Raw genomic sequence first — 60,948 nt, 5'->3', positions numbered from 1 at the left:
CAAACGCAGCGAAATAGCAATCCACCTCAGATTCCTTGAAAACTGGTACAAATGGAATAAATTTTGAAATGTCTAAAGGGATAGAGGAGGGAGCAGTACTCAGGGACCCAGACAGGTCACCAGAGACTTGCTTACCTGTGGCTTTTACCTGAGCTTCCAGCTCCAACTGGCGCAGGCGTACTGCTTTTTCAGCTTCTATTTCCATTCTTTTTATTTCCAGGCGCATTTGTCGCTCTTGGGCCTTTTCCTCTGCCTCCAGATGTAATCTGGCAAGCCGCAACCTCAGCCGAGCATCTAGCGGAGAGGTGCCAGCTTCGGAGAGCAAGGGATCAAAACGAGGAAGAGTGACAGGTGTAGCAGGCCTGTCACCAGCCTCTGAAACCTCTCCAGGGATTTCCGACCCAAGCAGCTCATCCTGCTCAGTTTTGCCAGAACCTATCCCCGAGGGACCCGCTTTTTCAGGCGACGCCACCGGAACACTTTCAGCTTCAATAGCAGCCATTTCTGCCACACACAGTACCCGCCTGGCAACCAGACCAGCCACCACCAACGCCCTCATATCCTTTTTCCTAATTTGTTTTGATAAGGGAATCTCATAAAAGTCGGCCAGCACGGCCAAGTCGTCCTTACGACAGAGGTCGATTTGCTCCAGAGTGGGGTTCTCACGGAACCGCTCCAGGCTAAATCGGACCATCATTAACGTCACAACCGCACTCAGCACAGATCACAGCAACAGCCTAGGAAGATTAAACCAAATATGACTCTATATTATCCTTAAATAAGGAAAGCTCCCGGACGAGCCCCCATTGTGTTACGGACCCCTTCTGGTCTAGGGGTGGAAGGGGTTGAGTAACACAACAAGCCGGTGTTATCAGAAATAACAATAATTTATTTACACAAATGTTCTATATTTACAAAAACTTAAAGTGTCCTTATCAGGTAACTTACAACAATAATAAACAAAAGATGACCTATAAAAGGAAAACGCACGCTAACCGGCGGCAAATTATAACTCGCTTACAAAAAAACACAAAGGAAACTTAACCAAACAAACTATAGAGTCAAACAAAATCCATATAACTTAACAATCCTAAATAACACAAAGAGTGGAGTTTCTCCTAATGAGAAAACTCCCACACAATCACTCACTATAATCACTGAAATTGCAAACCGTCTGTTGAACAGTCCAGTCAGAATTCTAAAGGATCAAGAGCCACCAAGTGTCCTCAGACACATAAACCATACAAACAGCTCAAGAAACCACACAATGTACAAACTACTCAGAGAACCCAACACGAGGCGAACTGTGTCCTAGTGACACAGCTTCCATGAATGATGACAGGTCCTCCTATTTAAAGAGCAACTGGCAGGTTAAGAGCATGATTAATGGTTTGGATTATGCATATTTTATAGTTAATATCTATTTAGTTTTTGTTGAAGTCCGTGAATAAGAAAATAAAGAAATCGGTTATGGACTATTAAAAACTGCTCAAATGACTGTAAAAATCTGTTTTGCCGGAAGTGACGTCACGTAAGGGACTCTGTTATGTACGTTATTGCTAACACAACAGTTATGGCTAACACAACGGAACGGAATGGGCGTGAGATTATGGAGGAAGAAGAAGATAATTTTATTTTTATAAGTGAAGGACCGGATCCATACAGTTTTGAACCTGAAGCTACAAACAGAGTCACTGACAACCAGCAAAGGAGATCGTTGACGGGAAACAGGCAGCAGATTCAGTCATGGGCAGCTGAAAACATCTGGAGGATTAATCAAACAGCATGGTAAGTGATACAAATGTTTCGTAAATTTTCTTCCACATTAGCCTTCTGAATTGGGCAAGTAATACCTGGTTATGCTGCAGACCAGTGAAAAAATACAGTGTTTGCAATAGCAAATAGATTTTAAAGCCTTTTACTTACTGCAGCCGATAGGAAGACATCCCTGTCCTGCCCCGCCCTGACAGGTTTGTTTTAAAAATCACGTTTCGCCACAAAAAAAAACAACTTCAAGCTGCTACTATGTCACTAGCGATTCGTGACAAAACATTGGTTAAATAAAATAGTTCTGTGGCAGATAATGCCTATAAAAGCTGTGCAATGGCTACCCCGTTCACACAGTTGTAGACAGAAAAGCGCTGTTCTAATCAAATCATCTGATGATACGTAGGCTAGTGCCCAAAGTAGCCTCGCTAAGGCTCCATCATCTAATCCACGTCGGGTAGCCTAATTAACAGCGCAAAACAGTCATTTTAGACTATAAACAACTTTCTGAATTGTGTTGATTGATCAAGGAATACCAGAGTTATAATCTTTTTTCTGAAGTTGGTCAGACTGGATGTGCGTGTAGTGCGCAAAAAAAGCCCACGCTGTTCTAAACTCATAAATACCTCATAGAATGTACGTGCTGTAATGTCTTAGTTTTACCAGCACTCTCTAAACTTAGAAGCAGACTATTTCAATGCGGTATTTAAATACGCTTAAAAAAAATAAATAAAACTGGAAGAAAATTTGTTGCGCCAGGATGCTGGTTCCATGACGAAGGATGGATCTGCGCACTGGCTGAGCAGATCCATCGCTTGTTTTTTTTTTTTGTTTTGTTTTTTTCGCTAAACTTACCTTTTTTTCTAATCCAACACTTGGTCTCAGCTTTTTCAGGATGTGTATAATTTTGCACTTTTTTCCCAATGATAAATAAAGCCTGATTCTGAGGTTTAAAGATATTGTTAAAACAGAAAAACTATTTTTAAAACTGGATTGTAAACCCTTCTGAATAATGGTCATTCCACATATGATGCCATGTGCACTGCAGTCTTAACACTTTATCCCCCAAACAACAGAGCCCACAACTCTCACCCACAATTGGTAATCCCTCTTCCCCCTATATTCAGCAAGGCCAGTGACAACAGAAAAAAGGGCATCTCAGCTTTATGTATTACATGAAATGTTTCAGCATGTTATAAGCAGCTATGACTACGGATGAAATATAAACATTTAATTTTTAAAGCCTGTATGTAAAAGTAAAAAAAATAAAAATCTTTACATGGTTGAACATATATTTACAACACTGTATCTACATTTAACAACAGAAATTCTTTAACAGCATGTTATCTAATTACAGGTGTTTATGTGGACACTGTCAGCCCATGAGCAGTGCGGAGGAGAGCATATGCTGCAGGGAGATTCCTGCAATTTGGAGCCTCGTCGAAGACCTCCATCCACAACCCGAAGGCATTACTTGTGTGGGACAGCATCCTGGGTTCTCTGCATGCTGTTTGAACCCCTGGGTGCTTCAGGTGGCCTACAGCGCTTTCAAGCAGGAACATGGTCCACTTGATCTGACCCAAAATGAACAGTTCAGGTATACTGCCTACAGGCAGATGGTACGCTGGGCACATGGAGTGCTTGGACGACATGTGAGGAAACCTCTTCCAGCATGTGTTGTCTCAGCAATCCGGTTAGCTTTCCCTGATGAACATGGTGTCTACCAAGGTTTCAGATGGCCTGACCTGTAACACATACAAGACATGTCTTCCTATTCTGTAAATTGTAATAATAAATAAAATATTTTGCTTCCATCTCAATGTCATCTTTCTGTTATGATCATCTTCCTGGATTTATTTAATAAGTTCTAATTATTAGAAGCAAAACATCTTATTTAAACTTGTTGCTAGAAGTAAATAAAGCTCAATTAATTTACACAGTCATACAGGAATTACAAAGAAAGAATAGAGATAGAAAATACACTCTGAAATACACAGGCATATATTAGATGGTCCAGAATCTTATGGATTATATAATTCTGCGGGAAAATAGATGGCCATTATTTGAAGAAAATGTGCGCGATGCCTTCAATTATTTACCATATGATGGCTCCTTCTTTACTGGACGCACAGTGAATCCACCTTTGCAAACGGGATTAAATATGTTGAAACTGTCCTCAATAATAAGTAGTAAAAAGGGGACAATTCCGTTTTATAAGAAAAGGTTATAAACAGGTTAAAAAACAGAGAGAAAAACTTACTCTGCTCGTCTCCCGTTTCCGATGGGCGGCCCGCGACTTCCCCGGTGAAGGCAGACGTGATGGGGCACCTGCTGCTGCTAGCATGCTAGCCGTAGCATGAACAGTGGGAACTGCATCAGACCTTAAACGCACTGACCTCATGGTCTTGTACCCCATCTTAAACGCAGTTAGGTCACTAGGCATATAGTCCGTTTCCACAAAGTGTGCGCTGCAAATGACGGAGTTTTTGGGATGAACGGACTTGAAAGTGAAGTCTTGGCGCCTAGCCTGGACAAACCTGACCCAGGAGCGAAAGGTGGGGCTCTTCTTGTTAGGGAAACTGTGGACACGATGTCCAGAGAGACTTGAATTTGTGCAGGATGCACAAACACAAGTATTCACCATGGTGATGTTCCAGAAATCTTTAGTTTTACTATTAGAAGTCTGGAGTAAAAAACACAGCCGATGCCTACGATAAACTGAGCTGATAGCCGCGGGCGTATGGGCTCGTTTACCTTACATGACGTCACGTATCACGTGACAGGAAAAGTTATGTTTTTTAAAGCACTGGATCGCAGACGAGCTGAATTAAGTGCAATTACAAAAAATGAAATTTTAAGAAGCTTTTATTTATGCCACAGTGTCTCTCGGACTTTTTCAAAACGTCATATTGTGGAAAATTCAACCTGAAAGATGCTCTTTAAGGGCGAGGCATCTCTCAATGATTTCCAGCTGGGATGAGCGGGAGCAGTAGCGACCAATCGGTGAGGCGGAGGGGAGGAACTGCAGCTTCTGGTCCACAGCCAATCCCGAAGCAGCACTGGCTCAGCAGCATTTGCATATCCAAGGCTGGAGTGACAGGCTGGAGGCCAATCCAAAAGGCCAGGGGCCGTAACAGGCTCATTGGATCGTTTTCAGCCAGAAAAAGGCAGCTGCTATTATCACAAACAGTTTTAAAAGGTCATAGCAGTTAAACAGCCTCAGCTAGTTAATATAGTTATGGCTTTGTTATGTCTTATTGTTTGTTTTATCTATTAATTAGCATTTTCTAAAAGAGATTTATTGTTTCATTTGTTATATTTTGGCTTAAAGTTTCAAGTCACAGCTTACTGACCCAATTTAATTTCTTTGAGCTGCATATTACAGGGAACAGGTTTGAACTGGGAACTGAGGTATTAGGTCTATAATAGATTCAGGACAGGACATTATTCAGTCAAAGCTAATTTCTATTTACTTTCAGCTTGAAGCGGCATGATTGTTTCGGTACAGTCCAGAAGTTCTTTCATCTCACAGCCACTGCTTTAATTTAGAAAGCTGTATGTATACATATACATGAACTGCATCTACATGGAGCAGATGAGAAATACTGTAAAACATCAACATGACTGCAGCTTTCTTTTTGGCTCCATCTTGTGGTCAAATAATAGTTAACACTAGACCTTCCAATACTGTCCACCTGCAGGGTCCATAAATGTTATTTAATTCTTTAAAAGTTTTCATTCTTTTTTCCTTTCCAGCTTAAATATCATTTGGTGATGAGGATTCAGGGTTTGTAGAAAAGAACCAGCATTTAGGAAGCATTTATGAGAGGCATTTTGTCAAATGTGTCAATGATATATTTTAAACATTGAGGCTCTGTTGAGTGCTGTCATTCTTGTTGATCTACTGTCACCAAATGAGGTGAAATAACAAGATCTTCCAGTGCATTTTAAAATCCGGTAAAACTAGAGCATCCTTCATTGTTCAGTGCTGCAGCATAAAGGATAATTTATGTGTTTTTACTGTTTAGCTTATGCTTATCTGTTTGTCTGCTCAAGAAGGATAAAACACCATAATGTACAGCTCTTTATATACACCAGAGATGAAGTAACTACAGAGTTTCGGGTACATGGCGAGAAGAAGTTTCTCGGGTATACAGGCCACCATTTGTTTAAGGATAGAGACATGGCACACATTCCAGGTATCACAGCGACAACTTTCACTCTCACAAAAAGACAAAAAGCATTCCCCTTATTCTTTCCTGTTATCTCTGTCGCTGGGTTTCTCTGTGTAGTCCCTGTTGGCAACAATCCAGACAGAAACCTGAGGGATTCCACAGTTCAGAGAAACTAATTTATGAAAACATAAAGTTACATCTAGGTTTAATATCTTTCATTAATGGGATCTAACTATGCTTAGACACTTGGCATCCTTACAAAGGTAGTTTAAGAATTCAACATATTACATTTGTGATTAATCTCAATACAGAGCGGCTATGACTAAACATTTGGTTGTACTTCCTCTGATATTCGATATCTTGCAAGCATGCACTGTATATGGCTGACATCCAGATATGTCTTTAGGATCTACCTGCATAACAATGTCAGTAATTAGACAGTTCACTCATTTTCTGACTTAGATGTAATTATTAAATTGCATTGTATGCATTGCATTGCATCCAAAAACAGGGAAAGTGACACTGACTGTAGTGACTTTGTGAACCACAGAAAATCACTGAGAGGCTGAGGTTGGGCCTTTCCTTTGTTTGAGATCCCCAAAAATATGTTTATAACTTCTACTAATATCTCAATACAACATGCTCCAACTTAATCCAAAGCAAAGGAAAATGAATCACAGTGATCAAATAAAAGCTAGAGCTAGAGCAAAGCTGGAGCAATGATCACCCATACCATGTGACCAACCTTTCCATAAACACCAAACATTTATGGCTGCAACACACTGACATATTTAAAGAGGAAATATGCAGGTAAAATGAATGGAGTAAGTCACGATGAACCTGAAAATCTCTTATTTTTTTCACTGATTAATTTGGACAGACAGGTTAAACAACACATATTTAAAATGGCAAATACTTTAGCCTCATTAGAAATATTCACACAGTCGAGTATATCTGACTCACAGAAAAAGATAAAATATTTTATTTATACATGATTGTACAGAGAGGCTTGAAAGTCATTTGATTTGCAATCAGAGGAACACTAATAAGTTCTGTATAGTTGTACAAATATGTGGCTATATAGCTGTGTATCCATTGGTGGATCCATCTGTTATAAAAATAACACTCAGAAGCATCAAAAACACAGAAAACAAGCTGAAAGTGTTTGATTCCTTTTTGCACTGCAGGTTTTTGCCTCCAGTTTCTGCACAAATAACAGGCAACACTCATCTACACTAAACTTAATGTATCATATTTCCAAATAAAAGCATGGAGGAAAAACCAGCCGGACAATACAATCGCCAAAATAAACACACAATGTAATAGATCGAAACTCATTCTATTCAATTCGGTCTGCTCCACCCAAATGTTCTGAAGAAGGCAGCTGTTAAAATATTTTCCTGCACAAATTGACACAAGTATACTTTAATTCTGGACAAGAACTTGTCTGCAAAGTAGCTAGCATTTAAATAACCCATAAAAACTTGTATTATGCAAGACAGCAAATAAAGCAGATTTTTGTTTCTATTATTATCCATAGTTACAGTAGCCACTCACTTCCGTTGCTGGTTTTTTTTTTTTTTTCCAAGCTGACTCTACCAGTCCAACAGGCTGTCTTTTTTCCCATGGTTAGCACACCTTTGTTCAACCTGTTGGTCAACACTACACAGTGACAAAAAGAGATTTTCAGGTTTATCTTTTCATCATAACTTAATTCACTCATAGACACTTAACAGATGCATGATGCAAGCACACCGTCATCACAAAACATGAGCAAAGATGGGAACATGTACTTTGAGCTGTGTACTTCTGAGTCAACATAAATATTTACGCACACTTGGATGAGTGACAACAGTTTGTTCATTGTGTTTATGTTGGTTTCAATTGAAGATCTGGGCTACCTAGTTAATCTGGATGAGTTCATCTAAATTTACAAACTCAATTTTCAGAAAAGTTATGAAGTTTTTTTAAAAAAAGGCAGTAAAAAAAAAGAAAAAGAAAAGAACATAAAAAAGAAAAAAAATCTGTAATGTATTAATCATTTTCAGCTTTTATTCAGCAGATATACAGACATGTGCAAAGGAGAAGTTTATCTTTTTTTAATTAAAAAAAGAATTGTATTTTTTAAAATGTAAATAAGATTTAGAATTTGATGCCAGCAAGTTGAGAGCAAGGCAAAGAAAGACAGAAAGTTTATAGAAGAGATTCAATGAACAGATTTATTGCTGACATGTGAGGGTGCCAGAATTGGGCATAAAAGGGACATCCACCAAATTCTTAGTCTTTCGTGGGAAATAAAATCAAAAAAGATTCATGGAAACTGGATACATTCCTTTTTTCTTTTTTTTATACTTTTTATTTATAACATTTTAAATGTATAAACAGACACAAGAACAAAATGAGGTCATGGGATGGCAATCAGACAAAACAAGCATATTTCAAAACGTATACAGTATTTCACATGTAGTCAAACAAGGTTAATACTGTCACAGTCAACAAAGTTCATTAATTTTCTCCAGCGTCTTTTCCTCAGCTCCTTCTGGAGCCTCAGAGTAAAGGTCATACGTTCCATCAGCAAAGGGCAAAGGCCAATAATCTAAACCACTGTTGGATGTGTAAGACCTTGGTGCTTTCAGGTGAAACTGCAGGAGAAGCTATCATTCCTCATTATTCAGTATTACTTTATTGGTTTGGAAGTACTTTGGAAGACTATTGCCATAGAGGAAAGTCTGCTGCTGCATCCAGAAATGTAATCTGGAACAGTTTTGCACAAGGAGGAAGCCATACATCAGATATCCTGCCAAATACTCTGGACACGGGCTCACTTCAGGTGGACAGAAAGACAGCAGACACAGTTTCTTTTAAGGAAGGTTATTTCAGGTGCCAAAGATTAGATAGATGTGGAAGACCATCTAATAAAAAGTGTAAAATCCAGAATCTATGACGGGACAGGGAGTGCATCAGTGTCCATGGCATTAATGACATGCATTATGTGCGAGGGTAGCATTGATACAGAGGTGTATGTTGGAATTCATACAGACATACAGTATGTACCATCAACGCTTGTCTTCCCCAGAGGTAAGCTGTTATTTCAGCAAGACAATACCAGATGTCATTCTGCATGGCTTCATAAGACTAAGTTTGTCTGTGTCTGACTATCCTAGCTGAAGAATGAAGATTAAAAATTTGTCTGTTTTTTTTTTATTTTATTTACTTATTTATTAATACAGTATATGATTTTAAATGTGACTGGAAAAAATTTTGTATATGTACATTTGGTACAAAAAAGATTAACATATCACAGCCAATCTGGCTAACTGGCAACCAGATACAAGATGAAAAATACCTCAAGCACTGTATAGGTAAATAGTTAAAAAACCTTAACATAAACATTTCTCAAAATAAATTGAGAAATAATTTAGGAATTCCATTATCTGTGTAACCAAAGAGGAGAAATCTCTGTATTGTAAGGGACAAGGATGAAAACTGGTGCTGAATGGCCATGATCTTTAAGCTCTCAGGTAACACTGCGTTAAAAATAGGCCTGATTCTGCAGCAGAAGTCATTGCAAAGCCCCAAAACACTTCTGAAAGGCACTGTGGAAGAAAACACCACTTTGATGGATCTACAAAATGCAAACCAAAACTCCGCTTGTTCCATTTTGTTTAGGAGGGGAGGACTAGGCGCTAAGTCAGATGTATGAATAGCAGGCACCCAGATGCTACGTCGGTCAGGACATATGGACGTTATACACATTTACAAACAAGATCCATAATGCTGCCATACTGATTCAAGCTAATCTTAACAAAGGTTGAAGCACAGTGGAAAAAACTGTCCATTTGTGCTGTTGGGTATCATACAGCCTCTTCTATGCTGAAGAGCAGAAGGTCTATGTGACCTCTGGTCAGCCAAAGTTCAAGAGTGACATCCATGATGCTATGGGGATATAACTGCACACATGGCAGTTATCAACACCTGTCAAACATGAAACAGAAAATATTTTAAATATCAAGCAAGAAAGACAAAAACATTTGGATAAAAAGACAAAATCTTAGGTCCAAAACTTCTAAAACCCACAAGTAGTAAACATGACCCTGTTCTTACTGAATCTTGTCTCCAGAGTTGAAATGATTTACCACTCCTTATATTATGTATGTATTTCCCTTTTCACACAACATCCTAACTTTATGGAAACTTACAACTGCACATTCTTCAGCCTTTTGACCTTTGAGATTTTTAAAAACATGCAGACAATATCTCAGTGTGTGAATGTCAATGACAAAATTCACAATTACTAAATCACCAAATGCATTTGTGGTAAAATACAATTAAAGAGAAGTGAAACCACTTAAACTGTTTTAGTGTTTTATGCAGTATTTCAGCCCACCACCTGTTAAAGCAATTGAGACTTGTGACTTGTATTTCCTCTTTCTTGTGGATGCTTGGCAGAGATAAAAAGACTTGATTCATGAAGTTTGTTGTTTCATCAAGCCAACTGTTGCCAGATACAGAAACAGATACGGACGGAGGAAATTCCTGACATAATTCCAGTCATTGCTTCAATATCTTTCGACAGGCTCTCTCAGTTGTCAGCATGCATTCTCCATGTTTCTCTGTTTTGTGGACAAATACTCTTTTTCATCAGATTTATCCTGGTAAAGTCGATGCAGTGGAAGGTATGGCACTGTGGTGAAGAGGCTAATGTTTGTGGTGCAAATCTCTATCAGAGTGCATGGATGTTTCCTTCAACCTGGTGTGCTTATAGTTAATGATCAACTTGCAGTTAGGTTATGTATAGTACTGCGATATGGAGAAGAGAGTAGATTATGAGATAGGACAGAGAGAGTTGGAGCTGAAAACCAAAGATATCAAAGATAGGAAATGAGGTTAGAAAACGTCATTATGAATCTGATCCTTCTTGAATGTTGGTCAAGCTGCCAACTGTAAACTTGTCAAGCAGTTTGCTTGACAAAACAAACTATTTGAAGGAGATTACATTGCAAAATGCGGTTTTGCTTTGTTTAAATTTGACTTTTTATGTAGTAAATTTAAACCCTGATTATCGTAAGCCATCTCTAAGGTGTTATGTGTTTACTTGAATTAGTTAAGAGTGTGAGCATTTGAGGTCCATTTATGCTTACCTGTGTGTGCGAAGGGAGTATACCACGAAACGACGAGAAACTTTCTCTGTGCATCTCAGACAGAGAATAACTCCACTGAGTTTCGACTAGGATGGTGGATGGGAGGAGAGGAGTCCCCCTGGTATGCAGGTTGAAGGAGTGACAAAAACATGGCACACATTCCTGGTGGCATGGCAAATAATTTTGCTCTCACTTTGGAGGAGAGAAACAGAAGGTATTCCCTGTTTCCTCCCTCCTCTTTCTGTCTCTGGGTTTCTCTGGGTCGTCCCTGTTGGCAACAGCCCAGACAGAAACCATTCAGGGATTCCAAAGTCAGAGAAATGGTTGTAGGCAGCATAACGTCACATCTGTGACTATCAATGACTAGTAAGAACAAAAGAGAGAGAATTATATTTAATGAGTAATTTAAGGCTTTGCTATACACTCACCCATTAATAAGATAATCATTTTCACACAGTGTGGATTTCACGTAGCCCTTTAAGCCCTGTGCCTATGTTTTAGGTTTCTGCACAAAATCTGCATAATGAAATGAGTACCTCTCTGCAAACACCATGTCTTTTTGAATACTTTTGGAATCATTATACTTGGAACACGTGGGAGATTTGTTAAGATGTAAATATATCAGTATATGTGTTAGTGTTGAAGAATGAATGAAGATGCCACATAGCACATAAAAGAAAAAAAAGTTTCAGGCTTGACAAAAATGCTCCTTTGGAACGATGCAACTGTGGCTCTGAGTCTCTCACAACTAAATTTGAGATGTTTTAGTGCAGACAGTTCAGGTGAGATCTACAAAATGGCCATTCTGGCACAGTTTGGCTATCTATACTCGATTCCCCAAATGGGGACCTCAGGTTTTAAAAGTTAAATTACTTTATTAACTTGCCATTTAAAGAAACATCTTAATCATTTTCATACTCTTGTTTAATCTAAGTTTATGAAAAAATCATATACCACTAATTATTTACTCTCTCTCTTAGAATAACACTAATTTTTAAATGACAGGCTGCACTTACCTTACAATGCAAAACTGGGACAGTAGTATCTGATATGAATACCATAGTCATATGGTATTCATAACAACAACTTACACTGACGTGTTGCTGAGGGGGAAAAAACTTGTGACTAGTCTCATACGCACATTCTTTTGCAGCTCTCTATTCAGGAAATCCCTCCTCTGGTTGAATGGTCTTTGGAATAGAGATGCAGTGTCTGGAGATCCAAGAAAGGGTATAAATAATTAATTAACTACACATAGTTTATTAAGACAGTTGGAAAGGGTATGTAGTTCCTTAATCTGGGAAAAGGTTATCACAAAATTAATGTACTAATAAATATTATGTTATAATTACATTATTCACATTATGGTTTTATTTGTAAGTGGAATTTTACTTTAATCTCCTGGAGTGACTGCAGGAAATTAGAAGAAGCTTATTCATCTTGACAAAGAATTATTATTTTTTTATTTAGGGTGAGTAGTTTAATAAGTACAATTTATACCACTTTTGCAAAAAAGAACAAATTACTCGTACTATTGATTTTTGCAAATTGCACCATATTAAAGTAAATGTATTTCAATAATCATAGGAAGTGGGTGGAAATATTTGTTATCTTAAAATTTGTAAGAGGAAAAAAGACTTTTGCTTTCCCATAGTAACCCAAACCATGCACATTGCATCAATAAATAATTTATTTTTAACAGAACAAATTAGACTGTGGTGTCATGTCAGGGCACTATGAAAACTCTAAACATGTGCTGTAATCCTTCATAAATGTCATCCTAATTACCAGGAGGTGTGTCTTTTAAAACCATTTAAATGTGATGGAGTACAGATCATCATTATAATGTGCTAATGTGCCCTGAACAAGTGTCATTTAGACAGAAAAAAAAGCAGGAATAACTGACTCTGGATTTGGACTCGACTTTAAGTGGAAGGGCAAGCAGAAGCATCCGGAAGGAACACAAGAGACCAGCAGCAAAGCAGATGACACTGGCGCCAGGCCAAACAGCTTCCCCTCACTTAATTTGAACTTAGAGCTGTAACAATTGCACGTTCTGCGCAGTAATGATAGTCCTGTCGCACGCGCTCATTTTAAACCATGTAGCCTATAGCCGAACTGCAAGTTGCAAAGTACAGACTGTTTTGATTATGAATACAATTACCACAATGAATAAAAGTCTCACCACTCCTCTTTGTAACAAGCAATAGCCCAAACATAACTTGGCTCCCTGGCCGGGGTTGGGTTCAGCTGATACAAAGGTTTTTTTTTACTCTGTTACGGAAGAAGCGCACTCTCCCATGGGGTATGTTGCCAGGCAGCCATAAACCCCACCTACCCATGCAGTGCATTTACCTGAGCAGTGTTCACGTGACATACTCAGGGAATTCATCCAATGGGGAGTAAGGACAGGTGTTTCTAGATGAGAGTTTCGGAGGCGGAAACCTGCTGGTTCACTAGAGGTAAGCCGCTCCTTATAAATGTCTCACTTCAGCTGTAATATTTCCAAGAAGTACCGAAGAGTAGAATAAGTATTAAACTACAGCGGCGTTAAAAACGACACAAACGTTTTGGTGGTGGGAGATGTGAGGAGACAAGTAACCTGTCTCGTGCGTAAAATGGATACTCCTGCGCTCTTTTGAGAGACTGTTGTTACTGCTGATCCAAGAGCTCCGCAACTGAAGGGGAATTCACTGGACGTTTTAGAGCTGTGGTTTATAGTACCTCTATCTCAGCACTATAAAAATCTTAAAATTTACACTTGACTTGACTTTAACTGTCCTCGTGTCCTTTTGCAGCTAAGGTAAGTGATCCTGAGAGCTTTTTTCTGTTTTGTTCACACGTGATTCTCGCTGTGATTTAGTGCTTGTTGTCACAACTCATTAAACCAGTTTTGCAGAGAGGCTAAATATGGTTACACTGGCTATTCATGGGATTACTTGATGAGACTTAGACACACTTGTGGGGAATTACAAGTGAAATTAAATTTGGAGTGTGTAAAAGTAAAACATGAAAGGTTAGATGGCAAATATTTGAACAAAACAAGGCAGCTTGCATGTTTGTGGGAGGAAGAAGATGTAAAGCAGGAGAAAAAGAATGTTTCAGAGTTAGGTTTAACAAATATTAATGATTATGTTTGTTAAAGAATAGTTAGTTAAAGTTTATTGCACATAAATGGATCATATGATGAGAACATTCATCCTACAGAAGCTGATTGAATCTTCTCCTGGTTACAGGTCCCTCCCATCATTCCAAGATGACAGACAGGACCCCATGGTGGAAAGCCTTCCTGCCAAAGAGAAAAAGTGGAGGCCCCAAGGACTCCGGGTCATCAAATGTCTTTGGCCCAGACTTTAACCCTTTTGTACAACCGCCAGAGAAGCAAAAAGACCCCTCTGCTGCAGCCTCCAAGACCTCTAGCGACCAGACCCCATCTCAGCAAGCGTCCAACAAGACCTCCAGCCTCCTCAGTGATGACACCTTCGATGATTCCCGGCTGGAGTCGGTCTTCAATGAGCAGACATGTCGCAGAAACATGAAGGTTTCCCGCTCAGGTCGATTTAAAGAGAAAAAGAGGGTGCGCTCGACCCTTCCTATTGAGGAGAAAGAGACAGGGAATGCAGCAGCAGGGAAAGAGGATGTGCGGTGACAGTGAGGAGGAGGAGAGACTGCTTTACAAAGATTGGAAAGAATGTGAGGGATTTATAAAGAAGAAACCTCATTCTCATCAGGCATGCCAGTCTAATGTACAGAGTTTTTATAATGATGGTGATGATGAAGATAATGAGCATCCTAATTAAATAGGAATAGAATAATATGGTTCAAGGCCTGTTGTAAAATATTTACATTTGTTGATGGACTTGCACAAGAGAGTCAGAGAAATGACCTGAAATGACTTTCAGATGTTTTGTATTTCTTTATGATGGTTGTTGAACCATTTTGCAACAAACAAAATGCTGTGATCACAACTCAAAGGAAGAGCTAGATTACGCAGTGAGCACTTGCGATGCTGGCGTAGACTCTCCCTCAGCATTCAGTGAATGGACAGTTCATAAGAATGAAACAACAACCCCCCCCCCTCTTTATTTTTTTTTTTAAAGCACAGTCATCAAACTGTTTTCTTCAGGAATTAATACTTTAAAGACGTTTACATTACTCTTTATTAAGATTAATATAAAGTGATGAAGGACAATGCCCCCTTTGCAATGCTTTTACAAAAATGTTGATTCTAATGGGTGAGAAGGATGCTTATGAATGAATGATGTTATTGTGTGAACAATACAAGCAGCTTTTAGTCAGATGCACATCTGCCAGCAACAAGCAGAAGATATTTTGATGAAGGATTAAATCAGCCATATTTTATAAGGTCCTTGGCAAAACTACCACAGAGATAGTTTTTAAAAAAAAAATCTAAACAAGGGATTTGAATCTGCTGTGAGTATTTATGAAGGCAAAATATGAAAAAAATAAATCTGCTATCTGCTACATTTGAATGTGTGTATGCGTGTCTTTATTCCATCAGTGTCTTAAATAGAAATATGTAAGTTTGTTGGTAAAAACTTATTCTCTTGACCCACTGACAGCAGCCACTAGATACATTTTCAGATATCTAAAAGCCTCAGAAAACATGAGAGAAATGGAAATACACGTGAAGAACAAAAAACAAAACAAAACACCCCCCATCATAGGTGTTTATGTTTGATTTTTTAAAAAAGCAGTAATTTAAAAATCATTAGTACCTTCTAAAGTGTAATACAGACCAACCTCAATACAAAGGATTAATGAATAAGTGTACACATAGTTTGTGTCAAGTCCTAATATTCCTAAAAAGGGAGGAGCTCGCTTGTGACACTGCGTTCCTTTGCCACTGTTAAACGTTAAGGTGTGTGTGTCTGCGTGAGTAGCAAGGGGTATGGTTTCTGCAACTAAGAAATCACTTTAGGATTTTTAGTTGTAATCCTCTGCCACTATTTTGCGGTGCAACCGAAGTGCAACAACAGGTTAAACGAGGCGTTGGATTCTTTGAAGTTGAATACACACGAATCAATGAGGATGAGCTGTAGGACCGTGTTTTCAACACAAGGGGGCAAAATGTGCTGGAAAATAATCATATGGCTGGAAAATAAGGCTGGTTAAATAGACAATAAGAAAAAAACTTTTTTCCTGACAGAGTTGCAAATGTCTTTAATTTGTCCACAGATGTATTTCAAAGCATCATGAATCGTTCAGCATGAACTGAAGACATGACACCGAGCTCACCATTGGTCTGGTGTTATCTGCGGGCTACGAGGTGTGGCTAGAGCTGTGCGCCTCCTGCAAAACCCACTCAGGGAAATAAACCGCCAACAGCTGCTGCTGGACAAAGTCTTCCTGTCTTCAGCAATGTAGACATGTCAAAAATAAAACGCGTTGGAAACTTTTCTTATTTCCTTGGATGTTTCCAAGAGCTCATCCATCTGTTGGCATCCTGAACGTATAAGAAGTCGTGTCCTCATTTGACCAAAAATAACTTTCTCACCGTTCCGTTATGAAGCGCGCACTCTGAGGACAGCACACTGCACGTTATCAGCTTATCTGACAACAGGTGGATTTTTGCTATTTTCTGACGGTAAGCAACCATTTTATTCTATTTGCTGATGTCAGAGCACCATTAAAGTGGGCACGAGGCATAACTTTTATTTCTCTCTTTGGTTGCATCTGTTTTGTTGCGACAAGGTGTCAGTTATGTTCATTTAATCTACCTTTAAAGGTGTTACTATGCTGTTACTATATTTTTAACTATCACCGCAACCATTAGTTAAAAAAAACATTGATTCTTAACATTATTGACTAAAGGAAAAGAAAAATGCAAAGAAAACCTTTTATTTTGCTCTTTTTTGTGCAAACGTTAAAGGATTATGGGCCAACATAAAGAAACTGCCCGGTCATTAAAATACATGCCTAAATTATAAATATTGTGGATTATTCCCAGGTAGCTAATATCCATTTTCCTTGTCATGGCCCAAGTAGCATAGCAGTAAATCAAACCAAGCATGGATCAGTGGCACCCCCCTTTAAAAAACAAGAAGGAGAAGAAGAAGAAGAAGAAGAAAATCTAGGTCAAATTCACTGTCCGCTATCAGCCTTAATGTGTTTGTTGTCAAATTCTGACTTTAAATCTCACAAAATTTACAGACTAAAAGCCAGTTCTGGCAACCATTTCTTTAAATAGTTGTGTTTCAATTTCCTTGACAATCTCCTCTTGATGTTTTTTTTAAAAAGGTAATTGTCCTGGAAGCAATTGTTATTATCATGTCCATTTCAGTGTTAATATTTTCCCACCACCACCTGTTAGATTTTTGCATTAACAGCTTATGGAAACAGAGAGCAGATATTGGATAAATGTCTATCACACAGAACATGTAACTGCTCCCTGTCAAGGCTTTATCTGCTGCCAGCTCCAGTGGCATTTTTGGTGTCACATTAGATCTTTTTTACTTCAAGTTATGCAAGCCAACATACAGGGTCAAACAACAGCTGGTGTGAGGTGCACCTACACTCACTTTCCCACCTGTTCTGCAAAAAGCTCAGCTAACCAGCGTCCAGCGTTGGCCCTTTAAAGATCAAAACTGGCAGTGTCACAGAGGCTGCTTGACACAGATATGAAGATAGAAATAGCAACCAAGAACGGTCTGGCAGTCGTAAACAGGGGAAGCATGAACTGAACACACACACACGCGCGCACACAGGGACAAGTGAGATTCAGAGTCAACAGAAACAAGTCCTGTTCTAGGATTTATTTAATTTCTAAGGAGGAACATGTGCAAATTCCACAGAGTGCTGAATGTCTACAAACAGGCTGGTTTCAGGCTTTCAGTCAAAAATTTCTTGTGATTATGATGGTGGGTGGGAATCACAGAACTACCACTGGACCATGATTTGCCTTCAAGCATGTAAAGATTGGAAAATGGTGATGCAATCAAGGACATGAGCTGTTCCTGGAAAGCAGTTGTAATGCTTTGATAAAACAACATCCTATGTGATGACTCTGTATGCTCAGTATAATTAAAAAAACGGATAGAACACTTAGTTTTCCCCTGGACTTTCCTTGCCATTCACTAACAGCATTGAAGGCTTTTGGTCACTGAATGACTGAAGAGTAGGGGTCCATTACGTTTCACACAACTCTCACCATTGTTTCATCCCAAGTCCTGCCACAAGGCATTGTGGGAAGAAGAGCAGCAGGGGCAGAGGGGGGCTGTGTCGGATTTCTGTGGAAATGATGGCGCTCTTGCTGTTTCCTGTTTTGTGCTGTATGGTGCCGAATGTTCTTCCTGTTCAGGAAAGAGGGTAGGAGGTCATACATGTGCCATGCCATGTAGGACAAATATACTAAAAGTTAGTCAGTAGTTGCACTGCACGAGTGGGACAGTGGTAATAAAGTCTGCATTGACCTTTTCAGGTATCTGAAGCTTAGACATGCCAGCCCCACCTCCTCCCCCTCCACCTCCTCCCATTCCTCCTCCACCACCTCCACCCAGCGCTGGTCTGCCACAGGTGAGTGTGACTATCTCTAACTCTTTCTCATGCATTTGTAACCATTCACTCGTGTCCTTCTTGCTGATGACCAACCAAACACTTGGAACTTATTTGTATTATTGATTGAGCTACACACACACTCACTAAAATGCACACACAAACACACACAGGATAGGACAGAGAGCAGACTCAGCAGATGGGTGTTATGTTTCCATGGCTGGCTCACATAGCATGAGCTCCTGCAAACAGGAGACAAGGCTCGACTTATTCTGAGCTCAACAATAACTGGAAGTCACACTGCTGCTCAATGGAGAGAAACAATACCTTGTTTTTGACTGCCATCACAAACAAAACTTATCCACTTCACTCTAATTTTTCTTATTTTTTTCCTCATTTATGTCATTTTCCACTTCATGTGTAAAGAGCTGAGCTGAAGTTGAGAGGAGGAGGATATATAGTATATTTTCCTACATAATCACCTTCACATAAAAGCATATTGAGTAAAAACACTTCATACTAACAGTTCAGTCAACCATCTGATGCATCAGTTATAAAAAAACAATGCCACAGTTCTTTCACATAAAATATTTTACTTCCACAGGCATGTACAGTGATGCTTTTCTTATTTTCTTTAACCTTTTTTTGGTTTTTATTTATTTAATTTATTTATAGCTATTCTATAAAAATATTTATAAAATAATATGTCATATTGATATATCTGTTCTATTAGGACACAAATATTATTTTATCTGCCTTTTTATTGCAGAAAAACTTGGCAATAACTGTATAAATATATTTAAACAAAGAAAACAGGATAAAAAAAAAACATAAAAATGCAGAAAACTAAAAAAAAAATTCTAAAATCACAATGGCTAGAAATCACAATATTTTAAAAAGGTATAAAAAAATCACAACAGCAATAATAAAAATGTTACATCACACTATATGTATATATATATATATATATATATATATATATATATATATATATATATATATATATATATATATATATATGTGTGTTTTTGTACATATTGTAAATTTTCTTTCATGAACTGCTATGTTCTTTTTTTGTGTGTATTTCTTTATGTTTTGCATTTTTTTTACTTTGTTACCAAAATAGCACCAACTATAACAGGTGGTATATTTTGTAGCTTAGAAGCCTTAATTAAATTGTGTTGTGGGGAACTGATGAGATTAAATTCGTATACCACACTACAAAAATCTGTTTAAGGGTTCATGAAAGCATTTTTTCTCTGTGACAGTGCCCTTCAGAGCCTCCTAAGTTCCAGTCTGGTGGAGGAGGAGGTGGAAGGAATGCCCTGTTGGCCGACATCCAAAAAGGAGCCAAGCTCAAAAAAGTCACACAGGTCAACGACCGCAGTGCTCCTGTGGTCGATAGTAAGTCCAACAACCAAACCATTCATGAATACAAACTCCATGTTGTTGCTGAAGGATTTCTCAGAGTCAGTCTCATACAGGGACTACATTGAAATGTACCAGTGCGGTGGATCAAGGGGAAAAAGAAAAGAAAATGTACATGTCATATGAACTTAACAAGAGAGTAGAAATAGTTATATGGGTCAGCAGGAGGATGTTGGGTTTCTATGGGGTATGTTTGAACACATTTAGGCAAACAAGGTTTGTTTCCCGAGTTTCTGGCTCCTACAGCAGTTTTAGTGGACTTTTTAGTCAAAGGTGCCCTCACCTTAACTTCACGCCGACGCAGGGGGAAACGAGCCGGCGCGCTCGTGCGCCTTCGCCAGCGAGGAAGACGCACGCCGCTACCTGGAATATTTCTCTCTAATGTGCGCTCACTGGGCAATAAAATGGACGAGCTTCATCTTCTGCTGAGGAGAAACAAGGACTTTCGTTCATCCTCTGTTTTGTGCTTCACCGAGTCATGGCTGTGTGGGAACATCCCGGACTCCGCGCTACAGCTGGATGGATTCCAGCTTCACCGAGCGGACCGTGATACGCGGCTCTCTGGCAAAACAAAGGGTGGAGGTATTTGTTTCTACACCAATGCTGGCTGGTGCAACGACGTGACAGTGATACAACGGCACTGTTCTCCCCTCCTGGAAACTTTTATTATCAACTGCAAACCATTCTACTCCCCACGTGAGTTCGCTTCCTTCATTCTGGTCGGTGTTTACATCCCGCCGGAGTGCAACGTGCAGGACGCACAGCGCGCACTCGCCGACCAGATACTGGAAGTGGAGCGGACCAACCCGGACTCTTTGGTTATTGTCCTCGGGGACTTTAACAAAGGCAAACTCAGTCACGAATTGCCTAAATACAAACAGTTTATTAAATGTGCTACCAGGGAGGGGAACATTCTCGATCACTGTTACACTACCGTCAGTAACGCATATCACGCCGTCAGCCGCGCAGCACTGGGACACTCCGACCACTACATGGTCCACCTGATTCCTGCCTACAGACAGAAACTAAAACTTTCTAAACCTGTGGTGAAGACATCAAAGAAGTGGTCTAGTGAAGCTGCAGAAGACTTAAAGGCGTGTCTGGACTGCACTGACTGGGATGTCTTCAGGGCTGCTTCCACCAGTCTGGATGAGTACACAGAAGCTGTAACCTCATACATCAGCTTCTGTGAGGACTGCTGTGTACCAACACGCACCTGGGTGACTTATAACAATGACAAGCCCTGGTTCACACCCAGACTGAGACAGTTGAGGTCTGAAAAGGAAAGGGCTTTCAAAAGTGGCAACAGAGCAGAGTACATAGAGGCCAAGTACAGGTTCAGCAGGGCGGTGAGGGATGCTAAACAGCTGTACACAAAGAAACTCCAACATCAGTTCTCCTCTAACGACTCTGCTTCTGTCTGGAGGGGGCTCAGGCAGATCACCAACTACAAGCCAAGAGCTCCCCCCGCTGCTAACAATCGACGTCTTGCCAACAACCTCAACGACTTCTACTGCCGCTTTAACACAATCGTCCCGGCTCGTCTGCAGGACAAGCTTTCACAACTCAACGTGCCCGACACCACTTGCAGGTGGATCACTGACTTCCTGTCAGACAGGAAGCAGCGCGTGAGACTGGGAAGCCACACTTCGGACTCCAGGACGATCAGCACCGGCTCCCCGCAAGGCTGTGTTCTTTCTCCCCTGCTCTTCTCTCTGTACACGAACAGTTGCACCTCCAGTCACCAGTCTGTCAAGCTCCTGAAGTTTGCAGACGACACCACCCTCATTGGACTCATCTCTGGTGGGGATGAGTCCGCTTATAGATGGGAGATTGACCGTCTGATGGCTTGGTGCAGCAAGAACAGCCTGGAGCTCAATGCTTCCAAAACAGTAGAGATGATTATGGACTTCAGGAAGAGCACAACCCCCCCCTCCCCTGTCATCCTGTGTGGCTCCCCAGTGGACACTGTGGAGTCCTTCCGCTTCCTGGGCACCATCATCTCCCAGGACCTCAGATGGGAGCTGAACATCAGCTCCCTCATCAAGAAGGCTCAGCAGAGGATGTACTTCCTGAGGCAGCTGAAGAAGTTCAATCTACCACGGACAATGCTGGTCCACTTCTACACTGCCATCATGGAGTCCATCCTCACCTCCTCCATCACCGTCTGGTACGCTGCTTCCTCTGCCAAGGACAGGTGCAGACTGCAGCGTATCATACGTTCTGCAGAAAAGGTGATTGGCTGCAGCCTTCCTTCTCTCCCAGAACTCTACTCCTCCAGAACCCTGAGGAGAGCAGGGAGGATAGCAGCTGACCCCTCCCACCCTGGACACCATCTGTTTGACCCTCTCCCCTCTGGCCGGAGGCTGCGGTCTATCAGAACCAGAACCTCCCGCCACAAAAACAGTTTCTTCCCCTCTGCCATCAGGCTTTGGAACTCACCTAAAGACTTACCTGACTAACTTATTAACACACTCCCCCTCCATTGGTCACTTCAACTTGTACATTTTTATACTACAGACTGCACATTTCATGTAAATACACTACTTACTTTTATCTTATTTTTATGTACATAACTATTTATTTCCACTCTTATATAGTTTTTCAGTCTTAATGTTATATGTTCAGTTGGCTTGTTCATATCTTTATGGTTCATATTTATTTATTTATATGTAGGCACCGTCAAATCACAACAAATTCCTTGGAATGGAAGTTACTTGGCAATAAATCTGATTCTGATTCTGATACACTCCATTAAAGAAGAACTACAGCACAATGATGTAGGTAGAGGAGAAAATTCTAATTCAATGGCAGTCACAGTAGACAAGGCGTTATGACCAGTATTTCAATTTCCCCACCTTAAATATTTGGTTTTAGTCTATTTATGTATTCCTCCATGATTAAAAGTTAATCTACAGGTCAGAGAAATCCCCAAAAAGTGGAGCCAGGTTGGAATTATCTATCAAATTACAGCCACAGAGGTGGGGTTAACTTTGTAACTGTTGTCTAAATCACTGAACAAATGTATGAGCTTTAGAAAGCTATTTAGAAATATTAAAAAGAATTTTTCTTAAACATGACATGAAAAATATTTTATTAATCAATGAAGAAAAATTATAAAGGGCAGGCAACCCACCAAAATACACCAATAAGGAAATTAACCAAACAATTACCTCTGCATTGTCTGGGATCTGGGACCAAAGATAAAGTAGGTGGAGGTCTTACTTACCGTCCAGACAAGCACCAAGCAGGAATGTCTTTTTTGACCACTGAGCCTCTCTAAAGTCATCTAAAGTGGAGTCTTACAGGTGTGATCTTTGCTGCAGAAGCCCTAAGCACAGTGTGTCAGTCAGCATATGCAAATGATGTTACAGTTTCATTAAGGGGCACAGATGCACAGAGGGTATGACGTATTTGGATGTTTTCCTGGGTGCAGATGATTATAAAAGGAAAATTTGGGGTGGGTTTGCATGATATGCCTGATTGTCTCAGAGGACCTGTGTCTAGGCCCGATTGTCCTACAGCAGCAGAGTTTTGGTTGCTAACAACCCAGTGGCCTCAATGCTCAGGTCACAGTGGTGGAACCTCCAAGTTTTCCAATGAAAGAAATCCAGAAAAAAGTTCCAAAAGTAGATTTCTTTTGGAAAGGCTATCGCTTGAACAGACCAGTTTTGTGTTTCCTGTTTCGGAAGAGGGGCAAGTATTTATGGACTTTCAGATTTGGGTTAAATAACTTTGTCTACAGACTTTGCAAAGATTTTTGTATTGTCAGATACATTATGGATGGATACTGCTTCTATAATGCTTCAGGACATTAAAAATTTCAACAATGACAGACACCTATTTCTCCTGGACTTGCAAGGTGTGGACTTTTCACTCACATCCAGGTTTTTCCAATTTGTCTTCTGTACTTGGAGGTGAAGAGATACTGTTTTCAAGTGTATGGTCATAGTAAAAAGGAGGCACATTAAAAGGCATTTAACTCAAAACAATGTTGGACTCTATCCATTCAGCCTTGCGTCAGCAGAGATGCATGAAGTGACAGCTTTCCACATTTCTGCTTTGCCTATGCCCACCTCAGACATCTGACCAATCACACAATACTTCTCGGAGTTCCACAATAAGAAAATTCTGCTCAGCTGATGCAGAACAAGCCACAAGATGTCCCAAACCATGTTTTCGGGGCCTTGAGAACAAGAAAAAAGTTCTTGCTTCTTGCAGAGTAACAGCCTTTAGAGCCACAGTGGATTTGGTCAAAACAGTTTCCATACTGCTGACTTTGGCATTATCACGTTACACTGGGATCAGACCCACTGTAAACCATGCAGTTTTACTGGGTCTGTTTATTAGAAAAGTACAGCTGTTATTGATTTAGGAATGTATGTAATATTGTGTCTGCAAGTACTAGAGCTAAATGAATTAAATATTGATTTTTATATTCAATTTTAGAAAAATTTAAAATCTCAAAGTTCAAGCCCTTTAAAACAATATTAAGATTCTTCTGATGCACTAGTGGGATCACCAACTGTGGACCTGCGGAGCCACTATTCTGCAGATTTAAACCTGCTGCACACTTAAGTCAAATTATTAATGGGTTATTAAGAGGCTTGTGCAGAACTTGATACCAAGCTTTCATGTGGATCAGGTGTGTTGCAGCAGGGAAACTTCTAAAATTTGCAAGACAGGTGATTCTGCACTAAAGTGCAGCATATTGGCCCTCATCTCTACATTCAGGAAAACATGCTATGAACTGCAGCATTAGTATTTTAAATTTCTCTGTGGGTCCACATGGATTTTGGTTCATATTAAAAACTCCTGGATAAGGTATGTTAAGAACATATTCACTAATCTGTATAAATTTCCATGCTCATGTACAGGTTTTCCGAATTCTGTAAAGCAAAGAAATTATCCAGAGGAGAAGTACCGAGCATTTAGCTAGAGATTAGTGCTGTTACTAGATGCTGTAGATAAAAGGCGAGTACAGATTTTAAATTCCTTGGACATTACTCAGCAGACCACATGTCAGGCGTCGCATGGTAGATCACTCGATCACTCATTACAACAAAAAGCTGTAATGAGTCACTAAAAGTGAGTTGCGACTTGACTTGGACTTGCAAAAACGGACTTGTGAATATCTCTGGTATGTAGTCACTGTGAAAGTCCTTATTAGAATATAAGTGACTAATGTGCCAGAGTCAAGGTGGTCTGGCATGTTAGCTACGGGGATGCCCCCTGGGAGTACTTTAAAGTCCCTGTTCAACCCCCCAACTGACAAACACTATGGAGATCTGCAATGGAAAGTGGTGGATGGGGCTGTGGCCAGAAATAAATGTGTGTGTATAGATTGTACAGCCATTGGTCTTTGTGTTTTCTTTCATTAGAACATCTTTTTCTCAAGCGACCCAGACTGACCCCTGTGTCCTCTTACTGGCTGGGCTGGGGCAAGCCTTGGATGAGCAGCTTTTTATTTTTTCCAAGGAAAAAAAAAACATTCCTGTAGTGAATCACATATTATGTTCATGACAGTGAAGGTCGTATTGTAACGGGAATATATTTGATCTCAAACCATGATCATTTTCTAAGTCTATCAAAGTCATATTTTGTCTCCATGCAACAAGGAAGTAGAAAATATTTTAGTAAACCACTGTTATGCCACTAACATGCCACTGTTGAACACAATTTTACATAAGAAACACCCCTAGTTGACAAAGCTGCACTCAGCAATTCCATCCAACCACATCGTGGGGTGTTTGAGACTTAAGACTCAACAAACATGTTTGCCCCAATGTGCAGCCACTTATATGAGGTGTATTTACCTCATGCGGGTTGTAGGGGCGATACTTATCTGGTCAGAAGGATTATGAGCCATATTTAAAAAACAACAAATACAATTGTTTTTGTTGGAAAACTTTTTGCAAATATCAGCCTGAAACAGAAATATATTTCTGTAATACAATAAAAAAAGATATGAGTAAATTACTGTGGACTGTTGTAAATTTTCAGTATTATTAAAACTGTGCAAATGAAAAAAAAACTAATATGTGAATAAATTTACAATTAAATAATGAATACTAGTAAGTAAAAATCCTTCCATGATTTTACTTAAAAGTTACTGAATAACTTGTAATGTGCATTTGTTCCCCAGAGCCCAAGGCTAACCCTGCAGATATAACAGGAAATGGCAGTGGTTCTCAAGGCTCATCAGGTGGGACAGCACCCATGGGACCCTGTTTAAGTGGGCTATTTGCTGGAGGGTTTCCCACTCTCAGGCCTATAGGACAGAGAGACTTAGCAGGCAAGACCCCAGGTTGGTGTAAAAGCCTGATTGATGAATTTCTACAATCTTTTATAGATTTTCTGACCATGACTCTTTTGTGTCTGTTTGCATGTGTTGTTAAGTGTCTCGATCAAGCTCATCAGCCTCCCTGAAGCCACTCTGGAACCCCCCTGCATCAGCAGACTCAGGCATCATTCCTGAGCCTTCCAGGGCGGCAGACCTCCAGAGCTCCTTCCAACGTCTGCTCACCTCCTCCTCCTCCTGTTCCGCTCCTCCCTCTCCCTCTCACAGCACCAAGTACCCACCTCCTTTTCCTGCTTCCTCTCCCTCCACACCTCCACCTGCCCCTCCCTCTGCTCCACCCCCACCTCCCCCACCTCAAGCGTTCCTGGACCGGCCAGCCAACAAGCCTCCCCCTCTCCCCACCTGCCCTCCCCCTCCCCCTCCATCCCAGGTTACCAAGCCAACATGGCTCCCCATCCAGCACTCTTACCACACATCAGTGTCCCAGCCCTCCACTCCACCTCCTCCACCTCCACCTTACCAGTCTCCATCATTGGTGCAGGGAGACCGTTCCTCAGGTTGTTTCTTCTCTCCAACTCCCACTACAGTCTACTCTGAACCTTCTCGGTTCCCCATTTTGCGTGACAGCCCTCTTGGACTTCCTCCCCCTCCTCCTCCACCTCTACCTACTTCCTACACCCCTAGCTGTCAGTCCACCCTCACTCCACCAGCACCTAAAGTATCTTCAGTGCCCCCATCCACAGTGCGCTCACTGCCTCCCTCTTACCCTATCAATGCTCCCACTCGACGGCCACCAGCTGTGCCTAAAAGTGCAGGTAGGTGGTAAGCAATCTCTTTATGCCACAGGTTGTGCTTTTATTTCTCACTTGATTACCTACAACTCTTCTGCATTGTGCAGGAAGACAGATGTTTCACACAGGTTGAGTGCAAGATGGTTATGTGAGAGTTGAACTACCTAAAAGCACAGAAAATTTTATTTACCCATTTTTGACTAGGATGACTCCTACATGAAGCAGGACCCCAATTCAATTAACCTAACTATAGAGGTGACTACTGATTCTAAATAAAAAAAGTTTTTCCTCTCTTAAATGGTTAAACTTCAAAAGACAAAGATTAAACCCACATGGGTGCTGTAGCCCAGAGGGTGGAGTTGTCCTTTAACCAAAAGGTCACTGTTTTAATCCCATCTTCCCTACCCTTCATTTCAAAGTATTATTTGGCAGGAGACTAAACTCTTCACTGCTCCCCTGATGTATTCCTCACTTTTTAAATAAAGCCATTTGCTAATTTACTGTTGGTGCTGAATACTCATAACAGAAGGGGGAGACAGTGTTGGAGAGCCTAAATTCCTCTGAGCAGCATGCATGGTGATCTTGTATTAATGAGAATGGCCAAAACCAATATACAGGGAAAAAAAAAAAAAAGACACAGAGTTACTGTAATGATTAGCTCCTGAGGACCCGGAAATTCAGCCACACAGTAAAAGTTTGAACAGAGTATGGTTTATTGAAACCGGGAGAATGGTGGAGAAACCAGATGTAGTCTGCTAAGGAGTGGCAGGAAAGGCTGAGTGTTGAAGAATCCTGAAACAACTCCAGACATTAATTATGGATCCACTAATCCAAAAGGCGTTGTCAAGGGCAGGCAATGTTCATACACAAAAAGGCAGATGTCAGGCTACTTATCAAGGGGGGCAGGCAAATCTCCGTAAACGTTCCAAGCAGGGGTCAATATCCAGATAGGCACTTGACAAGAATAAATCTGGCGTGGATCAGGCAAGAAAAATCCAAGGATGTGACAGGGTCGATAACAGGAGGTCTGAAACACAAGAAAAAAACGCTGGATCTCAACAAGGTTAGCAGAGACTGGAGAGTGTTTCAGTAGGGTGGGGAGCAGGTGAGGAGAGTGAACAATCAGGGCAGGTGGAGCAGATGAGCTTGATTGCAGAGCTGCACAGCAGAGCGGCAACCATGATAGTTACGTGATATTTAAGTGAGATGGGTAGTTATTTGAGAAATAACCACTAATTGTAGCAACAATTTCAAAAGGTTCAAATCATTTTTAAATTGATTCAAAAGATTCAAAACAAAGAAATACAACTTTATTTTGTTACTGCATGAATAAAATTCTGCACAATCTTTTATAAAGGTGCCTCAGGGCCAGAGTTTTGTCTTAATTGTCACTGTTCTACATCTGTTAATGTATAGTGGTGCTGCACTGACTGTCACAAACTAAATGCTGTGCAGCTGTAAGATAACTGAGAGGAGAGCTCTTTCTGTTGAATGAAGCAGTAAACTAATTAGTAGAATCCTAACTGTCCTTATGGTCCCTAAAGTAGGCTGACATCTGGTTGTGGGGAACATTTTAAAGAATAATTGAACATCTGTCACCCCTGTATTTTTGGGGACTTCTGCTGTCTGCATTGTTGGACCGTGTCAAGTTATTTTGCAGTTGCAGGTTTTTTTTTTTGCAGCAACAAGCTGAAGTTGTGTCAGGCCTGTCATGAAAAAAAATCCAACTCAGAAGGGAAAGAGCTCTATATGGTGATGTGACTTTTTTCCCTAAGCATTAATTAAAAGCACACTTTTACAAAACAATGCACATTCTGTGCTTGTTAACACTGAAGCACAGCTTTTTTTTAGGAAACCCACACACATTTAAAGGCATTTACAAAAACAATGTTGGACTTAAAAAAACTGAATAATGGCCCAACCTACTCCAAGCTTTACCTATAGTCTTCTAGTTTTGCTTATTAAATATTATGTGGACTACTTCTTTCTGCACTGACAAGCCACATCCTCTTGTGTAGGCCAGGATTAGATTGGAAATCTGAACTGGCAGTTAGAAGTTGTCTTTATAGCATGTTCAAGTGATATTTTTATTTACATATTTTGTCCAGAGTCAGACTCTGGCTCTGTCTGAGGGTAGTTTCATCGCTGCTTGTGCTTGCTGTCAGTTTTGTGCACGAGGGCCTTTCAATGAGAAAAAAAAAAGTAGTAATATTTGACTGGCTGGAAACTGTAGTACCTGTTAAACCTAGTCATTATGTGTTGTGTTACTATGTTTTTAAGTGTCTGTGTAAATCTCTGCTTTAGTTTTGCATCTAACACATCTTTTTTTTAGATTTAATTTTTGCTGTTTATGTGCTCAGAAATATTTGCTGACATCTGCCTCCTTTGCTAACAGGTGTGGGTCGGCTGGCTCCTCCACCAGCTCCTCCAGCACGTTCCCCAACCACAGAGTTGTCCACCCGCATTCCTCCCCCACCACCACCACCTCCTCTGCCGCCATTCAGCCTCAGGAATGGACACCTGCACAGCTTGGGTAGGATTTTACTACATATTTAAAAATAAAGATGTGCAAGAGAATGAATTTTGAAGGTGAAATGCATGCAAAGCAATGTCCGTTTGAAGAATGAAAGACATCTTCTGCTTGTGACCAGGATGAACCACTAAAGTGAAGCTAGCAATGTCAGAATCCTCCATGTATGTGTTGTACTTCTGATAGTTAACTAAGAAGCAGGAATGAAGAGAGAGGAGAAGGGTTGCTACAAGATTAGATAAAGTTTTTAAGCTTGCCTCCGGTCAAGGTTAAACAGTACATTTATAAGTAAAATAACATTTTCTAATTGAATCTTCTCTCTCCTCAAGCAGATGATTTTGAATCCAAGTTTCAGTTCCACCCTGTAGAAGACCTACCACCACCCGATGAATTCAAGCCTTTCCCTCGCATCTACCCCAGCAAAGAAAATAGAGGTAGTCACAAAGAAGACTTGCTCTATTTTATCTTTTCCCAGGACGTTAGTTTCATCCATTGTTGCTCTTTCTCCCCCCCCCCCCACTCTGCTTCCTATTGCAGTGAACCCCAAACCACCTGGGATCAGGACGCACCTCAGATGAGTCATGGACTCTCCCTCTTCTTCATCCCTAAAAAGAATATCTTAAATATTTCTCCTCTATCTCATGACAGCTTATCATAATAACATAGCCACCATAGAGACTTCATGCGCCTGTGTTGTTTGTGTTCAGTGTATTTGTGTGTGCACTGTATGTGTGTATGTAAGTGTCAAACAGGGTCCGGCCTTATTCTGACTGTGTGACCTCTGACCTTTTCCAGTGTGGAATGTTTTGAATGTGTGTACGGAGGAGGACTGCATTTCTACTCATAAGCTACATGCAGACTCTGCACAAGTACACATCACTCCAGAGCCACTGTCTTCTATTCCATTTATCAGATCGTAACACTTTATTAATTACATACTGTATAGAAAACTAATTCAAGACTTATTAAATTTAAAAGTTAGCATCAACAGACTATAAACACACAACATAGGTATTTGGCTCTTTAAATACAAAATGTGCCTTTGTTAAGTGTCATACAACATGCTACCTTTTTAAATTAACACTTAAATGCTAAAGAAAGCAGGAATCTAATTTACTTTTTAAAATATTCCACCCTGAGATTAATAGTGGGAGACCATGTTGACTGGAGTGCAACATGCTGATCTAGATTCATTTTTAAATTCGGGGCATAAACAGGATTATATGTGAATTTTTGCATTGCTGGGTAAACATGGGGTAATAATCTTTTAACATACAGTGGTGCTACCCTCCATTAATGTGATATTTTCTTTTTCAAAACATCTGATGGGACAGTTACTGGAGAACAGTTTTTGTGTGTGTGTGTGTTTTTTTTTTTTTTTGTTTGTTTTATTTATTTATTTTTTTTAACAAAAAACTGAATATGGTCTTGATTTCTTACCCTTTAGTGCTAATCAATACTAACACTTGAGAAGATGCTGCCACCTGCTGGTTCATTGTGTAAATTACTTCAACGTGAGATGAATAAATTTTTGATTAAAAAAAAAGTTTATAGACACTTTACTGAGTATGATGGTAATGTGTAATTCTGCCTTATATAGCCCAGTATATACTTCTTGAGTTTAGTCTAGAGTTCTTTACATGATTCTGCTCAACTTTAAAGCAATGAAAACATTAGATACACCCACTTCATCACAGTAACTACCTCTATCACAGTGTTAAAAAAAGGTAAATTTACAGTAAGTCCTATCTGGACTCTCCTGCTTGGCCCTACCCCTCTGTTTTAGAAAGGAAAAGAAAGGTGATCCTTTTCTTTTGGGGATGAAGTTTAAGTCCTCAACTCATCTTGCAGCTGTGGCATTTCAGACCATTTGATGGCTAGATGACCACTATTCATAGGTCCTCACAAAAAAAGGGATACCTTACCCTAGAAAAACTGCAGGGCTGAGCAAATGGAGAGCCCAAGGGAAGAAATGATCTGGGTAAGGTTTCAGCAACTGAATGGTTATCAATAATACGTTTACAAACGAAAAATCAAGTCAAATATTTTGTGGCATTATATCTATGGAGAATATTTATTTTTCTTTCAGACTTGATTGTAAAACCTAAATTACCTGGGTATAGTAAAACTATTTCTGCAAATCCAGATGATGCACTGTGGCTTCAAATTTATTGACAAATGCAAATACATCATCTTTGAAATTCATATACAAAATTAAATGGAATAATTTGGTCTCAGTATCTTTAATGTTCCATACACAGGTTTACAATGAGAAAAATCAACCTGTCCCAGTGTTGTATTTCTGTTTAAGTGAAACACCACAGTCACACAGACTCATCAGCCTCACAAACAAAGCTTCAGATATCCTGAGAAAGTCTTTTTTTACTAAGCTCCACTCCAGACGTATTCCAGCAATCACTTCACAGTTCATCGTGTTTGTATGTGAATTCTCTTGAAGATATAAAGCCGTCATTGTTCTCGTCCTCTCTGGCAAAGACTTCCTCCATCATGTTCTCATGTAGGGTGTCATTAGGAGGGTAACCGTAACGCTCATACTCCATCTTCAGATATTCTTTCACCTGGCAGACACGAAAAGGACAGGATAGTTGATCAAAGAAACTTAAATATGACAAGTATTAAATAATAAAAAAAAAACAAGCTGGCTGACAATTTCAGTTCAGTTTTAATGAGTGAAAACAGCATGGGATTTCTCAGTAGGTATCTGCCAAACATTGAGAATTTCCAAGGAGTCAAGAGCCAACCACACTTGACGGTTAGAGGTTTCTACTGGAAAGATGGAAACTGATCTACTTAACCTTAGTGTGTTACTGGTTAAATAACTGTGCAGTAATTGTCTTTACTTCATGTTTGGAGAGCCTCCAGTCGTCATTGAGATCCATCTCTTGAAAGGATTCATGTGACCTCGGTCCATTCCTGATCTCAAGCAACTCAACGATGAAGGTCAGCGTGCTCTCAGGTGGGATCTTACCTGATCATAGATAACACAGGACAGTAGGGTAAAAGGCCAACGTTTAGTCTGCTATTAAATAGAATTAACAACAAACTTAAGTTACAGTGGTAATTATATCAAGTTTTTTTTTTTTAATGCTGTTGTCATGGGAACGTTAGTACAAAGGAGATGGATATTTTTGGTTAGGGTAGTTTGTGCTTACCAGAACAAAGCACAGTATTGTGTACATGCTCCATGCTGAGAAAGAGTGGACTATCACTGAATGAATCTTTCATTCAGGTTCCAGGAAGCCATTGAGAATAAGACAGACAAGCATGATACACATAACATGTATATCTGTTTAATAGGCACACAGTTGAAGAAGCAGCAATACTTAAGTAGTCAGTAATGTAACTGATTTATTCAGCAGCATGCAGTTGAGCTGGATACAGGTACGGCCACAGTACCTTTCCCTTCCTTCCCATAGGCCAGGGATGGAGGTATTATTAGCTTTCTTTTCTCTCCAGCGCACATATCCTGCAGGCCTATGTCCCAGCCTTTCAGTACTTGTCTGATGCCGAGTGTGAACCACATTGGCTGCTTGTCGCCAGAGTTTCGACTGAAGGGCAAACACAGACTATATGAATTAATCAAATAATAGGGGGTATGTTTTTGGATAACTAGTCTAGATACTATGATAAAGCTTAACCATGAGCTCCATAAGAAAGATCTGTTCCCTCATTCTCTTATGTTTGCACATTTTATTTTGTTAAGCTTTCTCACTTATACTTTTCCACTGTGAAAATGTGGGAATATGACTAACCTAATTCTTAATTTTGGTATTATGAGTTTGCTCCAATCATCTTCTTGCTTGATACATTGAGTCAATCAGCCTGATCCTCAATCTGTAAAACTTTCTTCTGTTTTGTGCACCTCTTTTTGAGCCCAAAGGAGTCTCCTGCATATGCTCATCCTACTTCTGCTCCTCTATTAACAACGTCCAGACTCCATACCTGAGACATCTATCTCCCACCTTTATTCATGTTACTGCTCCACTTAGGATGATGAATCACAGTCTAATTGCCAAAATCTTATACATCATTGAATTTTTTTTTTACTTCAATTGATATCTTTTTACTGAAAAAAGGTAACAACAGACAAAATTAAGTCAAGACACCTCTCTGTTAAAGTCTGAAAACATAAAACTAAATTATCATATAATCATCCAAACCACACACAGTTGAATTTCTACTTGGCATAAATCATGGAAAGGAAAATAAATGTAAATCATGTTAAGGGTGTAACGTCATTTCAATAAAAGAGAAAAAAAGCTGAATACAAATCATTTGCAAGCCATTTGAATTAGTACATAGACATCGTTTTGCAACATAAGCTTATGTTAACATATTTCCTTTAAGATAATGTATGAAATTAAGTTAATTTCCCTAAGGTTTAATTATTAAATTATTATTTGGAATGATGGGCACGTACGGATGAACTCACCCTCTCCTCCTGTGTAGTATGAAAATTATTATTAAAGGTGAATAGAGAGGAAGAGAAATCAGCTTGGTGTTGTCTGACAGAAAATGGAAGAACGTGCTTTCCTATATTCAGAGCTGTTCAATAAAGAGCACACTCAGGCTTATTCAGTGGTTTTCAATGCCAGTATTACATTTGATTTACCTATGACTCCTGTCTAAGTGTATTTCTACTGATGATGATGCATTTCTTTTGGAATGATTAGTGAATTGATTGATTGATTAAATTAATAAATATATTTCTTCTCTCCCTCTTCTCCCATGTATGGCAGGTTTATTGCCCTTGACAGTGTGATCACAGAGTTTTGGCTCTTTTTGGATGTTTGGAGGACTCTTAACTCCCAGCACTGGGCATGCTTGTTTTACACGAGCATGCTAGCACAAGCATGCTTGCAGTGAAGAATCTTTTTCTAAAGGACTGGAAGACATGACTGTGTTTTATAGTCTGTTTACATGAAATGATATTACATATGGAAAAATGTGGGCTATTTAAAAAATTAAGAGGTTTGTGGCCTCTTTATAAAACGTCTAAATGTAATGTCATGTGGTTTATTCAGTGAGAAAATTTGTTAATTATATATTGGAGTATGAATATGTGAACGTGGTCTTTGTGTGTGTGTGTGTGTGTGTTTTTTTTACTAGAAAAATAATGTCAACAAAAACCTGTGGAAGATAATGAAGTTAATTGACATCAATTAACTGTTTTTCACTCTTTAAGATTCTGTTTCCGGTTTCAGACCCCACCCCCTTTTCCATGGTTATGTCTTATATTTTGTAAACTGTTGTCTTAAAACCAAACAGGCATTTATGTTTTACCAGCAGGAAAGTAAAAATAAAGGATGAACTCACTGTTTACTTTAAATACGTGACACTGAGTTTAACCAACGAGCTTTGCGCACGAAAATTGGAACCCAATTTTCTGTCAAAAAGTTTCAAAGCTTTTATATGCCATGATAACGAGGAAAGTTAAACATCATAGCTTCAGCGTTTAGAAGTACTAGAACATGACAGACTCTGGAGAGGTAGGACTGTTTCTAAGCTTTCACAAAGACTATGATAAACCACACCACAGGCATTTGAAATAATGTACCTGGAGTGAAACATGGTTCCGTTCTCAAAGAATCCGTCATGATGAACCATCAGCATGTCTCCGTACTTTGTCTTTCTGCGGCAGATGAAAGGTCTGCTCAGGACCTCTATGTTAACCTCAGCTTCGGTCAGCTTTCCCCCGCTGACAGACGCCAGCAGAGAAGAGCAGAACCAACTTAGCACGGCCAGCTGCATGTCATGCGTTCAGCTTCAACAAAACACCTAGATCTTCACAAAAAACAGCAAAGCGTGCAGTTGGTCTTCTACGTGGCATTGACGTTTCAGGGGAAAAAAAGTTGCAAGACGCTTTCCTCTGATTGGCTGTGTTCCTCATCAGCCACACCCACAACTGCTCACTTTTGATCGCAGCTCTTTATTGATGTACTGTATTTTATTTGATTTACAGCCATGCATGAAAATGATAGACGCATCACATCTTTGTAAACTTATTTAGTCATTGTGGTGTAACTTCATGCTTCATCAGTAATAACAGGTACTTTTTTTTTTTTAATGACATTCATTTTTCTTCTGTTTTATCCACACATTCCCTTCTAGTGGGCTACCACTTGGCTTGTACTGTTACAGCACTGGTTAAACAATCTGTTGTGCACTAAAACACATTAACATGCATTATCACAACATTGCACTTAATAAATATATGTTTTGAAATACATTGCACAGGAATAGACACATCCACACACCCCTGAAATGCATACCACAGTATCTATAGCTAAACTGCCTCTTTGCAAAAGGCTTTTTTTTACCCTTGTATTAAGGAGTACTTAGCTTATTTCTGCATTAACAGTCAGCAAGTCATAAACATTGTAAGATTTCATTTGATACAATTATTAAACCGTTCCCCATCTTTAGAGTCCGTAACAGTGCTGCAGCCAATGAGGTGACAGTAGAAAGGAGCTGCTCAACCGGAAACTCATCTCAAGTGGGTACAGTTGATTTAAAACTGACTTCCATGACTTTCATGGCTCAGAGCAAGAGATTATCTTTAGTACATTCTTTCAATCCATCGATAATTACAAATGGGTGAGACTTCAGTGGAAATCTGAAGTATAATCCCCATGATCAGAAAGAGAAAGTGCAAACATACACTGTGGCCATTTCTAAACTATTAAATTCAAGTGAAGTACTTGCAGCCAGTAGAATCAATGAGGCAGAATTCGGTGCATTTGAGCTGACCAAAGGACCTGCATAAGACAAGGAAAAAGATTTACAACAAGACAAATTATTTACATTTACTTTTAGTATATAGCAAGAATTTAGTTTCCCTCCAATTTTCTATTTGTATAAGAAATACATCTATTGGCTTTCTGTTTACTAACAGTAACAGGCGACAGATGATACCACTTTCATGTTCATGCTATAGCGAACAGAAAAATAGTTTAAAGAGTGAAAACAGGGAACTCAGGAAGTTCAGGTCAAAACAACCCGGACAAAAAGTAAGTGCACCCTTTGTCAATTCCAGTGTTTTATGTCTCAGGACATAATGGAAATAATAATTTTGTCCATACAAAGTCTTACAATTCGGATATATACAACCTTCAGATGAACAACAATAAATTACACATTACACTGTGACAATTATTTAGCAAAAATGCACTAACAGTGTAAAAAAGTAGGTCCACCCTTACTGCTTCGATAGGAATAAAGAGCATTAAGTAGCAGACAGGTCCCGCTTCTCAAATTAATTAACTTGTGATTAACAATTGTGACCACCAATGTAAAAGCAAAGGTTTTTTTTATTTTGCTGGTCCTCAGGTGAATGTTAACACAATGCCAAAGAGGTAAGACATCAGCATTTTAGAGAGGCAACTACTGTTGCCCATCAATCTGAGGAGGTTTATAATCCCATTTCCAAACATTCTGGAGTCCAACATCAGATCTAAATAAAGGTTATTGAACCAATTTAGGGCATAATTCAGTGCCATGTTTGGAAAATACAAACACACTTTCTCAGTACAAACACCTCAAACCAACTGTTAAGCATAGTACTCGTGGTGTGATTCTTTTACAATCACAGGATCTGGGCACTTGCACTCAAATAAAGCTTGTCCAAATTTAGTCCATGAAACAGAGTGATCCCAAGCACAGCAGCAAATCTACAACAGAATGACTTCAGAGTTAAAGAATCAACATGTTGCATTGACCCAGTCAAAATCCAGGACCTTAAGAGTGCTGTTCATAAAGAAAGGCCTGCAAACTTCAAAGATTTAAAGTAACATATAAAGACAAGCAAATAGAAATTCCCCACTGTGAGACAGATAACGTCGTACAGAAAATGATTATTACAAGTTTTTGCTGTTGAAGCTGTTAATCCAAAAATTAGACTTTGTCTGTCACACAGTGCTTCTGCAAGTTGGTTTAGTTTTCATTAAACATATACTGAATCAGTGTTATATGCCATGTGTGTAATGGTGTAAATACATAGAATGGCTCCACCTCTGTTGCTTACAATACACTGAGAAGTACAGACTTAATGTTCAGTAAACGTACCCAGGAAGATATGATTTGCAGGTCTGATAACCAAAGTCCTTTCCATCACATTCCTCCATGCCTTCATGGCGGTAGCCATCTCCACAGTAGGCCCACTTACAGTCTGCAAAAGCCAAAGGAAGAAGACTAACAACGTATAGGCAGAGGTAGGAGAAAACAAGGGAGGGAGGGAGGGAGGGAGGCAAGGAGACGCTACTAATTTCTTTGGCACTGCAGCCTGTTTTCAGTGATGCCAGTACAGCATTTCCTGTTAATTTAATTGAACAGAAGTAGAGAGTAATGAAAGGTTGACAGGAAAAGAGAAAGGGAAAAGATTAATGAAAGATCAAGGAAAGGTTTCCTGCTTTTATCCTTTGCCACATGGGCAGAAACTCTATGGGTTGCTGTGGTTATGCTCTGCATAATATCTCATGGGGGTTTGAAGTTATAGGCTGGTTTTGTGTATTTACACTAGAAGAAAATAGAGAATAAGCTATTTTAAAATCAACTTTAGAGTGATTGCATTTTCATGTAACTTTTGAAACATTTGTATTTATCTTCATTTAGCTCTACATTATTGGATTGCATGTGTACAGGTGAGCATGTAACTCACTGAAACATGCATCAGTAACAATCTGGTTCCCATCGTCACACTCCTCTCCATGCTGGGCCTGCACCTTTCCATCTCCACAGACACCGACTCTGTCTGGGATTGTCTCAGTAGACTGGAAAGACTGGAAAGGCTGGAACAATTATGACAGCAAAGTAATTTTAGTTGTTTCTAAAAAAAAGACATTAAGAGGTTTAGATGTAGTCCACAAAACCTCAAAGAATCCTAATAATTGTCTAAATAATAATGGCAAATAACGACGGTTGCAACCTTGTATTCATCATTATAATAATAATAGTAAAATGTGGTTAGCAGCAAATTAAAAAAACATAGAATAAGAATTACGTAAAAATGACATTCTAATAGACACATCAAATATAATTTACCTGTATGGGACTCCATCCACCTTTGTCATTAAAGTACAACATCCTCTGATCCTTCCTGAATGCCATAGCATTATCTACATGTAGACGGCCCATTTCCTCCTCACTGTTCACTACATATATCTACACAAAGAACACATGAGTAGTTATTATAAACTCTCTACTGATTACAAATTCAGTTTACATTGTGATGGTCTACAATCTTACAGCAGTGACTTTATTGGCCCCGTGCCGTTGTGTGTAGCTGCCAAAAGGGGCATTATTTGCTCCTAGAATGGTGTTACAGTCACAACGACCTGGCGCACCTGGAGGACCCTTCTCCCCTTTCTCCCCTACAACATAGAGACCTGCAAGGAAGCACATGGTTAACACAACAAATTACCTACAATAAAGAAAATAAAGGCAGTTTGTACGTGTGTGTGTGTGTTACACTACCTGACGCAGGAGGACCAGGTGGGCCAGGAAGGCCATTAGGACCGGGAGATCCTGGGGGGCCCATGACTCCCGGAGCACCAGAATGGCCCTTCATGCCCTGTACAAAACATGCATCTCAGTACAACATCTTCTAGAAAATAGCTTCTGTGTGTGTTTGCATGCACATTATGTTAAATAAACAGCAAAATGATAACTTTAGATAAAAAAAGAACAATTTCCATTATTTCTTTGTTCAGATGTTTAGGGGTTAATTGCGTAATTGTATTTCTCCACCTGTTTGCCTCTCTTTCCTGGGCGACCAGTAGGTCCTCTCTTCCCCGGAACACCAGGCTCTCCCTTTGTTCCCAACTCACCCTGTCAGAAGAGCAAAGGTAAGAAATAATCACATATAACTCAATTTTTAGGTGTTTTCTTTCTTTAATGATATATTTTACCTTCTGCCCAAGCATCCCTGGCAAACCAATGGAACCCTAAACAGAAAATGGAAGAAAAGGGATGATCTCATACACAGCAGAAACAAATAAAATGTACAATCTACTTCTAAAATATACATGTTTATAAGGTGTGTTTAAATGTAATGTTTCTCATGAGCCACTTTGGATTTCAACCAATACTTTGAGAAGCTGTTATAGAAGTTTTTGCAATCTAATTAAATTTTAAGGTCCATCAGAAAACATAATGAATTGAGGTGCTCACTGCCATAATAACTTATAAATCATTAAATGCAATTACACAGCACTTTCCAAACGATTTCAGAGCCTGAAAAACAAAAAACAAAAAACACGCTAATAATCAAAACATTTCTATTAAACCTGGTTGCCTTTTGGTCCAGCTAAGCCAGGCTCACCATAGTCCCCCTGAAAAATGAAAACGAGGAGCAGAAGGAAAGATGATAAGATGAGGCAATGTTCAGTCCAAATAAACTGCAGTGATTTCCAAATCATTTAAGTGAGGGATGCTGTGAAACAATGAAAACAATGATAATAAAAACATGGATTATTGAGATCATGTTGATAAAACTCACATCCTAACAAACCTCATGTACAGGTAATGAGATAAATTAACCAGATAGCAATGTTCTTCTAAGTTTTTCACTTCCATCTCAATATAATTTTTGTGAACATTTTTGGCCTCACTAATAGTGTAGAGAAAAACAAATATATGTTCGTCATTGTTGATGCATTCACAGCACACATGGCATGGGTTCAAGTTAGCTATGCCACATGTGGCACAGGTAATAGATTCTGGCTTTTAAACTTTGAGTTCTTCTTCTCTTTTGTTCTTGATATTTATCCCATTTATGCTGATGTCTTGCAAATTAACTTAAATAAGTTTTTTTGTTTGAAATTTACCAGACAATATATTTTCAAGAAAAAATACATTTCTCATTTCAGTGTTTGATGTTGTTGGTTTTTTTAACTGTGATTTGCAAATCCTTGTGTATTTCTACTACACATCAAAATCAACTCAATCAGCTTGTATTTGCCATACAATGAATTTGTTCTATAATATCTACAAAGAAAATGAAGAAAACTGAGCAAAAACACTAAAACTAATAATAACACATAATACATAGTAAAAAAAACTCATCAACCTAATATTTTTAAAAACAGTGTTACAGTTCCGCTGTAGAAACAGACATTTATGGAATAATCTCCTTCTGAATTTACCTTTTCACCTTTGTAACCACGTAATCCCTGAAAAGACACATAAGGAATGTTAGAATCCAGGATGAAGTCTGTCTGGATATGTTCATGTTGTAAAGCTGCAACTGACCTTTATTCCTGGTGGACCCCGCAGTCCAGGTAAACCCATGAGTCCTGGATCTCCCTTCTCACCCTTATGAAAAGAAAAACAGCTCCGTGACTGTCTCTGTCATTTACAGTATAAATTTGTGACTTCTTTAATGTGTCCTGCTACACCAGGATCACACAGTACTTACAAAAGGTCCATGACACTTACTTTTGGCCCCTCTGGACCAGGCCAGCCTGGTTGCCCTGGTTTCCCTGGAAGGCCTGGAGCTCCAGTTCGACCCTGCAGAAACACAAGCAGTGTCACACACAGTGAAACTATTCACTTTCTGTCTCCTATTCATAAAGATTGTTGCAAAAGAGACTTGAAGCTCAAATAGTTGGTGTGTTGCATTTAATTGTTCAAAGGATGCAAACCCCCCACCCCAAAAAACTACTTTTTTTCAAGTGCTAAGATCGGTGTTTACCTTCCTGGAATGCCAAACACAGATCTTATTTACATGGTAAATAGGTATCAGTATCAAATGATTAAACTGACTTTTTATTATTCTTCCGCTCAGATATGAGAGGAGAAACTGGAAGTGAAGCCTCAACAGCGAAATTAAATGTTGCTAATTACTTTTCATGAAAAAAGCCTTTATCGATGTCAATCTGCTGCTAGATTCCTCCAAGCTAGACAGCCAGGGAGCAGCCCCACATCTCAGCAACACCCAACACCTGAACTAGCATTGCACTGCCTGTCATTAAAATTGCAGCTTGTGGAGACATCATGGGCCTGCTGTGTGTGTATGTGTGTTTGAAGGGGTGGGCGGTGGGGGGTGATTGATTATGGAGAGCAAAAGCACTTTGGGAGATTAAAATGCACAAGTGGAGCGCTGGAGTGGCTAGATCAGCAAGGCTAGGGTCCAGTATAAGGGGCTAATGGAACCAGGCCAAGGAGAGCAGAACAGAGAGGGAAAGAGAAGAGCAAAGGAGGAAAGAAATAAGGGGTACTGATAGAGAGGTGGTGAGCATGAGGAGGACAGGAGACATTTAAAGATGGCGATCAAGCTTTGCTGTGTGGATACTGCGTCTTCTGAGACTGATGCATCAGAGGGGTTATACAGATCTCATTATTAAAGGACACATGAGACGGAGAAGACACATGGAGGAGAGGAGGAGCCGCGTACCTTTGACCCTGGACGTCCAATTTCTCCCTGGATGACGATAAATGAAGGGAGAACAGATTCTGTTAGAGCACAGATGAACATAGGGATGAATCCTTCAACAGAAAACTGAATCAGAGTCATAATTAACACACCTTCTCCCCTTTTGGCCCTCTTATGCCAGGCAATCCACTATGACCCTGAAAGAAGAAACTAAATTTATTTACAGCTCACATGTGATCTGTGGAGGATGGTGCATTTGTAGACAGATCAGTACTACAAAGGTAATTTAGTTTAATTTCCATCCATTGGCTTAAAATGTCTACAGCAGCACAACACACTATGATTTAATCAGGGTGAAAACTAATGTAAAGATAACGTTTAGTGGTAATTGATTTTGAAGTGAGCCCTCACCTCTGGGCCACGTGGTCCTGAAGGCCCTGGAGGTCCAGGTGAACATCCTGGTGTCACAAGCTTTTGTTTTTCCTTCACACCTCCTTCTTGTATGCTTGGTTCTAATATGCTGATCCCCTCCTTGATTCCACAAATCAAACACAAAATCCCACAGAGCAGGCTTTCACTTAGTGGTCTACAGTAGTCATATAGTTACAGGTAGAAATGGGTGTTTTAGGCAGACCTACAGTGCTGCCCCTCTTCCAAAGCTTAGGTGGAGGAGGGAATAGCGGCGGCGGAGGTGGTGACATCAGACAACAGGGGTCAAACCTCAATGGCTCATCCAGCAATCTGAGAGCTGAGGGGACAACAGAGAAAGCAGGATGCATCACCAGCAGTCTGCCAATCTGCATGACTGCAGCAACACACTCATGAAAGATGTTTTCTTACATAACTGGCAGTCCTGCACCCATTCTGCAACACAGGCTAAGAAACATCTGGATAGCTCACCTGAGTGGGTAGAGAGGATGCTGTCCATGTAAGAGTGATGGGATGAGGTCCATGCAGGACATAGAATGATGTGGAAGGACACTGCAATCTTCACCAGGTCCATGCTGCTACTTTACTTTCTCAAAAACACACAACACAATCTGTCACACGTGCACTATTTTTTGCCAGACAGTGGCAGCTGTCACTTTTCCTAACTCCCCCTTGAAGGTGTCACCATTTCATCACTTCAGTCACACACACTCTCTCTCATTTTAGCACTATAAAGTTGTTGAAGCTCCACACTGCAGCAGATGCAGCACCGCTGTAATTCCAGCCGTGCAACAACCCCCTCCCTTCGTGCCAGAATTAGACTAAGGAGAGGCCACTCAGTCACACAAGTCATGCCAACATTTGTAAGGCTGTCATAGGTTCTTTCACACAGTGGTTTCACGTTCACTCACTAGTCGTTTGATAGATGCAGGTCATTGTAGTGGCAAAAAGATGCTTCATTTAATCTCTGATGTTATCTCTGATAAACAGTGTACCCTGCCTTAGTGATTAACCAGCTTTAAACCGAAGTAACATCAACAGGCTTTTCCTTACCTTCTATTTGATTGTTGTTACACGTGCAGGCGCGCTATTTGGCGCTCCTCTCGTCTAAATGAAACTGCGCGCTGCGTGCAATGGCTCCGATTACATTTAGCGTACAGTCTGCAAGGCTAATAAATCGGATCTACTTATCGACCCGCCTCTTTTCCTCCGCTGGTCAATAATAACACAATTGGAGGACCTTCCCCTCTCCTCAACTTCTCGTTTTAAATACCCAACAGAGGCCACGGTGTGGAGCCAGCCCAGCGGTGGCGGCTCCGGCAGCTCCAGTGGATCACATGCACATCAGCTGGTGTGTCCTCTCCCAGCATCGGCTTCTGGTCTACTGTGTGGAAAGCCGGGGTGGATCACCCACTTCACATTGGTTTGGCACGGTTTGTCCATACTGATGTTTTTTTTTTTTTTTTTAGGAAAAAAATAGCGCCATCTTTTGGACATTTTAGTCTATGCCAGAAATAAATTCAAAAACATAAAAGTCGCATACTTTTTTTTAAAATTTCTGTTGAAACAGTTTATTGAACATGTATTTAGCCTTGTATGGTTTGTATGGTTACTGTGAAGATGACTGCCAGTGTGCTCCTGATTTTTTTAAGACTATCCAAATTCCTTAAAAAAACGCTGTAATATTTTTTTTGTTGCCTTTATTACTATATATATAATTTTAATCTTAAAAAAATATTTCCCAGGTGTTCTGGAGGTGCAAATCACAATGATATGGTAAATAAACAATGGCAAAAACAAAAACGACAACACATTAAAACTGAAAAAACCACATGACAGAAAACTTGACATTATTGAAAACATCAAGTGCCGTATAAATATATTTAACTATGAATAGCAAGGTTTCCCCCAAAAAAGACAGTTTACTTACTGAGAACATTAAAAAAAATATTAGAAGTAGATCAAAATGTTTGACTTTAAAATAAAAGCCAGACTAAGGGAACAACATAAACATTAAACAGTCAGGCGGAGATAAACCTTCACCTCTGCACTGAGTAGCAATATGCTTGAACTGATAATATGCATGTGCTAATCTAATGTGCTCTCACATTTTTAAAATCAGGGATGTATTTACTAAAATAAAAAAAAGAATAAAATAGTTTTGGTTCTTTTTTTTTTTTTTTTTTTTTTGTATTTTGAATTGTTGTAGTTACTTTTTCAGCACTTCTTAACTCTTGTTCCAACTTTTTTGAGATGTGTTGCCATCATGTTAAAAATGAGTAGATGCTCAATCGTAAGCTGTTTTAATCAGGAAATGATTTAGTCTTTTTGTAGCTTGTGAATTTTCCAGAAATCTTTTAGATGTCTTTAGACCTTATTGTTTTTCTGACTAATGTTTACCTTGCTGTCATGTTTTCTTACAAACCAATTTGACGTTGATTCTGATCAAATCAATATGTAAAAAAAACAAAAAAAAACAAAGCTTAACTTGTTTTTGTTAAAGGCTTCATTGTGGGTAATTCCTTCCAGCTTTCTGTGTAATTTAAACATTTAGTTCCATTTAATTTGTTCAGTGGATTAATTTGTAATCCACTTAAATTGATTAGACCTGATGCAAAATGTGTGTGAGTTTCTTAGAACTGTAACATTTGGGTCTTCATTTTTTCTCTTTAGTTTTTATCTTTCAAGATAAATAGCAAACTTCACATAGTCATTTTAAATGCTCATGAACAGTTTTTTCATATGTGCGCTGAATATAAACTTCTATAGCTATTTGGCTCCCTCTAGTGGTCACTCTATGAAACTGGTTGGTGAAAGGGGGCTGCTCACTTTTTAATACCCAAAGTTGACCTTAAACTAATATAAACTTTAATTGCAAACCTCCAAAGATATAAAGCAGTCAGTCAGTTTATTATATCTGTTTCTCAGAACTTTCATTAAAATTAGAAGATTTTATTATTAACGAAACTATTATAACCGAGGACTTAGAAGGTGATTCCTAAAGTCAACCTTACACTCGTTAGAGGTTATATAGATGCTGCTGAACTGTGTAAGCTTGAGGGCCAGGTGGATTTTAGAAAAAATAAGGTTAAGACATCATTGTGATGAAATCAGTGCTTGAAGCGGTATCAATTTATTTTCAGAACAATATTTAAGGCTTGTCATTCTTATTCAAGATGTATTTTTAAACATGATGATATGACTTAATTTAATTAAACTTAATCTAACCCAAATAGTTTAAATCTCACATTAGCCATCATAATTACACTGAAACATTTCTCTTTGAATAAAAACACTTAATGAGTACATCCTGTAGCAGATCTCATGGTAGGCCTATAAAGACACCTTTATCCACTAAATTGTTTTTCTTCCATATCCACTTCCTCTTCCAAGCTGGATGTAATGTCAAATTCTTCAGTCCTGTATAGGATGAAAAATACAGTGTTGATACAATCAGAAAAACTCAAACAGAGATGCATCTGTGAGTTCTTCTATTTCTAATACAAGAGCAGGTCTAATTAGATATGAGACTTAATATTATGAAATGCATGCGTTATTTACCAGTGCAAGCCAGTGTTCAGTAACTGCTCACTGGCTAGAGTCCTGAGAAGGCTCCAGTATGGAACATTTCTCCCAAATCTTTGAGGCAGCACCAGTCTGGGTGCCTCTCTGACATTGCGGCATTTTGCACAGATTCGGATCACCTCCCAGGACCGTCCAAATCTCTGTGGCAAGTTGGGGTTCGAATTTGGAGACCTGTCGTCACCGGGACTGCTTTCCCTCCCAAAACGCATGGGCATATTGACATGCTTGTAGAGAGGTTTGACAGTGGGTGGATAGAGCTTGATTATGGTGGGCAGGCTGAGTTTGCTGGTGGTGGGAGTCACGTGAATGTTGAAGCTCTCCAGATCTAAATTCCTGCGGATTCCACTTTTAGTCTGGAAAAAGAAAATTTGTTTCTTAAAGTAGAAGTTAATTATAGGTTTTTGTTGTTCCTGTTCACGTGTGTGTTTGTTCACTATTATTTTTTTTAAAACTGACTGTTTTTTTGTTAGCAAAACTGTACACCCTTCAAAGTCATTTGTTGCATTTTGTTTTACTAATGAAAGAAAACCAAATGTTTTGCAGTTAAAAATCATTGTTGCTCAAGTAATTTGTGTATGTTTGCGTAGTCTCTGGTCCGCTATTTCTTTATATTTTCACAAGAAAGCAATTTTTACAAACAATTGTGTATCCACAATAACTAGTGTGAATGTGCAGTGGATGATCACAGATACCAAACAGCTGGCTGTTAGCTGGAAAAGCATGTGCTACAGTAGCATATCGCCATGATCTCTGCAGCTAAAAAACACAAGGAAAAAGCTGCAGCTTACCTTCAATGATTAGCTATTTGGCTTGCCTTTAAAAGATCAGAAATAATAATAAAATAAATGCTCATTTAAATCCACACAACTGAGCAGTTTTATTTTCCTATAATCCTTATTAGACCAATGTATGTGAATATAAGTAAATGCATTTAATGCTCATGTTAACATTAACAGGAATTAGAGACTGTTTCAGGCTTGTACTTACAAAACATGTCTCAAATTTACAATCAGTTTTAATATGTTACATATGCCTCTGATCCAGTGTGTTAGGAGAATAATAGTTTCAGCACATAAGCAAAAACAAAAGATAAGTTTAAGCATCCTCACACAGAATAAGTCTCTGGTTCTCTGAATGTCTCTTACCTGTTGGTATGGCTGTTTCTTCACTGTGTGTCTGCCATCATTGCTGCCCTGCATAGTGTTATCACTGTGGATGGATTTCCCAAAGACATGGATGTCAGATGCCGCCACCCCTCCAAGACCCCCCAGCAGCAGGAGCACATTCAGTATCACTGCTGTCAACATGTGAACAGTTGTGCTTGAAACTTCTTCCCAGACGATGTTGGGACATTCGTCTTATTTCTTATCAGTCACACTGTCCCCTCCCATTATTTAACACCACTTAAAGCATACGTCACCAATGACATGTAATAAAGGTACTGACACACATACACTGATGAACACATGCACAATACATCTTCAGCCTCATTTAAACTGAGCAAATGCCTGTCTGATCTACTAATCAGCCAGCTCAGAGTAATCTGTTTGAAAAAGTATGTGGTCACTAATTGGGCTGCTGAATAAACCTGCTGCCCTTTGTATAATCTGACAGGAGATCGCAGGAAAACTTAACAAAACAAAAATGTGGACGTACTGAATGCTATCATTACAATTCAAGACCTATGATTCTTGTTTAATTCTGTTTAAAGTTTTACTCATTAGGTTGTTAATATCAGCAAAAGATCAAACAAATGCATTTTACACTTGAGAGCAGTGCAAGTTAATATTTAGCCATTTTATATTTTTTTAATTTTATCATTTTAAATAAAATTTCTACTAATATTTGTTAGCTTGAACTTTAAGCCAACTTTAATCAATGTCATTATCTACGGTCGCTGTGGATGTTTAATGAAAAAAACTCTCTCAATTACATTGAGAATCAATACAACTTAACTGTCTCATATGATAATCTTTCCTTGATATCCCTGATCTTTGCATACATTTTTACTCATTATCTCATCATGAGTTTGGAAAGCCCCAAAAAAATACAAATGACTTACAAATAAATGAAAATAATCAGACCTTTACTGAGATAAAAGCTACCTGTGAATAAAGTAATATAGACATCACTATAAGACTTTCCTTCTTATCACGTTAAGATATTTGTGTTTTGCATAACAAGTTCTTGGAAACAAAATAGCCTTTAAAACCATGGATTGTATTTGTTTTATTAACTTGTTTACTCTAAAGGTTTCTTAGCTATAGAAATGTTCCCCATTACATTGATCTTTCAATCAAGTATAGACACAAAAACTACTAAAAAATAATAACAAAAGACAAAATTATGGATATACAAAAATAATGTATACTTATCATGTACATACAGATCAACAAGTGGTGAGTTGAAGATCTTTTTATATTAATAATTACAACATATCGTGCAGACAGAAATCGCAGTTTCTTGCATTTGCATAGTCACACGTTATTTAGCACATCAAGTGGTTTTGCACATATATATAGTAACTTTCCTCTATAACTTTAAAGGAGAAATATAATACTATTTTCCAACCCAGTATGACAAAATGTGAAAAGGCCATGTAAATAAAAATTATGTCCACAGACACTATTTTCTCAGTTTTGTCCCACCTCCCTTTCTGATTGCTTGTATCTGCAGGTAACTTTACTTCAGAAGCTGTTTTCTCCTGCTGTTTTGCTGCTGTTTTAGACATTACAAACTACTTGGTTAACATTAGGTATTAAAAATTACATGTTTAAGGTTAGGAAGATATCATGGCTTGCAAAAAACTGACACAGTAATAAGATATTGCATTAGGACAGTGGTTTTCAAACTTTTTAAAACACGACCCCCAAGATAAGATGCGTTGAGCTTCACAACCCCCACCCCCACTCAACAACTTAGTGCTTAATTGTGTGATGTATCAAATGGATCCTAAATGAGAAGGATAAAGTGGTTTTGGGGGATTTGGGCTACATGCCTGAAACCAGGTTCTCTCACAGAAATAATGTCAAATTCATATTTTTCATATTAATGCGTTAAAAAAAATTGAGGTGCTAATTTTAAAATCTCTTTATCAAAGGTTTATTTTTTACAGCCCTGGTAAAAATCCCAAATTTATTTGATAAATGAAGGATATATATATATTTTTTATATAATCTAGTGACCCCCATAAGTGTCCCGACTCTTAGTTTGAAAACCATTGATTAAGAATACCCTGGCCCCATCTGCAACACATTAAACTTGCTGTACGCACTAATCATACATCCTATTGAAATAAATTATTATGAAAGTTGTGCTAAAAAATCCAGTCCAGATAGTTTTCTATTATGTCTATTTCAATCTTTTTCCATAAACTGGATTGACTAGTTAATACAGTTTCATGAGATCTTAATGGAATCTGTTACATGCATGAAATGTGAGAAAATAGTATAAAAGAGCTGTTTTCAACAAAAAATTTTACAGTTCTAGACCTGGGTTAAGGATGTGGAGTAGCCCCACTTGCCTCCACTTCACCTTTCTCTTCTACAGAATCTGCCTTTTTGAGATCCGTAGTACTCAATTTCCCTTGAAATGCAATTTTAGCAAATGAGAAATCATGGAGTAAATAACCTTAGAGCTCACTCTTCCACACACCAAACTGATAGTCATTTTATTCTCAGATACTTTAATCTCCCTTGTCTGTAGTCTGGCCACAGGCAATTGGTAGTAGTATTGCTTGTTTTGAGGTAAAGTGACTCAGGTCACTTTAATACATGACAGGCTGACTCACTGGGATTCACTGTCGGTCCATTTCCTAGTGTTTTGTTTGAGATTTTAATAGGTAACATTAAGAACTGTTGCTGAAAAGTTTAGCCAATGTACACATTTAATTATGAAATAGGAAGTACCCATAATTAAAAGAAAAAATGTTAATTAGAAATCAGAAATCAGAAATCAGAGTACTCAGTGAGGCTATGAAAACCTAAATCAAAGTAGTGGTAGAGTTATTAGCTCTTCACTTTCTTAAATTCAACCAACTACATAACTGCTGATATGAATTTGCTGTAAATTGCTATACAAAAACTAAAAGAGTTGTGATGGTCCACTTCCCAGTGGAAATGTACAGTAAATGCAGCACGATTTGAAGTGTAAGCTGGGTGGACATAAAGATGAAGAATATGGTTATTATACTCAGAGCTGGAGTGTGATGCAGCAATGGACTGGAAATCAACTCACTCAGAAGACAAACACCTAAATTATGCCCTTAAACTCAGAAAAATGTTTTACAGTTATGTTCTCTTTAAAGTTTAGTTTATGGTTATCATTCTTCCTCTTATGGAGCTCAAAAAATATAATCATACTAGCATGCGCAGCGAGTTTTGATGTGGCCACGTCTCTGTTTTTGTAATGTATACAGTATTTTCTGCACAAGTCCTTTCAGAGCTATTCCTGCTATATTACATTGACATTTTCTCAGTAGCGATGCCCACTATTTCTGTCAAATGTAAGAATTGTTAGTGATTACAAAATATTTGGAAAATATTTTCAAATACTATACAAATCAAATCTTGAGGAAAGCTTTTTGTATTTTCCTATTGCCCAGCATTCTGTTTTAAGTTAAAAAAAAAAAAAAAAAAAAACTACATTTCATATTTAGACAGAATCCTTGTTCCAAAAACCTTCTCATTCCTGGTCCATGTGATTTCTGTCTCACTTAAAGAAATCTACCTGTTAATGTTCTAGTACTAATAACATCAACAAAACAGGGCAATTTTTACTCCTCTTTGACTCTCACCATCTAATTCAACATTGACACGTATTTGCCCTGCGGGAGCAGAGATGGCGTCATTAACCATTCCTGTTTCCAAGACTGTCAATTGTTTTTTTTAAAGCTCTTATGACTCATTGGAGATGTATGTACATCAAAAGCAGACTGAATGTAAGGAATGCCTTTTGAGAGACATGGGGTGATAATGACAGCCGGCAGGGAGCGTTAATTTGATCCATGCGTCATGACTCTGACATTGTTGCCACTTGCTATGTTGCCATGTCCATTTCCACCCCTGAGAAAAAAGCACATTTAAAACAGTATTTAAAGTACCTCAGAGGAAAAGCATCTGAGTCACATCTGGTTTCAGTGTTTCAGAATCAACATTAAGATGGCTTTTGTTTCAGACTACTTTTCTGTATCATCATTTACCTCCCACCTTTCTTCAGTCCTTCTCTTTGTGCTTTTCCTCTTTGACCCTGGCCCCAGCTTACAGAATATGGGGTTTGGGATTTATGATCTGGACACTCATCCAGAGTCCTATCAGCAGAGAGCTTCAATAAACCTAAAGCTCTCCCTTTGTTCTTTCCCTGAGCTTTCTGAGTACTCCCTACAAGACCTTGTTCTCTGTCACTGTAATTCTCTCTTCCTAATGTTTTTAATGTTCATCCTTCGCCACCCCGGCGGCCTTTTCATCTTTCCACTTACATGCTTTTGGGCCTCCTTCCCCTCCCCTCAGCTTCTACATGCTTGAAAACAGGCAGTGCCTTCTTGATAGAAATATAGCCCAGGTTTGATTTACAACACCTCAGCCTTCCACAAATAACATCTGTTTTTGACAAATCTTGCAGCCTTGCTTCTTTTTACTTGTACAATCCATTCTACAAGTATTTGGACAGTGGCATATAGATCTTGACCAAAATGGATTTAAATTGGGGTAATTAAAGTGTGAAGTGCCTGCTCTCAGGTTTAATTAAACATCCACCGTGTAGGATGCAGGGACACCCAGAAGCACAAACTGCAACCTAAATGCTTACCCTCCAAACAGAATGAAGTATGCATTGTCCCTGAAGCGGAGCTGTCAAAACACTTCAAAACTATTTTTCATTACACAAATTGTAAAGCTTTTAAAATTCTGTGGAACTTGCTTAACTCACTCTTTTTTCCACATGAAAAAACACACCTTTCCATGACTTTTCTGAGGTCTTGATACAACTGTTGTTGTGTTCAGGGAGCAAACAGTTGAGCAAATTTAGACACACACAATCATACAATGTAATTTTTTTTTTACATTTAATGGAAGCTCAAATGCAGTTGTTTGCAGATATTTGAATTATGGTGTGTTAAGTAAATAATGAGGTTGGTGTTGGTGTGCATGTTTTAGTCAGTGAAGTAACAAACCATCTCTACATAGTGCAAGACATTGAAAAGAATCTCAGCAGTACAGTTGTGTTCTCCCTTAAAGATTCATAAGCAGCCCCTCCACACCCCCCATACTAAGATAGCCATACAAAATCAATAGGACTAATCCAGAGTTAAGGTTTGTTTGTCTGGTCTGCTGTAGTAACATGACAGTGCAAATTGATTACAATTTATTTCAAGCTCTGTGAAACATGTAAAAGAGGGGGAAGGATGACATAGAAAAAGCTAATAGAAATTAAAACTGGAAGCTGTGTAAAAAAGGTAACAAGGCTGTTGCTCCTCTGTCTGAAATTTGGCAAGAGTCCCAGAATTCCTCAATAGGACTGGGGGAACCTCAGGTTCTTGCAGTGATTTGCAGGAATTTTCTGTTATCCCTCTGCCGAGCTGATTTATGTGCAGTTTTATCTTCCCCCTCACTTAGACATCAGCCAGGTCATCATCACTACACTTCACATGACTACAAACTCTGCCAGGAGACTCATTTATCAGGCCCCAGAGACTGGTTATGGTTTTATCAATGATCAAATCCATTTCTGTTGGATAACACATTATAATGTATGGTACGAGCAAATGACACTGGACACATGATGCTGTATGTGTGGTCTGTGTAATTCAGTATCCATGATTGTGGTGGATTATGATGTATCACAAAACTGCATTAAAGAAAAAAGTGAGCAAATGAATATTTGAAAACATAAACAGTCATTAAAACTGATGCAGAAACAGAGAAGAAGTGTGGTGTTTATTTCTTACCGTGGAAATACAAAAACAAAGCAACAACAACAACAAAAAAAGAACCTTTATGTTAAAGTATTTAACCTTTTGCAGAGGTCTGAGTTTTCCTTGGGCCACAAGCAGAATCTTGCAGCGTTGTCCCCTACTGTGATCATCTCAGGAAACGACAATAAATTTTCCTGGTTTGTTTCTTTCTAATGGGAGGCAGTAAAATTGCACAGAAACAGGATAAGACACGAGGTAATAATCTACATTTTGTCAGTATCAGCAGGTCCTAAGAAAAGTCCAAAAGCAACAATGTGTTTTTTCTTTTAGCGATTCTCAAAACTTTCCACCTCTCCCACAAACCACTGAAGGCATGGACATGATAAAGAGTCTGAAATGTAAGAGACTTGATTATACAGATGGAGTTTTAAGCAAACATAACTCAAACAGTAGTTTCAGCTGTGGCTTTCAGGAGCAAACTCTAATGGTATTGTGACAGGTCATGTGGAAAAATCACAGAACAAATGTTTTCCTTTGTTTAAACTCAGAATAAAATGAGGAACAGAAACCTCATTTACAGTTTAGCTGAGTATAAAAACAGAAGAAGAAAGAATCATTAGAAAACTGGAACAAATCATTTAAATGGCATGATGAACAAAATCAGCTGAGATTAGTTAGGTCACTTAACATATAAAAATTAATTGGCTAAAAACAAGAACAGCAAGGGATGAAATTAGACTAAATTAAATCTAATCTAATAAAGAAATGCATCAGTTGTATTTCTCATTTCAGTTGTCTGTGATCATTTTAGGATGTTGAAGACTTTGTGAGGATTTAGTGGGATAGAAAATACATACAGTACTTATTACAAGGATCAAGAGCTTTGATGAAAGTAAGAAAAGTAAAGACAATGAACAAAATTATGGCCAGCTTTGATCAGCTCACACTAAGAGTATGAGTACACAGCAGATGGTCGTGTAGTTGGGTGTTTTATCAAGAGCTTCACTGGCATCCACATCTGGCTCTGAAAAACACAAAGAGCCCATGGATGTCCCGGAAACTCAAACTAGTTTAACAAATTACAGACACTATGGGACACTATTGAGTTTGTTGCTTCCCCATCCCAAGTACTTAGACTGAAAATAGCGCAAGATTATTGGAGAATTTTAAACAATTTCCTGGCAGGAATTTTACACCATCTGAGAATCCTTATGGTCTTTAAATGATTAAACTTTAAGAGGGGTATTCCTGCTAATCTCCGCACTCAGTCTCAGAATAGTCATCCTTTTTTTCCCCCCCACGTGCACACACTCTTGCAAACTTGAGCAGATGACATACATCATACCATGCAGGCTTGTAGGGTACAGAAAAATACTAGATTTGAACTCTAACCATTAAAAAAAATGCTTGCATCTGGGCATTTTTAGGCCTTTTAATGGTTTACATTTTTAGCCCATCAGGCTAAATAACTATCCAGTGCGACGTGTTGGATAATTCTGCCCCAGCTGTCCGGCAGACATAAGAGAGTGCTGGTTATTTTTGTCGTCTATAATTTGACCATCGGATTTATTAATTTTTAACCTGAGTTGACAGTGCTAAGTTTATGACTCTGCAAAACCCCTGCACATCATAACTGTAAGTTATTCTCTGAGAACTTGATTAACTTACTATTGAAGCAAAACTGGATTGTGACTGCTTCTTTTCCAAATACTGACAAATCCTTTAATATTAATTGTTAGGAAATTAATTTTTTTTCCAGTTCATTTGTCCTTGCTTCCATTTCTGTAACAGTTTATAAACAAAACCACTAGATGGCGCTAAAAGATGGTACAATCATGTACAGATGCCACGGACTGTGTTTTTTCCATGTTAAGTTTTTTTTTTTTTTTTTTTTTAAATTCAGTGAAAGGCTTTGTTTTTAAAAGAAATTAAAGACATTATTTCTTTTATTCTTTTGCAGAAATTAGCAAATGATAATAAGTTTCTATGCAATATCTTCCACAACGTCAGAGGCTAATTCCAGTAGGTGGCGCTCTAACACACTTCATCTCAGCTTGCAGAGGGGGCGGAGCCTTAGAGAAGAAGGCTGTCTCTATACAAAGGGGGAGGGGAACAAAAGGGGAGGAATTTTTATGACTGTTTAAGAGAGGTGGTACTTAAACCACTGTCCAATCATAGTCCGGCAGAAACCCACCAATAAGTGAAGCAGGGAAAAAAGCTGGGACAGAGAGGCAGGAAACTGAGCAAATGACCCTTGATGAGAGAGAAGAGGAGGAGGATGGGAAAGATGAGGGGAGGAAAGGGGCCCTGGGAGAGGGATGTGTGTGCTTATGTGTGTATGTGTGTGCGTGTGTGAGAGAGAGCGAGCGAGCGAGAGAGAGAGAGAGAAGGGGGGTAAAAAGCATATGCTTGGTTGAAAAATATGCAACATCTATGTCTGTCTTATTAATTTATTATTATATATATTTCTGTCCCCAGCAACAAAAGCTCACGGCCCATTCAAGTGCAAAGAGATAAATAACGTGTTGCTAGTGGAGAAGATAAACGACAGCACAGAGAGAAGCAAACATGAGAAGTGAGAAACGGTGGATGTGTTGTTGGTAAAGAAAAAGAAAAACAGAGATGAATTAAACCACAAAGGATTTTGACGATGAGAGATTAACGCTCAATGAGGTTTAGATATTCCTGCTGTTTTGGGTGGGAAAACAAACAAGTCATTTTATTGCTTTCCTTGCTCTCACTTGATTTGAATGTTTACACGGCCATTTATCTGTTGAGTGACTTTCATGATCCTTGGGCCCTAGAAACTTCTTAAAAGCCTGACATAAATTACAAAAACACTGCTGTCTATAGAAAAATAAGCATTCAAAGCCCAGCTTTGCTGCTATATGAATGGCATTCATTTGGTGAGAATTATTTGCGTAGTTAGAAAGTTTGAAGGATGAAATGAGAATCAGAAGAAGACAGAAGAAGAAAGGATGAATAAAATTGTAAGTAGAAACATGGCTGAGAGAAGACTCTTTCCCTGATTAATTCTCCTGACCTCTGAGGTTCCTCTCTGCTCTCAGTTGGGCGACCAGTTTGGCTGCTGTTCAGGGAAGGGGGGGAGCAGAAGGGGTCAAAAGGTCCAAAGACACCCACACAGAAAGTTACACTGTGACCCACAACCCGATTCCCGAGGTGCAGCTGAATGCTGCGCATGAAGTGCTTAAAGCAAACACAAAATCAGATTTGTTTTTTTCCAAAAAGCAATTTTGTAGTCTTTTAAAAGTCACTTTCAATTTGTCAGATATAAAAAAGACACTTTATAGAGGAACATTTTTTCTGCTTCCAGAATTCACAAAAAGTGATTTCCACTCTAATCAGAAGAATGTTGAAGGGACTGTTGAGTATTATCAGTAATTGCATACATGAGACTTCAAAGATAGAAAGCATGTGCTACCTTGATTACTTTTGCTGCTATATGATGGTTGCTGTGGCTGGGTGATCAGAAAATACTGATTAAAAATGGTAGAGTTTCTTCTCTTGATATCAGTTAGGGTTATTTATTTATTTATGTTTTTGTCTGTGCTTTCTGTTCAACTGCTGAAATGTAATAATAATGTTTTAGTTAAAACCAAAAATGAGCCTGAAAAATCTTCCTATTTCTTTATTAAATTTGTACCTAAAAAGTTAACTTCCTCTCCCAAGTCTGTTTTTTATAATCACAGATTTCTTTTTGATACCCTAATTAAGGAAAAAAAAGAGGACAACTAATAGTTTAAAGTGTGGTTTGTTAGTTAACCTGACCTAGCCCAAAACCCTCAATGAATCGATGCAGATATAATATAACTGCTCTCCAGAAGTCCTCCATTCAAAAACTGCTTGAACACTGTTGTTAAAGAGCATGCACTTACTGCAGCTATGCACAGTTACAGTATGAGCACTCGTGTTTCACTTCCAGGAAGCTTTTAAGCTCTAATATGTCAAACTCCTTAAATTAGGAATGTTTAATATAGCTTATGCTATATTAAGCACTCAGTTTTCTCAGTCATCTCTTTCTCTTAAACAATGTTATTCTGCCTTTTAGAATATGCATGTTAACATAATAATAGCAGGTGGTAAGAGGAAATAATTTTCAATGATTACATTTTGTTTCAGAGTTAACAGCTACAGGGGAAAATAAATATAAGTATACATCCCAAGTGGAATTAACAGAACAGGTCATCTAACATGGTGATCTATGCCAGACGTTATCATGGGTAGTACTGAGAGAAGCAACAGAAGCTGCTAAAAATAAGCCTTTAACTTTTGAATTTGGGGGAGAGTGCTGACTGTGCCTATCATTTGACTCATTTATTCATGTGATGAAAATACAGACAAATAAACATTGCAACATGATTCAAACAAGCTCATCAGCCTGCAGCATTTAGAATTTGTAGTGTGGTTTGAAGGGGAAAGAAAAGAAGTGGCTGCATTGAAAGAGCTAATCAAGCTGATTAAAGAAGTACAACCCCCCCCCCCCAAACTCCCACCCACCCACCTGTAAAAAGAAAAGAAGAAAAAAAAAGGAAATTCATAACAAAGGCAAAGCCTTCTTTCTTTAAAAATTTAACTAAAGCTTTTATACATCTGACTGACATCGACTGACATCTAAAACTTTGCAAATAACATTCAAACCAGTAATAAAACATACATGCTTTAAAGGCTTTGCACACAAAAAGGCAAAAGGGCCATTCATTACTAAATGCAAGTCAGCATCTGTTGAGTCCAGTTTTTGATTGTTGTAAACTTTCTGTGATGATAATTCTGTAGAAATGTTCTCATAACCAATTTGTGAGCTATTTCTTTAAATAAAAAAAATCCTCTGTTTACATGAAAGGCAAGTAAAATTAAGTAAAAAAATAGACAAACCCAAGTTTGACAAAACAGTGTTGCTTGAGGATATTGTTCATGCGTATGACCTGCATAAAGTTTCTTTCTTTTTATTTCCACTGCTTAAAAACAGTTGTGCAAGTGTGTGTGTGTGGCCTGTTTTGTGTGTAGAAAATATTGTTATCCCCTGATTATTTGTGATGGTGCTGCCATAAAAGCATGCCCACTTTTCCTTCATTTCCACTCCCTTTCCCACTCTTCCCCTACTCCATTCCTGGCAGTATACAGCCCAAGTGTGTGTGTGTGTGTGTGTATGTGTATGTGTGGGTGTGTGTGCTGGTTCACATACACACAGAAGGAACATGATCCAGACCATTGCTTTCAGTGCGGTGTGCAGGATCCCCAGAGGTTTGAGAGAAGACAGAATTAAAGGGAGTGAGACAGAGAGAGATTTGACCTCAGTGAAGCTTTTTCATATACTCACACACACAGTCTCACACATACACATGTGTGTGAATGTAGAACTGAGTGGTAGGGACAGCTGTGGGATAGTGACATCATCTTTAGTTGCTGCTTCATGTATTTGATCTGGCCAAAGGGGACGATTGAAACTGAAACGCCAGACAGCTCTCTGGACCCACATCCTCTGCCAGAAAAACTGCGTGACTGTCTTTGTGTGTGTGCACTTTTCAGTACAACTACTTGTGTGTGTGTAAGGTATAAGAATACCAATAAAACCACAACACTGAGCCATACACCTCGTTCTTAACTCTGTCTGCCTCTTGTTGTCTCTCTGCCTGCCAGCCTTCCTGCTGATTGATGAGTTGTATATATTCCGCCTGGTAATCAGATCCCTTTCTTCCAGAGATTGCTGTAAATACAGTCTGCTGAAGTGCCAGGCTACCAGGCAGACAGGCTGACTGTCTCTGGCGGGGATTTGGCTAACACTACAAGGCCCACGATCATGCTGTGGAGGCCCCCTAAGGGAGAAACACATGACGCCTCCCAAGCGATGAAATCAATGCACGCTAACAGTGACATGCATGAGTGTGTTCGTGTATGCGTGTGTATAATAGAGATAGAGAGGTCACGCAAGGTCTGTGGTAGCATAGATGTGCAGATTCATTAGACATCTGACTTGATTTGAGCAGTAAATTAGCTGTTACATGGAAATGAGAGGAGCAGAGAGGTGGTGCACTGATGTGACTTTTTGCGGTTTGGTGAGGATGACACAAGAGGGAGCACAAACACACACACAAATCATGCATGCGTATAAATACATACACACGTCTATGTTCTGCAGCTAGGATGCCATCTGTATGTACACAAGCTGATCACCACAATAATTTAAACCATCACAGCACACGTGATCACGCAGTCAAACCAGCTAATTGAAATCTTTGTATGAGAACACATGTGGGTTTACATAACAAGCCTAAGTATGGGAAAAAGTGCAGATTTTTAACAGCAAAACAAGCAACCACTACCACAAACACAGAATTCCACATAAGCCTTTAAACAAAAAAACATGTTCAGGCAGCATCTTGTAGGCCTGGATGCATGCTGTGGACTCCACACGCAAAATGAGCAACATGTTTACCAGTTGAGTAAAACTGCTGTGACACTGTCATGTCATGAAAATGAACTTCTGTCATGCCAGCAAGTCTGTGTCCAAGACAACTAAACTGGCTACATCACCTGAAGAAGACCACACTAAGTGCTTGAAAACCAGAAAGTGGGTGGAGCGTGAATCTCATTTTAATTTAAAAATAACATATTGGCCATCTCTCCCCATGCTGTATGTGAATCAAGATTCAAATGAGTGTTTTTGTATTCAATTTGTGGTAGGCTAACATTTATTTTAGAACAACAGCAATGTACACTGGTCAGACAGATGTAGACATATTTATCTGTATACATGTACCCTACAACTTAATACAGTACAAAACCGTAGAAAGCAGTGAAAGCAGTCACAGAATTCAAGCTGTCAGTTAATTCTGTTTTCACATGGACTCCATATAGAAGTATTTCAGGTTTTAGGAGAGAGACAAAGTCAAGAGGGGTTGAAAATGGGATAATACCCAAAATTTTACATAAAAAATAAGTGTTTTAGTCCTGTGTAGGAACATTATTTTTACTTTTGGTTCTGGTCTAGTGGTAAATTGGCAGATGAAACCAGCTAAATCATCCATAGTCACCCTCTTCTTCACTTTTTCAAGCAAGCAGTAAAAACTATGGTGACTAAAAACATAAAACGCAATGCACCATCAGTTCAGATGGCATTTGGTGTGTTTATTCTGGGCTAACGTAGGAACATGGCAGTGCATTATGGTGGACTGCAAAGAAAAAGGCTTGTGTGTTGATGTAAATTCTAAGGCAATTAAACAGAAAGGTTCTTATTTTCATGTGATTTTAAGGAAACTATAACAGACATAATTATTTATTAATATTTTGCTTTTGTATTCTTCCAGATAGTTTCACCTAAATACTATGTAATGGAATATTTCCTTGTAATTTTATCTGATCTTCATTTTTATTTTAAATTGCACCACAACTGCTGTGGAACAGGTCATGGATTGAGTTATTACAGATCCTTTCCCAAACTGGCAGTATTGCAGAGTAATGCTGACAAAAGTTTAGGAAACTGCTGAACTCCATGAATGAAGAGGCTCATGCAAAGTATTAATGCAATGACATGAGATGGTATTGTGCACAATCAAATGCAGATTTAGGTGTTCTCGAACATGGTAGTTGGAGGCTGAATCTTTTTTCTGCCCAGTAGCCCTACACATCTGTTTTGTGCATTCATGTTAGTGGAAGGGCTATCTCGACTGTCTTATGGATGAAGGAGAAGGGCTAAGAGAGAGGGGCCACACAATCCTCCAAACAAAGACAGCCCAGGACTGCACTTCAAATGAAGGGGTATAAAAAATTTCCCAACATGCACTGGATAAATCAACAAAGATGGTGACAGAAGAGAGGCAGGACACCCATAAATGCACATTTAGCACCAGTAAGGATGTAAAATATTTCAGAATTTTGTTCCATCTTGTGGTCATTTATTTACAACCTTGTTCAATAAAGGGCTGTTTATGAACTCGATAACTTATCGCTGATCACTAATTAATAAT

General features: G+C 38.9%; 6 protein-coding genes and 1 long non-coding RNA gene across 13 annotated transcripts; 3 read left to right on the top strand and 4 right to left on the bottom strand.

Moving 5' to 3' along the window:
• The first annotated feature begins 1,357 nt into the window (after window positions 1–1,357).
• On the top strand, window positions 1,358–3,597 carry LOC121656199. The gene is made up of 2 exons (XM_042011274.1): window positions 1,358–1,788; window positions 3,125–3,597. The coding sequence occupies exons 1-2, from the start codon at window positions 1,547–1,549 to the stop codon at window positions 3,516–3,518; spliced, it is 636 nt and encodes a 211-aa protein (XP_041867208.1). The 5' UTR covers window positions 1,358–1,546; the 3' UTR covers window positions 3,519–3,597.
• A 4,737-nt stretch (window positions 3,598–8,334) lies between these two features.
• On the bottom strand, window positions 8,335–13,368 carry LOC121656310. Its single transcript, XR_006013387.1, has 4 exons — window positions 13,269–13,368; window positions 12,225–12,295; window positions 11,084–11,351; window positions 8,335–9,917 (listed from the first exon to the last, which is right to left on the bottom strand). It is a non-coding gene; the product is annotated as an uncharacterized LOC121656310 (long non-coding RNA).
• Window positions 13,369–13,461: 93 nt separating this feature from the next.
• On the top strand, window positions 13,462–15,570 carry LOC121657081 (proline-rich protein 15-like protein). The gene is made up of 2 exons (XM_042012451.1): window positions 13,462–13,545; window positions 14,320–15,570. Exons 1-2 carry the CDS (start codon window positions 13,506–13,508, stop codon window positions 14,730–14,732), a joined length of 453 nt encoding a protein of 150 aa, XP_041868385.1. The 5' UTR covers window positions 13,462–13,505; the 3' UTR covers window positions 14,733–15,570.
• Window positions 15,571–16,421: 851 nt separating this feature from the next.
• On the top strand, window positions 16,422–31,210 carry wipf3 (WAS/WASL interacting protein family member 3). Of its 3 annotated transcripts, none has more exons than XM_041967320.1 (8): window positions 16,422–16,556; window positions 18,525–18,619; window positions 19,867–20,002; window positions 26,172–26,333; window positions 26,426–27,142; window positions 29,514–29,651; window positions 29,978–30,082; window positions 30,186–31,210. In XM_041967320.1, the coding sequence occupies exons 2-8, from the start codon at window positions 18,542–18,544 to the stop codon at window positions 30,224–30,226; spliced, it is 1,377 nt and encodes a 458-aa protein (XP_041823254.1). In that variant the 5' UTR covers window positions 16,422–16,556; window positions 18,525–18,541; the 3' UTR covers window positions 30,227–31,210. The 3 variants fall into 3 exon arrangements, with proteins under 3 accessions (XP_041823254.1, XP_041823255.1, XP_041823253.1); XM_041967321.1 differs by having other exon boundaries at window positions 16,422–16,691; window positions 29,981–30,082; XM_041967319.1 differs by having other exon boundaries at window positions 16,422–16,691.
• A 665-nt stretch (window positions 31,211–31,875) lies between these two features.
• Window positions 31,876–35,519, bottom strand: LOC121628172 (peptidyl-prolyl cis-trans isomerase FKBP14-like). Of its 2 annotated transcripts, XM_041967108.1 has the most exons (5): window positions 35,227–35,519; window positions 33,066–33,217; window positions 32,822–32,887; window positions 32,510–32,637; window positions 31,876–32,227 (listed from the first exon to the last, which is right to left on the bottom strand). In XM_041967108.1, the coding sequence occupies exons 1-5, from the start codon at window positions 35,418–35,420 to the stop codon at window positions 32,069–32,071; spliced, it is 699 nt and encodes a 232-aa protein (XP_041823042.1). In that variant the 5' UTR covers window positions 35,421–35,519; the 3' UTR covers window positions 31,876–32,068. The 2 variants fall into 2 exon arrangements, with proteins under 2 accessions (XP_041823042.1, XP_041823043.1); XM_041967109.1 differs by lacking the exon at window positions 32,822–32,887 and having other exon boundaries at window positions 35,227–35,517.
• A 59-nt stretch (window positions 35,520–35,578) lies between these two features.
• wu:fc38h03 (acetylcholinesterase collagenic tail peptide) lies at window positions 35,579–43,893 on the bottom strand. 4 transcript variants are annotated; one of them, XM_041967106.1, is made up of 18 exons: window positions 43,522–43,893; window positions 42,940–43,058; window positions 42,678–42,787; window positions 42,451–42,570; window positions 42,192–42,236; window positions 42,061–42,087; window positions 41,103–41,174; window positions 40,917–40,979; window positions 40,811–40,837; window positions 39,953–39,997; window positions 39,575–39,610; window positions 39,414–39,494; window positions 39,141–39,237; window positions 38,913–39,052; window positions 38,709–38,828; window positions 38,326–38,455; window positions 37,734–37,980; window positions 35,579–36,427 (listed from the first exon to the last, which is right to left on the bottom strand). In XM_041967106.1, exons 2-18 carry the CDS (start codon window positions 43,040–43,042, stop codon window positions 36,358–36,360), a joined length of 1,533 nt encoding a protein of 510 aa, XP_041823040.1. In that variant the 5' UTR covers window positions 43,043–43,058; window positions 43,522–43,893; the 3' UTR covers window positions 35,579–36,357. The 4 variants fall into 4 exon arrangements, with proteins under 4 accessions (XP_041823040.1, XP_041823039.1, XP_041823038.1 ...); XM_041967105.1 differs by having other exon boundaries at window positions 42,940–43,054; XM_041967104.1 differs by having other exon boundaries at window positions 42,940–43,893.
• Window positions 43,894–45,815: 1,922 nt separating this feature from the next.
• On the bottom strand, window positions 45,816–47,360 carry npvf (neuropeptide VF precursor). Its single transcript, XM_041967027.1, has 3 exons — window positions 47,199–47,360; window positions 46,030–46,406; window positions 45,816–45,888 (listed from the first exon to the last, which is right to left on the bottom strand). Exons 1-3 carry the CDS (start codon window positions 47,358–47,360, stop codon window positions 45,816–45,818), a joined length of 612 nt encoding a protein of 203 aa, XP_041822961.1.
• Window positions 47,361–60,948: the final 13,588 nt, after the last annotated feature.

This window comes from Melanotaenia boesemani, chromosome 17 (genome assembly GCF_017639745.1).
Source record: "Melanotaenia boesemani isolate fMelBoe1 chromosome 17, fMelBoe1.pri, whole genome shotgun sequence".
Taxonomy (NCBI): domain Eukaryota; kingdom Metazoa; phylum Chordata; class Actinopteri; order Atheriniformes; family Melanotaeniidae; genus Melanotaenia; species Melanotaenia boesemani.
The sequence above is the reverse complement of the archived record's forward strand: the minus strand, read 5'-3'. Positions and strand labels throughout refer to the sequence as shown.

Coding starts and splice junctions, on each gene's coding strand:
- LOC121656199 (XM_042011274.1), top strand. CDS start 1,547: ATGTACGTTATTGCTAACACAACAGTTATGGCTAACACAACGGAACGG. Junction 1,789..3,124: donor AGGATTAATCAAACAGCATG/GTAAGTGATACA, acceptor ATCTAATTACAG/GTGTTTATGTGGACACTGTC.
- LOC121657081 (XM_042012451.1), top strand. CDS start 13,506: ATGAGAGTTTCGGAGGCGGAAACCTGCTGGTTCACTAGAG. Junction 13,546..14,319: donor AACCTGCTGGTTCACTAGAG/GTAAGCCGCTCC, acceptor TCCTGGTTACAG/GTCCCTCCCATCATTCCAAG.
- wipf3 (XM_041967320.1), top strand. CDS start 18,542: ATGCCAGCCCCACCTCCTCCCCCTCCACCTCCTCCCATTCCTCCTCCA. Junction 18,620..19,866: donor CCAGCGCTGGTCTGCCACAG/GTGAGTGTGACT, acceptor TCTCTGTGACAG/TGCCCTTCAGAGCCTCCTAA. Junction 20,003..26,171: donor CAGTGCTCCTGTGGTCGATA/GTAAGTCCAACA, acceptor TTTGTTCCCCAG/AGCCCAAGGCTAACCCTGCA.
- LOC121628172 (XM_041967108.1), bottom strand. CDS start 35,420: ATGCAGCTGGCCGTGCTAAGTTGGTTCTGCTCTTCTCTGCTGGCGTCT. Junction 32,888..33,065: donor CTATGGGAAGGAAGGGAAAG/GTACTGTGGCCG, acceptor CCTGAATGAAAG/ATTCATTCAGTGATAGTCCA. Junction 32,228..32,509: donor GGAGGCTCTCCAAACATGAA/GTAAAGACAATT, acceptor CGTGTCTGCCAG/GTGAAAGAATATCTGAAGAT.
- wu:fc38h03 (XM_041967104.1), bottom strand. CDS start 43,042: ATGGACCTGGTGAAGATTGCAGTGTCCTTCCACATCATTCTATGTCCT. Junction 39,053..39,140: donor ACCTGGTCCTCCTGCGTCAG/GTAGTGTAACAC, acceptor GCTTCCTTGCAG/GTCTCTATGTTGTAGGGGAG. Junction 37,981..38,325: donor TGTTACTGATGCATGTTTCA/GTGAGTTACATG, acceptor TTAAATTAACAG/GAAATGCTGTACTGGCATCA.
- npvf (XM_041967027.1), bottom strand. CDS start 47,360: ATGTTGACAGCAGTGATACTGAATGTGCTCCTGCTGCTGGGGGGTCTT. Junction 46,407..47,198: donor AGAAACAGCCATACCAACAG/GTAAGAGACATT, acceptor TTCTTTTTCCAG/ACTAAAAGTGGAATCCGCAG. Junction 45,889..46,029: donor CTGAACACTGGCTTGCACTG/GTAAATAACGCA, acceptor CATCCTATACAG/GACTGAAGAATTTGACATTA.